Below are 72,089 nucleotides of genomic sequence, written 5' to 3' on the forward strand. Positions count from 1 at the left end.
AGTCACACGAAGTGCACCCTTCTTCATGATTTAGAAGACTTAGAGAGGAGATGGGTTTCGGCACAGTTTATATATAGTTCACAAAATATCAAAGCGGTAAAAGCAGTTAGTTAGCACATTAAGCACAGATCATGTAACAAAATCAGATAAAGCTAAACACAACAATTTATTCTAAGCTCGATTTCTAACCCTGGACCAGTAGTTCTGGGTTAACTTCCCAAGCAGAGTCGCCAGAGCTGTCACACCCCTCATTTTTCTGCCCCCGCAAGGGGTGAAGGAGTTTTTTCCAATTAAAGGACAATCGAAACGGGATTTGTTTATTTATTTCAGAGTCGCCACTTGGGAGATTTAGGGTGTCCCAAGTCACCAATTTAATCCCGAATCGAGGAAAAGAATGACTCTGTATTACAGTCCGCGAACCAGAAATTCGGATAAGGAATTCTGTTAACCCGGGAGAAGGTGTTAGGCATTCCCGAGTTCCGTGGTTCTAGCACGGTCGCTCAACTGTCATATTCGGCTTGTTTATCTGATTTTATACAATTATGAGCTCATGTGCAAGTTTTAACTCTTTACCGCTTTTATTATTATATTTTAAAAGAATGTGAACATCGTTTAAAAACATGTCCTTGGATTGCGTCACATGAAATGCACCCGCAATCCGGAACACATTTTTATTTAGTGTTTTGGGATTTGGATTTGGGTCGCATGAAATGCACACCCGAGTTTAAGAAGGTAAGATTATTAAAATGCGCGCCTAAAGCGATTAGCGTATTATTATTTTGGGTAAGACCGTGGAGTTCGCTAAGCGGCCGATCCCGAGTTCTAAGTAATTAACACATACATTTTTGTGAGGGCCCCGCAATCTGTGCGTTTTATTTGGCGAGGCTCGTCTCATTTTTATTTAAAAGGATAAACCTACAGTGACTACATTTTTTCTATTAAGTTTGTTTCTAAAATAAAGGGAGGAATCCTAGTTAATAATACTTCCTAACTCATGTTGCAATTAACCTTAACTAATTATCCACAATCATTCAAATATCCAATTATCAACAAATGCAAGTCCAGAATCAATTTCCAAACTTATTTCCTTTAACAGAGTTAATCAACAAAACTATTCTAGGCTAATTAGTGTTAAGCAAATCCAACAGTCAAATTATACCTCCAGTTTTCAACTAACTCACAATTGCCATTACTAAGTACAAAACAATATGGCTTCGGGATTGCACTGCTGATTATTAGGACGAGTGAGGACTGTGAATCACAAGATCACTTTATGTTTTGAATAACTTTTGAATTTTAAATCTTAACTACACTAAATGAAATTAAATTACCACATGTCTTAACAAACTATCAAATGTCCCGAACAGTCCATGAGTTCGACAGTCCGAACCAATCTAAATCGTTGTAAAATAATTTTAATCACATTCCAAACTACTACAATCCATTATGATAAAATACGGCAAGACTAAAGCTTTCAATGAAGTTATGTTTCCATTTTTTTTATTTCATTTTTCAAATGGACAGCTACATGGTTTGAGATTCAGGACATGTACCTAGAAATGGCAATACAAGAAGAAAAGAAGGAGGAGTCAGCAACAGTAATAACACAACAACGCAACAACAACCCAACAACAGCAATTCAAACCATATTCGAGGCCCGGGAAAATTTGAAGAAAAACCAAAACAAGCTCAATAGAACAAACCCAAAAGTTTGTAAAAGACTAAGCAGCAACAACCCACATCACCACAAACAGACTCAACCACGCGTGTATTAAACCCAAAACTAAACTCCTCTCTCACTTTGTTTTTGTTTTCTCTTTATAAACTCTCCAACACTCTCTTAGGATTTTCTGAATGTCTGCCTCTCTCCAAAAATAATCCTCTCTCTAAAAACCTCTCCTTTTCTATGTAAAAATGACTCTATTTATAACCAACACTCTTATCTTGAACCACTAACCTGAAATATTTCCCTAATTGCATGCCTTGCCCCCACTACTTAATATTTTTCTTATTTAATTCCCTTGTCCCCCATGCCTACATATTTTGTCCCCCACTATATTAAACAACTACATTATTCCTCACTAACTTATGTCTTGCCCCCCACTATATTAAACAATTATATCAACCCCCCACTACCTCATGTCTTGTCCCCCACCATGTACTATTTTAATATTATTAATGCCTAGTGGACGAAGCACTCAGATTAAATAATTGTTCAAATTTTCAATTCCAAAAATACCCCTCCGACCTTACAGAAATTACCATTTACCCCTGAAAATACTGCAATTTACCAATCTACCCCCATCAGCTATAACCAATTCACCTAATCAATTCCAACCAAAATATAGCAAATATAACCAATTCCTAAACAAATTCAATCAACAAATTCAAACTAAATCTAACAATATTACAGTCAAGACGAAGGACTAACATATTTCTATATTAAAAACTAAATCCTTTTAAATTAATAAAAACAAACTGAAGAAATAATTAATTGAACTTCAACTTAAAACTAACAACAATATAATTAAACTAATAATTTCTACATAAAAATAAACAAGAAAAAAAATGAAACAAACTGAAGAAGATAACAAAACGATAAACAGGAAATTAATATCAAACATATATGATTTCAGATCTGAACACATCAAACAAATTACGGACAGAAACGAAACTTAAACCAACTAACCGGATCGGAACGACGATGAGCTCGAATGAAAACAATCTGCCCGGAAACAATTATCGCACCAAAATAATTCGACGCCGAAGACGACCACGAACGGACCATCGAAGAAGATGGTCGTTTGGTGTCTTTTGAAAAACGAAGCAGTGGCAGCTCGTCGAAGCTAGACGAAGTAGAAGGCAGCAGCAACGCAGCAGGTGCAGCTGGTTTTGAAGCAGATGCTCGACGAGGCAGAAGCGATGGTGGTGGTTTGGGCAGTGGTGAGCGAAGGAGAACGACGAAGAAGACGAAGTAGCAGAAGCAGCAGACATGGTGATTTGGACGTGAAGCAGAAGAAGCAGCAGCGGTGGAGCTTGGGGCGAGGCTGGAGGTCGTTGGACTGGAGGGTCTGGGCGTTCATGGTGCTGCTGGGTGGCGAAGACGAAGCAGTGGCAGCGGGGTCATTCATGGCTGGTCGTTGGTTGAAGATGTGAGCTGAGTGGTCGTTTGAGAAGATGAAGGTGAAGGGGCATCCATTGTCGAACTTGAGCTAGACATGGAGAAGACGAAGCTGAAGGGGAGGTCGTTCATGGCTTGGGGGGTCGACGACTGTGTGTGTGCGTGCGTGTGTGTTGAAGGAGAAGAGGAGGCAGCCATGGTTGGGAGCTTGGAGGGGTTGTTCATGGTGAGGGTGAAGAGAGAAAGAGAGGGGGGCGGATGGGTTTAGGTTTAGGTTTAGGAAAAATGAAGTGAATATTAGGAGGGGTTAGGTCATTTGGGGTTATGGGGCGGACCGGGTCGGGTCGACCCGATGGGTCTTTGGGGGTTGGATAAGGGGTTATTTAGTTTGGGTAGAGGTGTTTTGGGCCTAGGTTCAAAATTGAAGAAGAGGCCCAATTCCGATTTTTCTTTATTTTTTGCTCTCTTTTCTTTTACTTTCTAATTAATAAAACTAAAATTCTAAATTAAGTTATAAACTAAATTAACTTATCAAAAATACTAACTAATTCCTAGCAACATTTATCATACATAATTAAACACCCATTAAAATAAAATTGCACAATTTGACATTGAATGCTAAAAATGCAAACGATGCATATTTTTGTAATTTTCATTCTTGTAAAACAAACTTAATTACTCCTAATTGTAGAATTAAATCCTAAATGCAAATGCGACATATTTTTGTATTTTTATTAATTTAACAAATAAACATGCATGGACAAATACAAATAATTATCCTAAAATGCCGCGAAAATTCTCAAAATTGCACACAAAGGAAAATCGTTTTATTTTGAATTTTTTGGGAGTAATTCTTTCATAGGGCAAAAATCACGTGCTTACAGTTGGCTTCAGCTATCATCTACTGTTTTCTTGTTCGCATTCGCAAAGGAACTCTCGCGAACACGAAGAGTAAACTGGGGCAGGATGAGTTTCTTCTTTGCGAACGCGAAAGCTGAGTAGCGAACGCGCAGCAATGGGGGCATTACCCTCCGCGAACGTGGCTGGCCTCTCGCGAACGCGTAGGCATGTGACATGGGGGAGGGAAAATTGATCAATACTCTTCGCGAACGCGGCACAGGGCTCGCGAACGCGTAGGCTGGTGGGTATAAGCCTTCGCGAACACGAAGGATATCTCGCGAATGCGAAGGATATCTCGCGAACGCGTAGGCTATTTGAGTTGCTGCTTCGCGATCGCGGCAGGCCCTTCGCGAATGCGAAGAAGGCCTGACGCCAGACTTTAAGGCATTTCAAAAACGGGATTTTACCCATTTTTCATAAACTCTCCATTAGAGCTCAGCCTAGGTGCTATTTTGAAGGGAAAATTCAACACCAATTCATAGGTTTGTACTCTTTAACTCATTTCTTCCATTTCTAATATCACCCATTGAATTCCTAACCCTAATATTTGTTCTTTCATGGTAGAAAACTAGGAATTTAGGAAGAATTTGGGATTTTTGAAAATTGGGGATTTAGATCTCGAATTGAGATTGGATTCCAAAACCAATTATATATCCGAGCTGGGGGTGAATGGATAAATAAATTTTGGTCCGAACCTCGGTTTTGACCAAGCGCGCTCGGGGTCGATTTTTGACTTTTTGGGAAAAGTTTGAGAAATCTAAATTTATGCATTGTAATTGATTTCTTTAGCAATAATTGATATTACTGAGTTAATTGTGGCTAGATATGAGTAGTTTGGAGGTGGATACTAGACAAAAAGCAATAATTGAGCATTGAGTGGCCCGCGGAGCGAGGTAAGTGTCGTGTCTAACTTTGACTCGAGGGATTAGGAACTCTTGACTTATTTGCTATATGAAATCCATGTGAGCGGCGTATAGGTGAGGTGACGAGTGCCAAGTGCCGCCAATTTACCTGTTTTTGCCTGTTTCTTTCCCGTTCTTCTTATATTGTCTTCTTCCTGCCTTAACTACTACATGTTTTACTTGTATTCCCATACTTAATTGCTACTTGATAGACATTTTTTCTCCTTGTTGAAAGTATTAGTTATTTAGTAGCTTCGTTGTCTCCTGTTATTTGCTTAAGCTGGTTATCGGTACTTTCAAGGCATATTCTGGATTGGTCTCGCTGAGTAGTATTATTTGTGTAAAGTCTCATAGTGTATAAGCTTCCTAATTGTTTTGGTTTGAAGTTGAGCCTTGTGAAGGGTTATGTGATTTGAATTGTGAAATTTCTGTACTTGATGAATAACTGATACTGATATGGTAGGATTGGATTGCATGCTGCAACAGGTGGAATAAGGGTAATATATTGAGGAGGAATAAAGGTGAAATAGTATGTACAGTGGGATCGGGTTGCACACCGCAACAGGTGTAATAAGGTTGGATTGTGGTGAGATAAGGGTGAATATGTGATTGGTGATTATTGTGATGCGATGGGATCGGGTTGCATGCTGCAACAACCTATATGCTTATACTTTTCCTTGACTGAGTTAGCTGAACGGTAGTCTTAAATTGCACTAAAGGATTGGTAATATCTAAATACTGATGATATGCTTCAAGAATTGTATTCATTTCTTGCAAGTTACTGCTCTATTTTATCATATCTTTCTTTCTGCTTTTAATATACACTGTATGCAGGTTATATTGTGATTGCCTCGCCGTAGCCTCGTCAGTCCTTCGTCGAGGTTAGGCTCGGCACTTACCAGTACATGGGGTCGGTTGTACTAATACTGCACTCTGCACTTCCTGAGTAAATTTTGGAGCAGGTTCGGGCTGATCGAGAGGTTGGTTATAGGATTCACTTGCTTGGAGACCCAAGATAGTCCTGTTGGCGTCCCCTTCTATACTCCATACTTTACTATTTTTTTATTTCACAAACGGTTGTATTTTTTTCCGGACAAATACTTGTAGTAAAATCTTAGAATGCTCGTGAATTGTGACTCCGTATTCTGGGTAGTAATAGTATATAATCAGAGTTGTTATTTATTTACTTCCGCATACATTTCGACTTGTTTTAGCTTGCTTATTGTTAATCACCGAAATGTAAAGGAATTGGCTAATAAATCTCTAACGTTAGCTTGTCTAGCAAGTGTGATGTTAGGCATCATCACGGTCCCGATGGTGATTCCGGGTTACAACAGATATATTGTAGATAAATATTTAGAATGTGTATTTGATTAAAAGACAGATACGTTGCTCAATTTTATATGCGCAATGCATTTTGTTCTATTAACGTTTTACTTTAGATCATCCATTTTTATAATAAATAGATAGATATAGACGATTTGCATGTATTCCGTTAAATCATTACACAATTTATAAAAAAAAATATCTTTCTTTCTCATTTTTATAATTTTGAAATTTATTAGGTATGCAGCACTTGTACGGAGATGCATGCATAAAGGTTTGGAACTCTTTTCTTATCTGAATCTTAATTATAGTACTTTTAGATACAATTAGTTGTGAACATGTGATTTTTTCCTTATATATGAAATTATTCCCAAAAATTCAAACAAAATGATGTTTCCCTTATTTTTACAATTTTTGTGAATTTTTGTGTCATTTTCTGTTAATTGTTTGCATTTTTATTTGTGTGTGTTAATTCACATGAAAATACAAAAATATGCATTTACATTTAGGATATAGTTTCATATTTTTAGGATTAATTAGGGATTAATTTGTTTTTAAACAAAACATGAAAATTACAAAATAGCTCACATTAGCATTTTATTGTTTTAATTGTGAAATTGTCACAAATTAGTTTTAAAAGTTTTTAGACATTAATTAGCTTAGTTTAGTTTTTAACTTCTTGCAATCTTTGCAAATTAGATAATTAGTAACAAAAATGAGGTGGAAAATAAGGATGAATTAATTTGAAAAATCAAAATTCAAAGAGAAGAACAATTTAAAATGAGGAATAAAAGGGTTGTCTCAAGCAAAGAAACAATTGGGCCTCTTCTGAATTGAGCATCAGCCCAAACCATCACTAACCCTCTCCCCATCCGGTCCAATACGCTAAAATCAAAACGACGCCGTTTGGCGTCGATCAATCCAAATCGTCGAGGTTAACAAGATCAATGGCTCAGAGGCGGGGTAGGCGTACTATAAAACTGTCCGAAGGTCCCTCCCACCCCATTCCCCATCGTCTTCCTCACCCCCCACAAACCCTAGCCGCGCCGCCCTGAAACCCCTAGATCGCCGGTGGCGGCGCCGATGCTAATCACCCCCAAATTTACACCCCTCGTCCTCCTCACTCTCCTCTTTCCATTCCTACCATTGGTTTCCCTCGAATATTGCCGGAGCTCGTCGAATCTCCGATTGAAGTTTTCCGGCCAAGTCGCAAACTCATCCAAACCGGCCCAAAATCATACCACACCATCCCCAGACTTCCCTCAACCCAAATCCATGACCATCTTCCTTCAAATCTTGGTGAAGCGGCTCAAATTTCAGATCTAAGAATTTCTAGCCAAAACCCTAACCCAAAATCTTTGTGATTTTGGACCGTAATATCCTTAACCATGTGTTCTCTTGTAAAAACACATGGTTAGGGATGTTATGTGTCAAAAATCTAGAAAGATTCGGACGTCAGCGACTGGCCGGAATTTCTCGTGCTTCAGTGAGCTTTCTTGTTTCTTTTTACTTGCATAGTTGAAATTCTAGTTATAGTTTTGATTTCATTAAAGTGTTCTGTTAATTTTACGATTTATTTTTGTGTATTAGTATAGTTTAAATCTTCTTTGTTCCTTGTTCCTTGTTCCATCTGTTTTAATCAGTAAAACATCTTCGCATTTTAGTTTAGTTTGATGCATGTGTCATTTATTAGTTAATCATAATTTTAATTGCAGAATCGGCATAATTAATTAGTTTGGATTCAATACCATTTTGTCCATTAATGTTAGCTAGATGTTTAGGTTGATTTCAATTGCTTTTTAGTTCTGAATTTAATGTTCGAATGGTGAATTGTGAGCTTATTGGTTAAAAGTTAGTTTAATTTCATTTAATGTTGACTGATCCTGGTCTCCTGGTTTTTTCTAAGTTGTTTGGGTTTGGGTGATTGAATAATTGGGATTGGTTAGTTCAATTGGTTAATTTCTGAGTTCTAATTAATCAGTCCTAGTTAGTTTTGAATTAATTTAGGGGATTGGTTATAGCTGTTGAGAATGTAGATAGAATCAGTAACTTTGAGAAGCTTTCAGGGGTAGTTTAGGCATGGAAAAGGGTAATTCTAATAAAAATAGTAATTTTAAAGTAGGGGTAAGGGTAGTATAGGTATTGTGGGGGTAGAAGAGCATTCTAGGGCCTTCTAGAAGGTACTTTAGTGTAGGTGCTAGCACAAAAGAGGGATTTACTTGTTGAGCAAGTCAAAAATAAAGGGACTAAACTGAAAATAAGGGAGGGACTAAAAAGAAAACCCAAAATCTGATTGACCCTCTTGTATCACCTATAAAAGGGCATCAAGTGCCTTGAGGAAAGGGATTGAATTTTCAGCCCAAAAATCCCCACCAAAAGCTCTCCTCCTTGCTTTCAATTTCAGCTAGCATTTCAATTCTAATACTTAAGAGAAAAAACATCAAAAAATGGAAAAATCAAAAACAGTTTTACTATTTCATCACTAGTGTTAGTGATTCTCAGTCCTTCCTTGGGCATTCCTCATTCCAGCTCGAGGTTCTATTTCTAAAAGTGTTCGGGAGTGATTAAAGACTGATTCATATGAGTTTGGGGCCTATTAGTTTGGACTTCAGTTGAGATTTAGGTCCAACAGGATTTCAGAGGCATCTAGGCTCAGCTGTGAGGGCTAGGAGTGCATTTCAAGTGTGTGTTGGACTGATCTGTTGAGTCTGCTTATATTTCTGATTTTTCAAAAGCATTTCCTGGCCTGTTCTGTGATGATATACTGCTGAGTTTTGTTGTTGTTGCTGTTCAAAGTAGCTGACTTCTTTCCTTCTCATATTTTCCCTTATCCAGGTACACAATTGTACCTCTGATAACTGTGAGCTAAAGTGTGCAGAAACGAAATTATGTGAAGAATGAATTTACTTGCAGAATTGAGTTCTGATTTAGCTAATTTTCAGATCTACGTATTCAATGTTTAGTTCATGGATATTGTTTAAGTTTTGCTTGCTTTTGTGCTAAATGGACTATATAAACTGTTATGTTTTGGATTCACGTGATTACTATAAAGTGAGCACTAGTATTAGTTGATTACATGATAGGTTGATAGCAATGTTGGCGTGAATTAATTCAGAAGTAATTAATCTGCTTTGTGTTGTTGAAATCGTGTCTACAGCTTGGTTCTCACCTTAATGATATCTGAGGATTCACTGGAATACCAGTAGATAAATTAGTCTGTGCATAAAACTGGAATTCAATTGACTAATATCCCTTTAATTCGAGTAGATGCGTATTGTTTCCCCTTTGCTATAATTATTGAACACTTAAAATAATTTAGGGGTAATTTCAGTGGGCGTTTGGTTGAACTAAATCGAGGCGTCGCTGGGCTCAGCGATAAGCCATCTCAGGCTGTCACACGGACTGCCTTCGTGAGTTTGGGCTTCCTAGGGGATTCGATCCCAGGTGCTGTTATCTGTCACCTGGGCCTCCCTTTCGTGCCTGACCGAATTTTTGGGCTGTTTCTGAAGCCCATCAGTGGTCCAGCTCATTGTTGAGGTTGGACTACTGAATTTTAGTGCATAATCTCAGTTCAGTTTTCACGTAATTAAGTTTTCTTTCTTCTTTTAGGGACAATTGATCAATAGAAAATTGTAGTCACTCTCAAATGGGCCTTTTTAATAAAAATGTTGAGACGAATCTTGCCAAACAAAATCATGTATGTGGGGCCCTCAACGAATGGTTATTAAAATAATTGAATTCGGAAAGGTTGTTTAGTAAATTCTACAGCCTTCCCCAAAATAATAATACGTTAGAATCTTTGGGCACGATTTAATTAAATCACTTTCTTAAATTCGGGTGCGCATTGATGCGGCCCAAATCCAAATCTCGACGAAGTCGAAATGTGTTGACAATCGCGGGTGCATTGATTGCGACGTGGTTCGAAATGCGTTTTCACGACGTCGCAATTCTTTTAAAATAAATAATGATAAAAAGTGGTTTACGAATAAAAGGCACGTAAGCTAGCAGGTATTAAAATCAGATAAAATCAAATGCAATAGTTGAGCGACCGTGCTAGAACCACGGAACCCGGGAATGCCTAACACCTTCTCCCGGGTTAACAGAATTCCTTACTCGGATTTCTGGTTCGCAGACTGTTAACAGAGTCATATGTTTCCTCGGTTCGGGATACAACCGGTGACTTGGGACACCATTAATCTCTCAAGTGGCGACTCTGAATAATTAATAATTAAATCTCATTCTGAATGTCCTTTAAATGGAAAAACTCCTTTACGCCCTTGCGGGTGTAGTGAAAAAGGAGGTGTGACATTAGTTATCTTATGTTAATAAATAGTACTCTTAAATATACTTGTAATTATTGATTCCTCACTACACATAAAGATAATTATATAATTTAGTGGTTAAAAAATGATCACTCATTCTAAAGCATAAGAAAGAAAGAAACAAAATCTTGAAAATATTATCTTTTCTTTAAAGACTATTTAAGTACATAAAAAAATAGACAAAATTTAGAATTTAAAAACTTTCCTGAATATTTCTAATGTGTTCAAAACTTAAAAATTAATATAGAATGTATTATTGTTATATTAATATTTCTGATAAGAATATAATATAAGATATATTTAATTAATTTTAAAGTTTCAAATAATAGGGTTTTATATGGTTCAAATAATGAAAGATTTAATAATCAAAATTTTAGTTAATTTTAGATTTTTAAATATTAGAAAAATAAATTACAAGTTTGTCAAATGTAAAAAATATTTTTGAAAGGCACCACATGATCCGCAAGTAGCTTTCTTCAGTTCATTAAACAAAGCAATTCAAAAAAAAAATGAACAACGTGAAATAAGAATTCTATCTCTAGCTAAAATAACCGACAATAACTCAAAAATTACGACATCAGTATATGATGATACAATTTGATTTAGCGGTTAATTCAGAAATAAAATTGCACCTCTATTATTACAGAATAAAAATCAACGCATCGTCAATTGTTAGTAAATTTGACTAACTTAAAAAAACAATTTTATGCGACGGTGTAAACATAATACATCATTAAATTTTAACAATTTTGACTAACTTGAAAATATTTTTTCCATTAAGTGAAATAAAATCTAGATAATAATTAGAAAAATATGAACGCAAATGAGAGCCTGCAAAAGATCTTCACGGGTTGAATCTTCGGTTGGGAAAATAGAAAAGTGCTTAATCGCCACACGTAATCTATGAACAAATAAATACTGGCACTTTAACCATGTTTATAGTCCTCTTCAATTTCCATTAGCCCCCTGCATACAAAATCATCTGATATTATGTGTCGTGTACAAAAAAGAAATAATTAGATATATGTGTGAATTCACAATTTATTTCTCCAAAATATCTCTAAATATATACGGTATAATAAGATGACAAAATGGGTAGCAAAGTGCAAAAAATATAACTAAATTTTTTAATAAGACTCGGTCTATTTCACTCAAAAAATAGAATCAAGTGTCAAATAAAATGACGGGGTTTTTTCATGGCTTTTTACAATGTTAAATTTAAGAAAATATCTTTTTTAGATCTTTTACGTGTAAAAGCAAATCTCTCATACGCAAAAAAGAAGATGGGGTCATAAAATTAAAAATAAGTTTGTAATGAGCCACAAAACCAATTGACTAAAACGATAATAAACATGAACAAATCATAATATGATACATTATACTATTCCCCTATGAACTTCACTTATTGTTCCTAGGACAAAATTAGATGGATAGAACTTATATTGCTAGGAGAATCTTCAAGTTCACTAAATATTTTACAATTACTATTTCCTTATCAATTTAGTTTGAGATAGCAAATTTAGGAACGAAATGTTTTAATTGAGTGTGTCTTATGAATCATGACAAGACCTTTCCTCAGGTTACAAAGACAGAATAAATAGGACACCTAGAATTAAAAAAAAATCATATTCAAGGCAAAAATAAATTGAAAAAACGCACAAGATAATTCATTGATTGGAGGCCACAAACTTTAACTTATGTTCAAAGTGTGAGCACGTGATTTTTGTCTCACATGAATTGCTCCTACAAAATTCCCAAAATTAGATTTTTCCTTTTAATTATTTGGTATTTAGGAATTATTGCATAATTTTCTTGTTTGTTTGCATTTTTGTGTGCACGTTTAATTTTACTTAATACCTAAAAATACAAAATACTCTGCATTTGCATTTAGGATTTAATTTTATATTTTTAGGTTAATTAGTAAATTAGTTGCTTTACAAAAATAGAAAAAATTACAAAAAAATAACTCATTTTGCATTTTTTTTACTTTTGATTTTTGAATTTTATAGTTTTTCTTTTAATTTAGGATTTAATTAATTTTATAAATACTATGAAGGATAATTAGCTTATTTTGGTAAATTAATTTAGTTTTAAGAGTTAATTTAGGTTTTATTTTAATTTGAAAAAGAAAAGGAAAATTGAAAAATAAAAAGAAAAAGAAAAGAAAATAAGAAAGGCTGATTCTTGGGCCAATTTGGCCAGCCCAAATGATCTTGCCCCATACCCGTTCGAAATCCGGCCCCAGCCATACCCATACTTGGTTCAAACCCTTCAGATCTCAAGACGATGTCGTTTTAATTATTTTTTATCAGGACCGTCGATCTCGCTTGATCGGATGGTCGGGAACTGAGTGCCCTTTTTATATTTATATGTCCAAACGCGTACTCACCCCCTTCATTCACTCGTCTCTCTCATACCCCCCTCTCCTCAGAGATTCTCCCAACCAAACCCTAAGCGCCGCCCTTATTTCCCACCGCCACCGGTGGCGGCGCCACTACAAACCGACTCCAAACTAACATTAGAGAACCCCCTCACTCCCCTCTTCCTAAATCCTCACTCTGTTCCATTCGAATATGCTTAGAACTCCTCAAATATTAAATCTAGGGTTCGAACTCTAGAAGCCAAATCCAAGTTCATTCATGCAAGGCTACTTCTCCAGTATTCATGAGTGTTAGGGTGCCGATTTTACCACAAAATAACATTAGTCGCATGTTCTTGACAAAGAACAGGCGATTGATATTATATTGGGGCTTTAATCGGAGAGGCAGTCATGAGTGCGAGCCGAGTCGGTGAGTTTCTTTCTTTTCTTTGGTTCGTTCTTCTATTTTTCTTCTTCTCTTCTTCTTTTCTCCGGATAATTCAATTGAAAGTCGACCAAAATTTCTGGCCAAGCTAAAACCTTGTTCCGTTTGTTCTTTTTCAGTTTGTTCTTTTCCAAGTTTACCCCTTGATTTTTGTTTGGTCTTGCTTGATAAATTCTGTGTTCATCTTCTTTATTTAGCCATTTAGTTTAACCTAATTAGGTTGATGTGATAATTTAGTTTAATTTTGCATTAACTAGTATTTTAGTTCATGTTTTAAATTTTGTGAAAACTATTCAGTTGTTTCTTTACCATTTACCATAATTTGCTAAATCTGGGTTTGAGTCATTATGCCATTTGGGCTTTGAATTCATTTTAGAATTCATTCCCAGAAGCTCGAATTGATTTTCTGAGCCCAGGCCTGTGTGTAACCATTGGGTCGTTTAACCCATGACCCATTTGAGGTTCTGAAGAGTAAAAACAGGGGGTTTAAGGGGTAGTTTAGGGCATTTAGGTGACAGAATCTTGTATAACTGACTGGGGAAGTTTCCTGGAAGGTGTCTTTGGGACCTATGTGAAAACTGAGTTTTTAAATTAAGGATCAACTAGCAAATACAAAAATTAAAAAAGGAGTAAAGGGCAAAAACTGAAATCATTTCTGCTGCCCTAGAACCTTGCCTATAAAAGCATCATAACTTGACATTCAAGTAAGATTTGGGGGGACTTTAAGAGATAGAAAATATAGAAAAATTGAAACAGATGCTTCTTCTCTAAAAATTTCTGATACAACCTTGAATTCCTAGCATTTTCCTGAAAAATTACTAAAGCTATGCTCAGATCTTTGTTCTTCTGGTCCTGATAACTCAGCTCGAACCATTGAAGTTCATGGTTTGCATTTTGGGTTAAAAATGGTTTGAGTTCTGGTATTTCAGAGTCTGGTTTGGATTTTCTATGGTTCCTACTGTTCCATTGCTGATTTAAGGGTTGGTTTTGAATCATTTGGGTCCTGGTCATTGAAATCTGGGTTTTGGTTGTTGTTACTGTTGCATTGCTGATTTCTGCTACTGTTATTTCCTTCTAGTTTCAGACTAGATTTCTGACCTCTTTTGCTTTTATTCAGGTACACTTCTGTATTCTACCCCCATGTGAAGCTTGAATTGAAGAGTGAAATGAAAAAAAAACAGAGCTCAAAACATTTTTCTAGTCTCTTTTTATGAGTTCAATTCTATATTTTTGGTTGTCTGGTAGTTTATAGTTTAGTCCATTGCTTTCTTAGTTAATCTCTGCTTTGGCTGTTGAAACGTGTTCTTTTTCTTGTATTAATTTGGGACTATTGAGATGCTGTAGATAAAAGATGCAGTCAAGAGGCATGTTGGTTTAAGTTTTCTTTGATTTTTAGTTAGACATTTCAATGTTATATTGTTTGGTAGCAGTTCTCATGATAAAACTAGTTGCAAGGAGACTAAGGATAAAATGATGAGGTGTAGTATGCTATTTGAATAGGTAATATGAGGTGTTATTTTGATGTGAATGGCATGTCCTGTGGTGAATGACTATAAACCCCTGTTGAGAATAGTTTAATTTGCCTCTGAGTTTTGTTTAAGGTTTTGGCTTAAATCTTTCATGTGTCTAACATTCGTTTGAAATGAGTTTTTTACTTCATAGCTTCAAAGCAAAAAAAAAAAGGAAATTCAGAATCATGGTGTGGAGGTTTCCAGATTTATTAAAACATTGTCAATTGTTTGTTTAAGGATATTTGGAGTGGGATTTAGTAAATGAAATCAGACTTAGGCATTTGTTCTACTAGGGAACCCAAATATTTGCGTATTTGATTCTTATGCCATTAAAAAATGCTTTATGCCTTAAAAGGGTTGAACAATAAGAACGTGCTTGGTATTGGTCTACAAGGCAGTATTTGTTTCCAATTCAAAATGTTGGGCATAACTATAATTTAGCACTGGATCTTGCAATTGGGCCTTTAATATTGGCCCAGCATCTTCCTCGCGTCCAGGACGCGTTACAGGCTTCGTTTAAGCCTTTGCCCTTTTTTGTTTTTGATATGCAAGCTCACAAAAGGCTAATTTGGGCCCCCTGTTAATTGGGCTTTGCGCGTAACCAAACACTGGCTCGTTTATTCTGCTGATTCTTGAGGATAAGTTATATGTTTGCCTAGATTAATCTCAAATCGCGTTAAGCCTTTAGCTAATTAACTAGACTTCTTTAATAGTTGAGGTGAGCCATATTAGATAACACAAATAGCTTACGGCCCTCCAAAGTTAGTTTGAATTCCCTTTTTAAAATTGGATTTGAGGTGTGTCGTGCCAAATAAAATCTCAAAATGCATGGCCCTCATATTATTAATATTTTATCCTTAGAAATCGAGGTGCACCATTTAGCGAATTTTCCATGGCTCTCGCAAAGTTAAAAATGCGTAGTTGCTTTAGGCGCGTAATTTAAATTTACCTTCCTAAACTCGGGTGTGCATTTCATGTGACCCAAATCCAAATCTCAACAACGTTGGATAAAATGTGTGGCGAACCGCGAGCGCATTTCATGTGGCGTGGTTCAAGACGTGTTTTTGATAACGTTGAATCTTCTTAAAAATAATTAAAAGCGGTTAATAAGTTTAAAATTGTATCATAGGCTAAAACATGTATTAAAATCAGACAATAGGCCAATTATGATAGTTTAAGCGACCGTGCTAGAACCACGGAATCCGGGGATGCCTAGCACATTCCCCCGGGTTAACAGAATTCCTTACCCAAATTTCTGTGTTCGCGGACTGAAAAACAGAGTCAATTTTTCCTCGATTCGGGATTCTGAACCGGTAACCTGGGATACCATAAATCATCCCAAGTGACGACTCTGAATTTTTAATAAATAATCCCGTTTCGATTGTCACTTTAAATTGGAAAAAACTTCCTTATATTCCTTTTCGGGGTGTAGGTAAAAAGGAGGTGTGACACAAAGTACATGTAATAGTTTACATGTTAGACATTGGTTTGGAGTCAACATTAACATATATAAAATACGTTCCTTATTTGTATCTTTATTACGTAAAAAAAATATTATAAGGGAATTGTTTGATCTATATAAGATAAAATTTATTTATTGATTTTAACGTCCTAAATAATAGGACTTTACATAGTTTTTTCAATAAGGGAAGATCTGATGAACAAAGTTTTAGTTGATTTTAAACTTTTAAATATTTAAAACAATTGAATGATTATTTTTAAATATTAGAAAAATAATTAAAAGATTATACCTACATATTAGGAAATAACTTGTCTAACATGAAATTAGTTTTCAAAGGATAAAAAAAGCGAACAATATTTCACACCAACAAAGAATTGCAATGAGTAGATAAGCCTCCTGTTTTACTAGAAATATACTCTATCCGGGTTACTTCAATTGATTTTTTGGTTTTTTTATGGTCCATAATATTTAATTTTTTTTAAATATCATGAAGAAATTAATTTATTTTTTTCAAAGTTGCGCTTGGAGTAAAGAGCCTAAGAGTATTTATTATGTTTCTAATGAACTACTTAAGGTTAATACAATCAATTATATTGTTAATTAATGCTTAAAAATAATTTTTTTAATATGTGTGAAAATAATTAAAAAATCAATTAAAGTGGATCGGATGGAGCACATTGTAAGGTTCAGAATATAAGAGTCAAATTACTTTATTTTTAATTTTATGGTCTTGCTTTAACATAAACTTAGGGCTTGTCTCAATTTTATCATTTAATACGTTAAAATCCTGTGTCATTGATTCATTGTCAGGGTTGGACCATTTGCTTAACTCTGGACTATTCAATTTAAGGCAATAATATTCATTTGGGGCATATCTTAAAAATGGAAAGGCAAAATACATAAACGTCTCTTTCAAGCTGTCCTTAACGGTCAGCCAGACACCTTAACTGACCTCATTTTAAGTTGAACACTTCAAGCCTTCAATAAAGTAGGTCAATTAAACACCCGACCTCATCAGCTCACCTCGCGTGAAATACACTCTCGGATTCATGTCAAACAAACAAATGAAAAAATGCCATGTGTAATTTTAATTAAAAAATTTGCCACTTATTATAAAACAAAAACAAAAAAAAAAGTAATAATAATAATTTAAAAAAGAAAGAATCACCGCAACCTTCCTCCTCGTCTCCAGCCCTTCCTCCTCGCCTCCAAAGGACGAAAAAACCAGAAGAAGAGAAGAAAGAGGAAGCTCCAAAAGGTGATAATGAAAAGAAGGAAGAAAAGAAAACGGAGGAAACAAAAGAAGAAACACCAGCACCCCCGCCGCCACCTCAAGAAGAGCCACCGTCAAGTTGAGCTTCTTTCTCCGATCCCAAAATCGTTGGCCTAAGAGCCAAAGAAACTGGAAGAAAAAGAAGTCGTTAAACCCGAAGAGAATATTATTATTGTAAATCAGAAGAAATTTTTGTTTGCAGAAGAGGGGAAAACTGTGATGGATCTACCGATCGAAGCCTACGATTCATGAAACAACAATTCATCACAATCAAGAAGAAAACACTGCCACCATCTCTTCGATAAGCACAGGAAAATTCATTGCCAGAGAATGTTGATTTGAAGCAAAGACGAGAAATTGAAGTGGGCGGTCAATGAAATTGTTATTATGTAGTGGTTGTTATTAATTGTTACATTATTTTCAAGATTGAAGAAGAGGGGGTGGATTAATGACGGAAGGAAGAGGCACTACTGATTTGGTGAAGATGGAATATTTTGGGAAGAAAGTGAAATTAATGTGTGGAAAATAAAATATAATAGGACCCACATAAAATAAAGTTAAATTTAAAAGAAAAAAGAAAAAAATCTTAATTTTGAGGGTTTCACGCGCTTAGAATATATATATATATATATTAAAGCAAGAAAGTTTGCATTGTGGTTAAGCCAAGTGGCAAGCTACTATAAAGCCACTTGGCAATCTTAAAGAGTTTGTGGGAAATTGTCAAATAAGGAAATATCACTTAAGAACTATATATGGAATTTCATTTATTGAAATTAAATTGAAATAAGAATTCTTTTAAAAAAAATAAAGTTCAATCACTGTACTAATATTTTCTAACTGAAATTTTATATTTGGAAAGTAAAGAATTTTGATATCAATAGTATTTGGATTTCTTTTCTAATATCGAGTGAGAAGAATATATCCTACCATAATCTAATGTGCAATTTTAATTTATTTTAAAAATTCAATACTTTTTAATCAGTTGAAGAATATATTTTAGGGTTTTACCCTAAAGTTCAGAATGTAGATATATTTAATAATTTATTTATTTCATAATGGATAATCCAAAGTATCTGTTTTAGACTAAGTTTTCTGAATTTTAAACAAGTATACAATAAAAATAATTGCTTTAAAGGCTAAAAGCTTCAACAAAATGCGCTTATATCCATCTTGATAATAAAAATACCATAATATTTTGGTGAAGTAATATATAGTTTGATCATATGCACTTTTATTTTTGTCTATTATTGAATAAAACACTTAATGAAAAAATTAAATAAAATATCATACTTACTAGGGGAAATAATTTAGAAAGAGGGGGATAAAGATAGTGTGAGAGAATTTCATACTTTGAATTAATTTAAATGATAAAATAAAGCAAATAAATAATTAATACTCAAAAATATTATTGATAAATTCAAATATTATATAGTGAAAGATTAAAAATAAATAAAAAGATTATTAAGAGAAAGAAAAACCATATTCATTATAGTATATTATAATAGAAGTAGCAGATAGAGATATAAAGTAGGTGACAAACTAATAAAAAGTTAAGTAATAATGTAACCATATTAAGTAACGGGTAACACAATAACAATAGACAAAGAACAAAAAATAGAGAATTATTTTTTTGTAAACAAATAATATAATTGTAGATATATAGAAGGATTAGACATTTAAATTTGATATAAGAAAATATTTTAATTATTACGAGAAAAAATATATTATATGGATAATATCACGCAATTAAAAACATAATTTATAAACCTAAAATTTAAAACATTTACAATGAAATAACACCAAGTAACAAATTAACAATATAAAGATGTAATTAAAATTGTCATGTAGTTAAGTTATAAAAAAATTAAAGTCAAAACTCTATATGAAAACAAAAGAAAACAATTAATTGCTTATTGCACATAATACTAAATAATAATTACTAAACATGTAGATTTATGGAAAATAATAAAAGAACTTCTTCCGTTTAAACTTTGGCATATTTTCAAAAAAATTAGAAAATTAATACGATAATGTTTATATTATAGATACAACACGAAATGTGAAAAATAATTAAAATATTATATGATAGAAAATAATGTATATAGAGGAGAATAGAAGTAATGTGAAGGGGTCTACACTTTAAATTTGTTTAATAAAATAATTAAATAGGAAAAATAATATTATTGACAAATTTAAACAAAATAATTGGAGCTACGGAACAAAAGAAAAATGTTAAATTAAATTTTAGGGTAATACAAAACTATATTCATTATATTATACTAAAAGTAGAGCAATGAGTAAGGACATTAAGTAACGCGATAAGCTAATAAAAACTAAAAAGTCACATGGCAATATAGCAAGTGTGCATTATGGTTAAGCCAAGTGGCAAACTAATACGAAGTCACTTGGCAAATTATGACAATATTTGTTATAGTATTTAATTTAAATTGAAAGACAGGATATTTATTTAAATTTAAATAGAAAGATAGTAAATAAGATTCTTCTTAATCTGAATGGAAATAAAGTTAAATTTGAATTGATTGATTAATTAATTAATTAGGAAAGCTAATCAACACATAAATGTTCCAATTCAAACGGGAGGCTCAACGAGTGAGGCGAATTGTTCTAAATAATGAGAAAGAGTTTTTTGAAATTTGAGTTCACAACAAAAATAACAAAAAAAATAAAAACATGTTTGTTACTAGAAATAAGACTAAAAAATCTAGGCTCGAACCATAATCATAATTACCGAGTTGTTGGATTAAAACTTAACTTTCGTAACTACCTTAGGGATAATGTTTAACTATGAATCGACTCAAACATTGGCTAAACAAATATCAATTGTGTTGCCTTTCGATAAAATTAATTGTCCAATATTTTATAATTTATTTTATATCTCAATTGTTTGGAAGCAATACATACATCTTTTTTTTTCTTTCTATTAGTGCTAGCAATTGCTATGCTAAAATATATAATAAGGGAGGATAGATTTCTTCTCTAATGGCTCAGGTATGGACAATGACTTTTTATCGCGTTGTTGATATTTATGTTCTCTCAAATTGTATAAGCCAATTGATCGAGCAACCGATGGGGTCGAATATATATATATTACGTGTGTGTGTGTGTGTGTCAATTAGAATGAAATAGATTTGGATAGGGTAAACACATAGATGAATATAATTTGGATAGGGTAAACACATAGATGGACATAATTGCACTATTTGGGATTGCTATTTGCACAAAATAAAGTGGATCGTAAAATCATAAGGTAAGATTCATTTAATGAAGAATTACATGTAAGAACTCATCTTCTTTTAGTACATGTGCATCATGGAAGAAAAATATTTAAAGTAGGTTAACATTTATTTAATTATAATATATTAATCTTAACTATCCCAAAGGTATCATTTAAATTGTTAAAAACAATGTGACTTTAATTGTGTGTTTAAAATTAAGGTAACTAGCAAAATTAGCAAATTACGATCCAACTATTTTATAAGTTAGTAATTCCCAAAAGTTAGAATATATTGGTTGTTAATAAATTATCATGTATATATATATTAATTTGTCACCGTGTAATTTTAGGTTGGTAGAAGTTGATGTTGATGTGAGAATTTATTATGTTGAGATAATAATATAATATATTTTTATAATTTAAATAAGATATTACTAAATGTATTTTTATTTGTTATTACTCTATATAGTATGACTTCACTCAGTTTCAATATAGATGAGATAGTTTGACTTGACACAAAATTTATGAACGAAAAAGAAAACTTTTGAAACTTATGATCCTAATAGTTTTGTGGGGCCATGATATTTGCATGGGTGTAAGAACTTCTCATTATATGTAAAATGGGTAAAATAAAAAATTTAAAGTCAAATTATATTTAAATACAGAAATGTGTCATTCTTTTGGAATAGACTAATAAGAAAAATATTTTATGTAAATTGAAAGGGAATGAGTATTTATTTTTGAATCATATTGTATTTTTATTTGTTTGTATCACCGGCTATATATGAGGTTATAATCTTTAAGTTTATGTCAATAGTTATTTATATAATTTATTCTTTTTAATTTATAGAATTTAGCAGAATCATAATATTATCCGCACATCGTGCAGGTACTAATACTAGTTAAGTATAAAGCACACACTCTGTCATGTCAGCGTGAAGGGTTCACGAGATCGTACTTTAGTGGAGAAGAAGTGTTAAAATGATAAACGGGTCAGTTAAGGTGTCTGGCTGATCGTTGAGGACAACTTGAAGGGGCTTTCGCGATATGAAAAAGGAGAAAACTTCCAAACGAGTTTGGTGAGCTATTATTTAAAGGGACTCATCTGGCACTTTATTAATAAATATACATGATTTTTTTAATTGTTCAGCAGTTTCTTGGGACCGTACTGTTTCTTGTTGTTATTTATTTAAGAGCTTATTTAAATAATAAGTTATGAAGTTTTAGCGTGTTTCTAAAATGACGTAAAACAAATACTCAAAAATTAACTTAGTTATGTTTAGACCATATTAGCATTAAGAGGACCTTCGAGAGCTTCCACGCAGGGACGGATGGATGCTTAACAAAGCGGTGTCATGCGACACGTCTTTGTCAATTTTTTTATATTAAATATATGTATTAATACTGTAAGAAAATGGATAAGCAAGAAAAATGACACCACTTAACATAATTTGTCTTTTGGTGTATTGGTTATGTGTTTGATTTTGCTCTAAAAGGTTTGAGGTTTGAACCTCTACTAGCACATCTTTTTTTGCAAATATTTGAGTGAGCCTCTATAGTTAAAAACTGCGATGAAGTAGAACTGAAGTCAAGACCTTTTCTAACGTAAGACTCAACGTACAAAATCAATAGGCTAAGACTGGTTCTTGTCTAGAAGTATGATAATTAAAGCTATTATTGTCGTTTTTCTATAACTTTTGACACCGCTTACAAAAATTACTACGTATGCCCCTGCTTCCACGTGTCCTCAGTATGGCTTCAGCAAAGAGGCGAATTCAAGGTCGGCGTGATCTAGCGAGAGATGGAGGATTTGGTCGAAGAGTCATCACAGGTCGAGGCCGATGCCGAGGACGAGTATTCCTCTTAAAAAGGAATAATAACGGCTAGTTTTAGATGAGACTTCAGAGAGAATATTCTCTGGATTTGTATTATTAGGGTTTTTAGATTTATGTTTCCTTATAAATAGAAAAAGTCATAGTTATGGGGACATGAGAAATTCACTTGTAGAAGAGGTGTCTGGAAAGGTGCCTTTTCAGAAAATACGCTGCCGCCGACCGCGATTCTGGCTCCAAAGTCGAAGCCGAAGCCGAAGCCGAGCCGAGCGAGCGATGACGATGGCGCAAGGGTTCATTCTCTTCAACTCCTTTTAAGAGCTTTAAGAAGTGAATATATATATAAGCACACAAATGTGATTGTCCCTCACTAATGAGGGACAAAGTGCAAGACAAAAGTTCACTTCTTCAAATTTTCATTTTCCCTCCATTTTATTCCCTCCATTTCCAATTCACACTTCTTCTACTTTAAAGCCCAATGGCTTAAAGTCCAACACTTACCAATTCCTCTTTTAGTATAATTTTATTTATTCCTCTTTTGTTAAATCAACTATTCAAATTGACATGTTTTATAGTACAATATTGTGAGATAATAAGTTAATTTCCTCCCCAATGCAAAACGAGATTTTATCTATCATGATTAATGCATTCGTGTGGGCCCACATTTTAAAAAAAAATTAGAAATGAAAAATATCAAAACTATAAAATTAAATGAAATCTGTTAGCATGTAGAAAATTGGTTTTACTATATTTACACAATAAATTTTAATTATAGAACTATAACATGTTATATAATACATAGTCAATGCTATTCAAAAGGGAATGTTTTTTTGCATACACTATGAACATCAAGCAAAAAATATTGTTGAAGCGTCCGCAATTATACGTTCCTTTAGGCATATTATATCCTTAATGAACTAACAGAAGTTTTGTTTCCGAGGGGGGGGGGGGGGGGGGGAAAATCAAGCAACATATGCATATAAGGTAAAAATTCTACTTTTCATATGTTATCTTAGACAAACTCAGCGCGAGCTTAATTGATAAAATTTTATTCGTATTCGATATTTATATTAAATCGAACAATTTAAAACACATGCTTTTCATATGCATATTTTTAAGAGGAATTTTCATAAATCACTACAATTTAGAGCCTAATAATTATAATTTGTCTAATTATCATTCATAGGTATTGTTCATTTGTTACTAACTTGTATCACTTGTACTCAAACGCGCAACAAATAAAACATGTGTCAGCTATATTCATTCGCGCTGCAACGAATACAATATGTATCAACTGTAACCAATGCGAAATACAAGGCCGTATACAAATAACACAACTTGTATCAACTTTATATGATACAAATAATACAACTTGTATCAACTTTATATGAGGGTATATACAAAGGATAAAACATGTAACGATTGTATTTGTTCATGCAACGAATACAACTAAGGTAAAGTACAGAATTACAGGAAAATTAAATGTTCTTGTTGAGATTCAAACTCCAGACCTTTGCTAGCTAAGCATGCACTCTAACCAACTAAGCTATGAGAGTTTGTTACTTTTTTGTTTGAGTTTAAAATAATTAATCTCTTATTTTATGGATTTGCTATGAAATTCAATATAGTTACGAATTATAAATTTGCTGAAAGTATAACTACAAATAATAAATACAGTGTAAATATGTTATGTGTCGCGTAATTTTTCTTATTATTAACTATCCACAGGTCCCAATCTTTTATCTTATGAATTAAAACACTAATATCCACGTGTCAGAGTTGGTAGAACACATTTAAGGCAGTACTATCAAATATCAATTTAGGGACTCAACTGGCACTGTCAATTTGCAATGGCTTCTTTGTTCAGCTGCTTCTTGGAGTTGTATTTCTTGCTATTGTTGTTGTACAATAGCCAATGTTCAAGAGCAGAAGAGTCTTCGTCAAAAAGTAGTGCTAGTTTTGAAAAGGGGAGTATTTACATTGATGGGTCAGCAGCCATTGCAAAGATAGATGAGGATTTCATTTGTGCAACCTTAGATTGGTGGCCTTCTAATAAATGTGATTATGGAACTTGTAGCTGGGGAAATTCTTCTCTCCTTAATCTTGTAACCCCTCTTTCACTTTTTCTTTTTAGTTCTCTGTACTTTAAAGTTTCTGTTATATAGCCTTTTAATTAATTTGCACATTCATGACCAATAGTTAACATAGAATGCTCTACTGATGGAACGGAGCTTGGAGCAACTGTAAAGTTGTCTCCGTGTGATCTATAGTCACGGGTTCGAGCCATGGAAGCAGCCAAAAGGCTTGCTACATCACACTCCTTGGGGGCGGCTCTTTCCTGGACCATGCGTGAATGCGGTATGCTGTCTCCATGTGATCAATAGGTCACGTGTTCGAACCGTGGAAGTAGCCTCCTGGCGGGCTACATTACACTCCTTGGAGTGCGGCCCTTTCCTGGATCCTACATGAATGCAGGATGTTATTTCCGTGTGATCTATAGGTCATGAGTTCGAACCGTGGAAGCAGTCGGGAGGTTGGCTACATCACACTCTTTGAGGTGCGGTACTTTCCTGGATCCTGCATGAGCGCATGATACCTTGTGCACTGGCGGCCCCTTTTTTTAGAATGCTCTACTGATGGTAGCTTACTTATGGTTTAATCTATTTGGCGAGTCATTGCTCTAATTAATGACTTAGTTTCATATAAGTTTGTGGTGTAGCTACATTCCCCTATAGTACTGATATATGTAAGAGAGTTCAGAACTCGGTAAAACCACTAATGTACTTGGAATTTTTGCATATTTTGATCTTTTTAGGCAATAATTTTGCATTTTCCTTGAAAAATATTTTCCATTAAAAGAGGGAAAAAACACTTTCTTTGATTATGTTTTTTCTCCAATAGTTTGTTTGAAAGTGATAGGCTGCCGACATTACACCCTTAGGGGTGCGGCCCTTCTCTATACCTGCATGAACACGGGATGCTTTGTTCACCGGGTTGCCCCTTTAGTAATAGTTTCTACATTTTACTAGTGTTGAACAGTGAGACAAAGATTCTTCTGGTTTTCCCGAAAATGGTGTCATTTCCTTTCTAAGCCTTCTCCATTTTCTGTGATGTTTTTGTCTCTATTCGTTTTAGAAAGTTGACTACTAAATTATCCCCTAGCTTTACCCTTGGCATTTTTATGTTATGTTCAACTTTACATCCCATTGCACTAATTGGGGGCAGTCGTTATTGCAGGATCTAAGCAACAAGGTTTTGTTGAATGCAATTAGAGGTATAAATTATTGGAGAAACACCCATTCACTATGCATTCAAAAGTTTATTAAGCAGTTTTCTGATTAATGAGTAACTATTGAAGTTTCCTCTTGAATATTGCAGCGTTTTCGCCGTTAAAAATTAGACTCGGAGGCACATTGCAAGACAAAATAGTATACCAAACGGCGCATTATGAGCAACCATGTTCTCCTTTTCTCCTTAATAATAAAGAGTTGTTTGGCTTCACCCAAGGTTGCTTACCTTTGTCTCGTTGGGATGAACTCAACCAATTCTTCAAGAAAACGGGGTAACTTTACTTCATGCAATTGTGTGTATTTCAAACATTAGTGAGGAAAATCGTTAAGGGACATGATAGTGATAAATTGAGTTTTTTGTTAGCCAAAGCTACCTGAATACATGCAGTATATTATTGCAGGGCAAAAGTAACTTTTGGGTTGAATGCTTTAAATGGAAAGACGATAGCTCCTAATGGCTCTGCTTTGGGAGATTGGGATTCCAGCAATGCAGAGTCTTTCATCAGATATACGGTTAGCAGAGGTTATACTATCCTCGGCTGGGAACTTGGTATGAAATTCTTTCCTGTCTTTAACTAGATATTTTAGGGGTATGCTGATGTGCAAATTTAGCATAAGGATAGTTCTAAGCCTAAGAGATTTAACAGTGGGGTAAAGGAGCAAGTAGTATGAGAATTGTCTTTCTAGTGAGGTCGAGTTCTTCTTTGTTTTGATTTGAAAGAGCAGAAGCATCATTTGCAAGTAATTACATCTTCATACAGCGCGATAAGGGAACTTTACCATTTTACAGTTCATGTATGATGGATCTAGTTGACATTATATTCATTTCCTTCTCTTAAATAAAAGAATATATATATGTCTAAAGACTCCGGTAAGACCAGGGCGGAGCTAGGTCTTCACTTACTTGTTCAGCCGAACCCAGTAGCTTTTGTCCGAACTCTGTATTTGTCTTATTAAATTCATTAAATATGTACAATAATTAATTTAGAAACCAGTAAGTTAAAAAAACTAGAATCCCGAACCCATAAACTTCAAATTCTAGCTCCGCCTCGGGGTAAGACAAGTTCCAACAGATCACTTTCTTCCATAGGAACAATGTAGTATTAAGAGCCAACTATGAGATTGTTGAATGCTCTTTCATCTGGCTTCTCTCTAATAGATTTGATGCAAATATCTAGTTTCTTGCCAGGAAATGAATTGAATGGAAATGGAATTGGTGCAAATATCACAGCCAATCAGTACAGCCGTGATGTCATCGCACTTCACAAATTACTGCAAGAAATATACAAAGGGAAGGACGTTATGCCATTAGTCCTTGCACCAGGAGGAATATTTGACGTTGTTTGGTTCTCAAAGCTTATAGATAAAGCATCCAATTATCTTCAAGTGGTTACACATCACATTTACAATGTTGGCGGAGGTACATGAAGCTATTAGATCCATTTTTCCCTCTTCTTAGCATTGTTGTTGGAATAATAAGTTATTTTGTATTTAGGCAATGACAGCGACCTAGTTCAGAAAATACTTGATCCTTCTCATCTGGATGAAGACTCCGAAATATTCAGACATGTTCAAGGTGTTCTCCAAAAGTTTGGAACTTCATCAGTAGCATGGGTTGGTGAAAGTGGAGGGGTTTATAACAGTGGTCGCGATCTTGTTTCCAATAGCTTTGTGTCCAGCTTTTGGTAAAAACTCAACCTAAATGGTCTATACCTGTGATAACCTTCTTGTCAAGGTTTCATTAGAAGCGATTTTTGCCTCTTGCAAACATGTAGGTATTTGGATCAGCTTGGGATGTCAGCCACGTTCGACACTAAGACATATTGTCGACAAACATTGGTTGGTGGAAACTATGGTCTCCTCAATACCATAACTTTTCATCCAAATCCTGATTATTATGGGTACGCCTTAGTTCTTTGGTTGAAAAAAACATGAGATTCAAAATCAACTGCATCCACTGTTAAAATAATGTAGAAAACGCTTTACTTGGTAATGTAGCATTCATTTTGCATTTTTCTTATTGTTACTTGCATTCTCTTTCATGCACACAGCGCTCTTCTTTGGCACCGTTTGATGGGAAGGTCTGTTCTGTCAACACAATTCAAAGGAACGAAAAAGCTACGAGCTTATACCCACTGTTCAAAATCTTCTGTAAGTATAATAATGCATATTTAAACATGAGAGACTTGAAAATATCTCTATGATCTACACTAGAGACAAGGCAGATCCAGAATTTGGAGCTTATAGGTTCGGGATTCTAGTTCTTTTAAGCTATTAGGTTCTAAATTAATAATTTGTACATATTGAATAGATTTCTTAAGATAAATAAAGAGTTTAGACCAAAGCTATTGCGTTCAGCCAAATGTTTCTAAATAAATATGGTTATGTAATTATGTTGCAGGACGGAATCACACTGTTGTTGATCAACATGGATGGTGGTGCAACGGTTAATGTAAGTGTTTCGGTCACACTTGCTAACGCAAACAAGGTGTCACTGCTGCTGCGAGACATAAATGATCAGAATCCGAGACACGAAATCTGGAGGGAAGAATATCACCTTACAGCCAAAGATGGTGAATTACATAGCCAAACAGTGCTTTTGAATGAAAAGGAACTTAGTGTAGATCATTTTGGAAGAATCCCTCACTTGGAACCTCTACGAGTGAAATCGTCCGAACCATTAGCTATTGCTCCTTTCTCAATTGTATTTGTTGACATCCCCATTGTTCAAGTTCCTGCTTGCAGTATGTTTACCAGAGAGTACATGTAAGGGTTGCTTCCTTTCCTTGATCATGAATTGATTTGGAGTAATAAAATAAAAATAAAAGATTTGATTTCGGTAATAAATACATGCTTACAACCTATGTTTTAAAAGGCGGGGGCGTGAGGCGAGGCGTTTTACCTCTGATGAGGTGAGGCGTAAGCCCTGAGACATGGGGCGTAAGTCCCACGGATTTTTAAATTTTACTAATTTCAAGAATTTTAAGATAGTATAAAATAAAAAATAATTATAAAAATTACATTAAAATTACAAAATTATAACAAATAATCTATTTAAAATATTTATAAAATTATAATTCAACTATAAATAATACAAAAAGTATGACATATATCATAATATGCAAATTAGCTGTAATGTCGTTACAACTCAAACATCAAAAGTAATGTATTCGATGTGAAATTTTATAATATATATATCTTAAGGAGTAATGAATCTTGAAAGAGTTTCGATATTACAATTTGATATTTTTTAAAAATATTTCTTTTATTTAATATGGTTTCTATTTGAAAGAGAATTTATATAAAAACATAATTTACAATTTAAATGTGATTCTCTAACATCCTTTAATTTTAGGTTTCAATAAGTTAATAAAGTGACACATAATTCACCATACTATATCATGATAACTAATTATTTGTAAATAGTTACTAGCTAATACTGAGTTATTAAATTAATAAGTATTGTATCTCGTAAACGTGAAAAAATAATATTTAGGAAAACAATTATAAAAAAAATTATAGACTATTATATAATAAAGACATAATAAAAGTTAATTAATAAATACTTTTAAATGAAAGAGTTATTTAAAATTTACTATCATAGAAGTCTTAGTGGATAACGTGCAATAATTTTTATCTTAATTATGACATAACATACTTTCAACTTAATGATTTATGATTAAGAAAAAAATAATTTTGAATAGTCGACGATTTATTAAGAAAATTTGAGGATTAACAAGGTTAGTTACACATAATTGCATAAAGTTCTATTAGGCGAGCCCAGTATGTCGGGCGTTGGGCGTGTCTGGAGCATAAGTCTCGGCGGCTGAAGCGTAAGTCTCACGGAACTAAGCCCTACACATAATCCCAGGAGCGTTTTACGAGTGCTCCGCCCCAGGGCGAGCCCCGAGCAAGTTCCAATTCTGCCTTTTAAAACAAAGAATTACAACTAACAGCATGTTTCAAGTTTGACGAAACTTCCAAAAGTACTTTCGCCAATAGATTTTTAGAAAAATACTTTGTGATAGTAGCAATTTGTGTTTTGTTAAATCATTAGAGAAGGAGAATTACGGGAGCGATTCATACAATTAGAATCTCTCTCCCCTCTCTCTCTATTTCTTTCTTTACACATACTTTTAACAATAAATAAATAATATAGTTTCACCTTTATTTAGATTACAAAACAAGTTCCTCTAGAAGATTAAAGAACCCTTAAGTGATAGAAACGTTGACATTTTTACTTACCTAAACTATATATGAAACTTATTTACCCCTAATCAAGTTTTAACTTAATTATATAGTCATATACAATTTACCAATTATATACAAATTAGTCTTAAATGAGTATCCCTTGATTGTAGCCTTTTAATTTATTAAATCCTGAAAAATCCTCACAATTCCTTACTTACCCAGACAAACCCCAATCTTTCTCAAGGATTTTTCTTTTTTTCTCTTTGAAATTAACTCTCTTTCTATACCGATTCTATAAGGTTTTTTCTTCTAAAGCTCATAATTTTCTCTAACAATGGTGATGAAAGGGATTAATTTTTTATCAATTTGAATTTTTCCATGGCTAGAGTTTGAAGCTTTTCTGGGCTTCCCCTTTTCTTGTTGGTATTCCGATGGAGGGCTAGCAGCAAATGCATATTAATTATTTGGTTGGATTGTTTGAATTGAAATTGTCAATTAATAAATTTTGAAAGTGTTTGACTCTCCACCATTGACAGCCATTAAAAAGTTGCGAAGTTTTGAATTTGAATTCGGATTCGGATTTTCAAATAATATTTTTTTTGGACCGGATGTTATAGCAAATGATTGGAAATATTCTATGGAGTTTATATCTCGATTTTGAGGGTATTTGGTGAAGATTAGATTTAATTTGGCTGGATTTTCGGATTGAAATTCGAAGAAGAAGTAGAAGGACACCACATACGAAATATATGTAAATCATATACAAAAGACATATTGTATAAAAATTGTATTTAAGTTGTATGATGTTGTAGTTGTATTTAACTGGGTAAAAATAATGTATGAAAGTTGTAGATAAGTTGTATACTGTATAATTAGTTATTTGAAATTTATTTTTAGTATGTATGTTATTTTAAATATATCAAATTATGTATTAAATTTGAATGATATTTGTTTTTACTTTGTATCTTGTTGTACCATACGTTATTCTTATTTTTAAATGGGTAATTATGGCAAAGAGAGAGAAGATTTGCACTATATATGGCTTAAAATAGGTAACACACAATTGGAATGAGTCTTATTTAGATGGAAGGACAATTTGGACTTAGTTCCCTTCGGTTACGCCCTTTTCCAAGCAAAGAATCCCTTAAGTTAAGGTACTAATAATAGATTGTATATAATTTGTAAGAAAAACTTGTTTAGGGTGGGTAATATAAAATATTTTGGATCAATTTTAGTAAATAAGTTTCAAATATTATATAGGAAGGAAAAAAATCCTAGAAAGTTATATGTACATAAATCTAATAATGAGTATGTTGGGCTGAAACGGCACAAAGATACTCTTACATGATATATATTGTCCTCTTTGGGTCACGTCATGGTTTTTCCAAAAGGCCTCATACGATCAAGAAGCATATTTTTTTTCCTACTTTTTATGTGGGACTTTATTCGCACACAACAATCTCTGACTCTAATACAAGTTGTTGGACTAAAACCCAAAGATACTTTTTACATGGTACAATATTTTTCGCTTTAGGCCAAGCTCGCATTGTTTTTCCCGAAATGCCTCACACCATTAAGAGTATCTAACTCCTTATAAGTAACTTAGTTTTCTTTTCTACTTTTCATGTGATACTTTGTTCACACACGCCTAATAGAATATGGGTTAAAACTTTGAAATCTAATCTATTTGAATTTAAAGATTAAAAGGGATATTTTAAAATATTTAAATATCAGATCAAAACTATTTCATGAAGCCAAATATGCTAGCTGGTTACTTTTGTCTATTGAGGTGGCTGTAATACCACAGATTCTCTTATCCTTTCCATATGGCAAAAAATAGCCGAACAAATGTACTGAAATCTGAACCATTGGATTAAAAGACGAATAGCTAAACACAAACAATACTAATATAAGATCAATTTTGAAACATCTTCCAATTTGCATCTCTTATTAATATATATAATTCTCCAAAAGAATCTTATTTCTAGTTTTCCTCTCCCTTTTTGTGATTAACTATGGTGAGTTGTCCCTATTTTCCATCACCATTCATCCAGTATTAAGTAGCAGCAAAATATTCCAAAAAGCCAGCTTCTTTGGAAACTCCTCAGATTTCCTAAACTTGAGAGCTATATATATTATGTGTAAATTTTACTTCAAGAACAACAATAACAACAACGACGAACCAGTATAATCTCACAAGTGAGGTCAGGTCTGCGGAAAATAGTGTGTACGTAGACCTCGTTCGAGGGTAGAGAGGTTGTTTCGGGGAAGAACATTAAATGGAAATTCAAGAAAGAAAGATGAAAGTACAAAAAAGACAGAGTGTTGTATTAGTGCCATATCCATTCCAGGGGCATTTAACACCAATGCTGCAACTTGGTAGTATTCTTCATTCTCAAGGCTTTTCTGTTGTAGTCGCGCATACTGAATTCAATGCTCCTGATTATTCCAACCACCCTGAATTCGTCTTCCATTCTATGAACGACGGATTACAGGGACGTGACATGTCAATGCCGAGTATAGAAAATATGCATGATCTGAACGAGAACTGTAAGGCGCCCCTTAAAAATTACCTCGTTAGGATGATGGAAGACGATGGTGATGAACTTGCTTGTATTGTTTATGATAACGGTATGTTCTTTGTTGATGATGTGGTTACTCAACTAAGGATTCCGAGTATTGTCCTGCGCGCTTTCAGCGCTACATATTTGCACTCTATGCTCACCATTCTTCAGAAACCAGACAAATATCTTCCTTTTGAAGGTATGAAACCAGACACAACCTCTGCTTCAATGTTTAAATAACAAATTATTTTGAATTCAGTACAACAAGTACGTCTCAGTCCCAAAAATAAGTTGGGATCAGCTATATGAATCTTCACTGATCATGTTCCCCATTTATATTTATTTCCGGCAAACATTACACAACATGAAAAGTATTAGTAGAACTTATGTATATTTCCTATTGGCGTAAGAATTTCTAATCGGATATAGCTTATTTACCTTCTTAAGGTAGAGATATGGTATGCGTACACACTACCCTCCTCAGACCCCACTTGTGGGATTTTATTGGATTTGTTGTTGTTGTAATAAGAATCTCTAATAGAGCTAAAAGACTTCTAAAAAGCATAGGAGCTAAAGTGAACGTATCAACCTGACTAAATATATTCTAAGCTAATTGGTATTGTCTATATAAATCTTTTTCTTCTTCGGTGCCCTATCTTTCGCTACATCTTCGTTGATTCCAAGAGATTGATTACTCACTGCAATTCCAGATTCTCAGCTGCTGGATCCATTGCCGGAGCTTCATCCCCTGAGGTTTAAGGATATACCATTTCCTGTCATCGATAATACAGTTCCAGAACCGATACTAGAATTCTGTCGAGCAATGAGTGATATAGGATCTTCTGTCGCGACTATTTGGAACACGATGGAAGACCTGGAGAATTCATTGTTGTTACGCGTTCAGGAACATTACAAGGTGCCATTTTTCCCCATAGGTCCTCTTCACAAAATGGCACCTTCAACCTCATCGACTAGCTTACTAGAAGAAGACGATAGCTGCATTGAGTGGCTCGACAGACAGGCTCCTAATTCAGTACTCTATGTCAGCTTGGGAAGCCTGGTAAAGATCGATGACAAGGAGCTAATTGAGACTGCTTGGGGATTAGCTAACAGTGAGCAGCCGTTTTTATGGGTTGTTCGACCTGGCTCCGTCTCTGGTTTTCAATGGACTGAGGCCTTGCCCGAAGTTTTTGAGGAAATGATAGGAGAAAGAGGTCGGATAGTGAAATGGGCACCACAAAAACAGGTGCTTTCACATCCCGCAGTAGGAGGCTTTTTCACACATTGTGGTTGGAATTCTACACTTGAAAGTATTTGTGAAGAAGTTCCTATGATATGCAGGCCAATTTTAGGAGACCAACCAGTGAACGCGCGGTATCTAAGCCAAATATACAAGGTTGGCCTGGAATTGGAGGCGACAGAGAGATCGGTTATAGAGAAAACAGTAAGAAAACTCATGTTAAGTGAAGAAGGTAAAGATCTGAAGAAAAGGGTAGTAGACATGAAACAAAAGATAGTTGCTGGTATGCAGATAGATGGTTCTTCACATAAGAACTTGAATGATTTAGTACACTTCATTTCTTCCTTGCATTCGCGCGCTCCGCTAATGCCTGCTGTCGGGGGAATCCTCACCTCAAACTATATACCAAGCAAGACTATCATAGAGTCATGAATCAAATTCTTGTAATCTGCTAGCTTGGCAATACAAGAAGTCCTTATTAACAAAAGGATAAATAAGATAAGAAGTAAACAGACTTTATATATCAATATTCTAAAACAAAATTAAAAATGCTTTCAAATGCTCGATAGGTTAAACATGTCAGGGCAAGTTCTAGTTTAGAATTTATTCTTGATAAGCCTGAAATCGAATAAAGAAGAGCAATTTGACTGGGAGGTTGAAACAAGGAAGTAATGCCCTCTGTATACCTAGCTAGTTTCTTTCTTTGGCTGAAGATTGTAACGAACATTTTATCGCTTGTCTCAAAACTCAAGCTATTGTCAAATTTATATGCAACTTCAATCTGGTTGGAATCTTGTTATCAGGAAACTATTTTTTTTTAAGATGTGTCCACGCACTTGGTAAATGTTTTTAGGTGAAAATGTCCAAAATTGCTCTTCTACTATGGTATATTGTTTACTTCTGTGACCCCCGTTATACTTTTCATCCAAATCTATCCCTACCGTTAACAAAATTTACATAATTACCCCTAATCCTAACGTCTCTCTACTGTGGCATCTGACCCGTCTAATATTTTATCCAATGTCAGCAGCCAAGTCAGCAGGTCCCACCAGATAAAATACCATGTCAGCATTGGTTTCCTGGTCCAATCTCACATATGGTTTTGCTGAAAAAAATTCGATTTAATTCTCAAGCTTGAATTGAGTGATGGGTCATATTCAATTCTTGATTTGGATTTCAAAAAAAAATTTGAACATTGATCAATCCGTCCTAAACCATTACCCCCAAAACTTATTGAAATCATAAACAACCAACCAAACATATGCCAAATGTGGGACCTACGCCAACCTTCATCATCTTCAAAATTTTCCACCATTGCCAAACACGACATATGAAGGTACCCAGCTCACGTGTCTATTACTACTGATTCTGCAGCAGGTACCAAACAATTTGAGTTTGAACTGAAGCTGTCCTCGCGTGAAGAGTTGACAGTAGTGGACTTATCAATAGCTTAGGTTTATATAAAGTTGCAGTTACAGTACCACCTGAAAATTTGCTTGCAAATTTATAAGAATGAGAGGATGACAAAATATGGTCGCCGAGGAATCGTTCACCAACGGGCCTGGCCGGTGGTGGTGTAGATCTGAAAGCCGGAGAAATTTTTAGTAATAGATCTGCCGGATCTACATACTTCCAATGAACAAAACCAAACCACATAGCAAAGGACGACCATTTTCATCTATTTCCGGTAAGGTAACGCCAGTGAAGGCGTGGTGACAGTCACCGGATTCTGGCAGCATGGCTGGATGAACGAAAATAAAAGGGGAACAACGGCTGAGCATATGAAAGATGGACGAGCACCTGGTACGAAGGTCCGCCGGCCAGCCGATGACCAAATCCGGCGGCAGCGATCAGTGGCAGAGAAGTGGAAGAAGGGCGTCGCCCCTTTGTTCTCTCAAAGTGAGAGAAATCTCAAGTAGTTATTGCATTTATTAAATTAGAAAATTTTGTTTTTTATCTTTTTCTAATTTTGATAAAGAAACATAATTTATTTGAGGATTAAATTACTTTCAATGCTGACATGACATTTGATTTGGTGGGACTTGCTTGTTTAACCAAAAAATAGGTATTTCGGTCAAAGCCTATTTTTAGAAGTACTCGGGCTACTGATAATCAAGAAACTCAATATTCTCACAATGATAAGAAAAGAAATATGAAATAGCAAAGTAATCAATAGAAAGTAAAACAAAGTAATTGTATTCCAATAATAATCAGAATGTGTCTATACAAATAATATCTCTTTCGCTTTTATAAGAATCTATAAGTACAACGTCTTTCCCCTTTTTATGACCGAATCATTATGAGCATTAATGATATTAATGAGACGTTATAATTGGTAATTGTAATTGTTCATGAAAATCATGTAACGTTTGAGATCATTCATGATCATTAATTGATGATTCATGAATCTTTCCTTTTTACTGTCTCAATTCATTCGACCGGTACCTCTTCATGTATCCATTTAAACCTGAACGACCATATCTTCTCCTCTCGTGGGTGATTTGCTAGTATATATTACGACGCGTGCCTCTTTTAATGCATCTCTCCTGCTATTGCTTTCTCAATGATCCACGTGTCTTGTCATATCAGTCACGCATACAAATCCACGTGTAATATTTATTTTTACCAATACAGATAGTCCCTCCACTTGCCAAATATTCTGTAATTGAATATTTGGAAAGTGGTATGTATTTATGGCGGGAATTTTTTGTTGTCGTTTCCCATGTATCATTACGTCTTCTCCAGAACCAACACGTCATCTGTCACTTCCATTTAATGCATGTGCCACGTGGCTTTTATTAATTGGGTTTGCGACTCTTCAACGATTTCTAGGGCTTTTTACGGTTGCATCAGTCATGAAGTGACTGTTTCATTATGACATTTCCATCATGACTCCCTTTACATGACGGTTCCTTCTTCATATAAATATCTCTTTTGCCTTTGTTTTTACAAAAAACTTTCTATAGTGTTCTTTGTTCTCTATAGTTCTCGTTCTTCATCACGTATTTCTTTCTTATACAGCTATGTCTTCTTCAAATCCTGATCCTCATAAAGTTGTTATAGTGGATGAACTTCCCCCTTCTTCTGCTCCTACCAGAAGTAGAAGAGGTGGCAGGTTACGCAGTCTATGATCTTTTTCTATCCGTAGTTCTTCTTCTCATCGCAGTACTAATCCCCCGTCGTCTTCTAGAACTAGGACTTCTTCTTCTCATAGATCTTCTACTAGAAGTAGGGATTCTAATGAACCACTTCGTGAACCCACTGTTGATGAGATTATTCCCACTTCCTTCTTTACCTATAGAGAATCGATAAGAAATCAAGTTGCTTCCACGACTTCTCATGATCGTGCTGATGTTTACCCTTCCCAAATTACTGAGGGTTTGATTTCTCTTGTGCGAAGAGACTTTTACTGGAAATATGATTTCCTTATTTTACTCCCTAATGCAAATCAAGGGATCATTTCATTCAAAGCTGGTTATTCTTTTATGTATATATATCCCTTTACGTTGGGTTTTAGACCACCTATTGACCCTGTCAACATAGAGTTATGTCGTTTCTTTAATGTTTGTTTAGGACAGATTGGTCTTATTGTATGAAGGGTCATGACATGCCTTAGATACTTGTCAAACTTGGTCGCTTTACCCTTCACCTTTTATCATCTGATTCATCTTTATTCCCCCAAGTTATTTCATTCTAGGGTGTTTACTCTTGTGGCCAGGAGTAAGAGGGTTTTAGTGAGCCCTAAAAATGACAACGATCGTGGTTGGTATGCCCGATTTGTTGTTGCTCTGACAAGTGGGTTAGTGGGAGAGGAGAACATGCCTTTCCCCAAAAAGTGAAACTTTGCACGTAAGTTTCTTTTCATATTTTCTATTTCTCTTCTTTGTTTTTTGTGAAGAACCTGCAATCTCATAGCTGTTTTATTTTTCTATTTCAGCAACTATGGAAGATGTTGAGCAAGTCCCAGATTTCCGTGGTTGGGTAGAAAAATTGGTAACCGTTGATCCTATTGAAGAAAGGTCATGGAAATACCTTTCTAACAGGTTTGGATGGAAAGTGCAGACTCATGGTATCTTTATCTTCCACTTTCTACCTTGCTTTCGTACTTACTTTGGTACTTATTAACCCTTTTCTTTACTAGGGTTTCCTATTCGGGGTGTGAGTGCCACATTTCTGCTTTGAGAATCTCTTTGTCAATGGCTCAAGAGATAATCTTGAGTTCTTCATCAAAAAGAAAAGCTGAAAGAGCACACAGTTCTGAGAGTGGAGAGGAGTGGGATGAAGGCTCGTTGGTTCGTAAGCCTCGAGCTAGGAGACGTGTCATTTCAGATGAAGAAACTACTCCTCCTCTAGTTTTGTTCCCACGCACGAACCTGAAGGTGCTACCTTAGTAAGTTCTGATGATGAGATGCCTGCGGCATCCCGTGGCTCTACTGAACAACTCTTTTCTCGTGGGTTTGATGAAGATTTCGACTTTGTTTTTGAGGAAATGTCTCTTGCTTCTTTTCATGTGTCTGTTCAAATTGATCCTCAGTTCCCCGCATCTATTGCTACTGCCACTGCTCCGCCCATCGCTATTTTGACTCCCTCATCTGTCCCTATTGTTACAACTTCTCATGCTGAAGTTGGTTCCTCTAGTGGGGCAATGAAAAAAGTTACTATCGAGGTTCCTGAGGATGGTAATCTTTTGAAGAAATTTGGCCAAGCTGATGTACGGCCGAAACCATTGATTGGACCAGTTGAAAAGTCTAAATTAGAGAGCCATAGTTCTTTAATGTAGATGAATGATATCGTACATTCATCTTGAAAGTTATGAGCCTTAGCTTTTTATTTTGCACGTGATTTCCTTTTCATTGGTATCATATTTTTCTTTTCTTTGTGTAGATCAACCTCATTGGCACGGAGATGATGTTTTGGACGGTTCCACTCAGAGCAGTTAATGAACGATTATCACATCGAGGCAGACAACTGGTAAGAGCAGTTCGATGGCCTTCAACTTGAAAAAGAAATCTTAGAGGAAGAAAAGTGTACCTTGGAGCAACAGATAAAAGTAATGGCAGCAGAGTTGGAAGTTGAGAAAGCCTCATCTAATCAGGCAGGCAAAGATAAAAACATTCTCGAGTCTTCATTTGTTGAGCAACTTTCTAAAGCCACTGAAGAAATTAGGGGTCTGAAGGAACTACTGAACCAGAAAGAAGTTTGCGCCGGGAAGCTTGTTCAAACGCTCACCCAAGCTCAAGAAGATCTCCGAGTGTCTTCTAACAGAGTTCAATTTTTAGAGATTTCACTTGCCCCCTTACAGGCTTCTTATAATGCTGCCTTGAATAAGAAGGAAGAGCTAAGAAGTGAGATGGAGCAGTGGGAAAGAGATTATGAAGCCCTTGAAGATAAGGTCGCTGTTGAAGTTAGTTGGACTTTCTTGAACACACGTGTCATGACCCAAAACCTATCCGAAACTCACCCGAGACCCACAGGACCTCAACTAATAATTCCAACAAGTCATATATCACTACCCGAACTTAGTCGAACCTCCGTAACACCCAAAACAACAACAAAACACCAAATCAACCTCGAATTCAAGCCTAAGAATTTCTAAACTTCCAACTTTCGCCAATTCAAGCCTAATTCTACCACGGAGCTCCAAATTATATTCCGGACACACTCCTAAGTCTAAAATCACCCAACGAAGCTAATCGAATCATAAAAATCTAAATCCAAATTCGTTTACTCATAAGTCAACTTCCAATTGACTTTTCTAACTTGAGACTAAGTGTTCATTTCACTCCAAAACTACTCCGAACCCAAACCTACTAACTCGATACAACTCAACACAACTGAACAATACATAAAGAAGTATAGATGGGGGAAATGGGGCTATAACTCTCAAAATGAACGACCGGGTCGTTACAACACGCCACGACACTTTAATGGAGGCAAGTCAGGAAGGCTTTGACTTAGCTACTGAGATTGCAAAGATTAAAGAAACTATTGAGAAAACCCAACAGAGCCAGAGCTTTTCTTCACCTGCGGTTGGCATTCCCGAGGGTGATGAAGTTACTCCTGGTGAAGCTGCTGTTCAATCTCCTTTTGCTCAAGTTGTTGCTCATGCCACTGATGATGTTATTCTTCATCCTACTGGTTCAGATTCAGCCCTACGGTGGAATTTTAAAAAGTTTGAAGTGTTGTTTCATTTTTTTTATTGGTTGAATGTTTGGAAGTTTACCCCTGTTCGTATTTGGGGGTTTAGTAATATTTGAAAAGTTTTACCCCTAGTCTGTTTTGGGGTTTTAGTATCAAGTAATCAGGTTGGAACTAAGTTTTATACTTAGTTTAGCCAAGTTTATAATATTACTAAGTTTTTGTCTTAACTCTTATAATACCTTTATTTTGAGTTTTTGTTCTACTCCCTTAGCGGTTTACCCTTGTCTTATATTTATAAGTTTGGGATTTATTTTCCGTCTATTTTAATGTTTGGGTTTTTGTTTTACCATTTGTAATTTAATTTTGCATTAAAAATGCTTCAATGCTCCGTGACTCTTTTGAATAAGCACGAATTATAAAAGAGGGCCCTTTTATATACGACACTTAATGAAGAGATGTCTCAACTTTGTATTGGTATAAACATACGAAAGAAGAAGTACGAACATACATATTTCTTAGAATAACTTGAAGAAGTTTTGTATTCTTGAACTTTCAAACTGTGTACTTTACATGTATTCGAATAACATCTACAACTCTCTTATAACTGTTTTCTTTATAACATATTTTACAAGATTCAAGGGTATATCTTGCAACCCACGACTAAATATTGCCTTTAACCTAGATACTCATAATATTTTGTAATTTACATCTGCGAGTGTATACTTCATCATAGGTTTTTGAATCAAGTTTGAATTTTTGGCTCTTAATTTGCTCTCTCTTAACTTTCAATTTATTGGGTAGATTGCCTCAGGCTTGGCTTGAATTCTGACTTTTCTAGTCTTCTTCACCTTCCATATATATATATAGTCCCCAAAGTGTTAGATCTTTGAAGTATGAAATCTCGAGCACTTGATTATTCCTTCCATATGGTCTATTTCCTGAAAAAGAAAAACATATGGGACTTGGAGGTATAATTTTAGATGATGACTGCTTAACCCTTTTTTATTTCCATCAGAAAGGTTATAACCCATATCGGGGATAATTTTGCATCCCGCGTGTCTTATAGGTCTAAGTTCATCATTTGGTGTGGGCTAGCATTGCGCCTATCATCTAAAATGGTTATTACAATTAAAAAGGAATAAATTTAAACCTTGCATAAACGATACCTGACCGGGGGTTTTCCTTTTTAGAAGTAATACTTTTTCAAATGAACATTATTCCAATTTGATGGGAGTACTTTTCCGTCCATTGTTTCTAACTCATATGCACTCTTTCCTGCAATACCTCGAATCTTGTAAGGTCCTTTCCAATTTGGGCTTAATTTTCCTGCATTAGTTGCTTTCGTTGATTGAAAAACTTTTTTTGAGTACGAAGTCCCCAATCTTAAAGTACCTAAGATGAGCTTTCCGATTGTAATATTGATCAATAATTTGCTTCTACGCTGCCATCCTTAACAAGGTTGTTTCTCTCCTTTCTTTAAGCAAATCGAGATTTATTTGCATATCTTCCTCATTTGACTCTTCGATTGCCTGGGTGTATCTCGTACTTAGTTCACCTATTTCAATTGGAATTAAGGCTTTAGCACCATATACAAGTGAGAATGGTGTCTCTCCCGTACCTATTTTTGTTGTTGTTCGATAAGCCCATAAGACTCCTGGTAACACTTCTAGCCACTTACCTTTTTACTCCTCTAATTTTTTCTTCAAGTTATTAATAATAACCTTATTTGGTGATTCAGCTTGTCCATTTGCCACAGAGTGATAAGGTGTCGAAGTTATCCTCTTAATCTGCCAACTTTGAAAGAATTCCGTAATTTTTGCGCCTATGAATTGCTGGCCGTTATCACACACGATTTCTTTTGGAACTCCAAACCGGCATATGATGTTTCGCCAAATGAAGTCTCTGACTTCTTTTTTCTGCACCTGTTTGAAGGCACCTGCTTCTACCCACTTAGTAAAATAATCGGTTAGTACTAGTAAAACTCGTACCTTTCCTTTGGCTTGGGGCAACAGACCCACGATATCCATCCCCCACTTCATAAAAGGCTATGGCGCAATAACCGGATGTAATAACTCTGCCGGGCGATGCATATTGTTACCATATATAGACATGTGATTTTTGACCCTCCCCAAGATTTTCTTATTTTAGCACGTAAATATTTTAATTTAGGCCTAATATAGCTATTTCAACTCATTTTTACTCTTTTACTTTATTTTATTACAAGAAAACGAAAATTACAAAAAATAGGTTCATTAATGATTTTTAGTCATTTTAAATCTTGAAAAATATCGAAAATAGTTTTGTTTTAACGGCCAGTCTCATTTTAATAGTTATTTTACTTAAGTAGGATTAATTAATAAATAAGATCGTATTTTTAGGCTCGTTCGCGAAAAGAATAAAACATGGGCTCGAGCAACCCATTTTTAGGCCTAATTTTGGACCTAACCCATAATTCCCAAGCCTATAATTCCTAGACCCATACCCCTAACCTTAAAAAACCCTATAAAACAAACTAAACCTAGAGCCCTAAAGAAGATAGACCTAACACTCTAGAGACAAAAGCTGCCAGCCGCAACATACACGGACCCCCCTCCCCATTGGATTCATCTTCTACTTCACTTGGAGGAATGAAGACCTGAACCAGCCGCAACAGTGCAAAGAGGAGACCCCTCTCTGAAATTCATCTCCTTGGTCATCCCCCCAAGCACGCATGAACTTTGAAAATTGCAGACCCTTATTCCATCTCCACCAGTTTTTTTCAAGAGTTTTGTTTCAAGTTTTAGATTTCTTCTTCGGGTTTCTGATTTCGTAACGATGGAATTAATCGAAGTTTGGAGCCATTTCTGAGTTTGTATCGTTGGAGGTTGTCGTTGACGTTTTAAGTCAGAAAATCTGATTCGATTTGTGATGATTTTGTTTGAAGCCGCGTCGATGTCCGGCTGTAATTGTTGCTTCATTCAGTCCGTATAAACTTTAGGTTCATCTTTGCTCTGTTGGTTTTTGTCTTCAAGATTTAACCGGTTCATGTGAATGTTCAATGTAGTCTTTGTTTCAGAAAGTTTGAATGTGTTTGTGATTAAGAAGATGTTAGTATTCATTAGTCGCTTTGTTTTTTTCTCTGATTTGCCTCTTACCTTGTGGTGTCATTGTTGGGTGGATTAGATGCCTGTGAAATGATTAGAACAAATGTCCAATTTCTCTTTTCTTATGGTGTTACTAGATATTGCTATCATTTTTGCCTCATGTTAGTTCGGAATTAAAGTGTTTGGGTGTTTAATTGTTGGGGTGTTAAAAGGCTGTAACGCATAGCTACAGATCTGGATAATCGTGTTTCTCATTTTCTTATACTCTGTTTTGCTTAACAGTATGCTTCCATTAATCTGCCGTTCTCTGTTTGGTGATGTGCTTGGATTGAAGTTTTATTGTTTTGATTTGAGGATGGTTGACTTCTCATTTCCTTCCATTCTTATTTGCTGAATCTCGCACCCTTGTGATAATATGATATCTTTGTACTTTTGGGTGGTAACATCCATACTTTTGAAGGAAAGATTATTAGAAGATTTCATCATTATAAAGCCTATATGTAAGTTTTTTTTAACGAGGTAATGTATGCAGTCTTATAGATAACTAGAGATATTAATTTGTACGAGAGTAAATGGAGAACAACGATAGGGTGAGGAGAGTGCGTATAGGATGGGATGCGTTTTATGAGAGGCAAGTTAGCAAGTTAAAATAGTTTGTAAAATCTCAAATGTGATGAAGCGAGTTGCGGGTTAAACGTTTTAGAATATAGACCAATTGTTTGAATTCGAGTGCTCTGTTCGCTGATGGTATGGGTTATTACATCACTGTTTTGTTTTGAATGTCTTGATAATATTCGCTTTGTTAGTAATTCTTGTTTGCATATTGCGTAACAAATAATTTGTTCCGGATGGGGTTTCGCCACTTCGTTAAGAGACAATTGCTTAAGGCTTCCCAGCACCGGATTTGTGGGAGTTAACTTTCAAAATGTAAAGAAATTGGACTTGGATTCTAGATGAGGTAAAGTAGAATTGGGGTTAAGTTCGCGTTCTTGTCGTATTATAAATAAAAAATACCATCGTGATTATGTATACGTTCGTGTAACATATTTACGATGCTATAACCAATTCGGAGTATGCGTTCGCGCAACTTCAAACAAGCTTTCTTAATAATAAATTGAATATCATGGTTTTATAAATCCGGGAGTGCATTTCATGTGACCCGGCTCTAATTGCAACAAGGTTAAATAGAACGTTTCGTGAATCGCGGGTGCATTTCATGTAGCGTGGCTTGCGATATGTTTTAAATAACCTTGAATTAACTCTTTAAATATTTAAAAGCATTTTAAAGCTAAAATGCACATAGGTTTAAAAGTGTATTAAGAATCAGATAATTATGCCAATAATAACAGTTGAGCGACCGTGCTAGAACCACGGAACTCGGGAATGCCTAACACCTTCTCCCGGGTTAACAGAATTCCTTTCCCGGATTTCTGGTTCGCGGACTGTAATACAGAGTCAATCCTTTCCTCGATTCTTGATTTAAACCGGTAACTTGGGACACCATAAATCTCCCAAATTGTGACTCTGAATCTTTTAATAAAAAATGATTTCATTTCGATTGTCACTTTAAATTGGAAAAAACTCCCTTATACACCTTTCCGGAGGAGTAGGTAAAAAGGAGGTGTGACAGCTCTGGCGACTCTGCTGGGGATAAGAACCCAGAATCTCTGGTTCAGGGTTCAGAATTCGAGCTTAGATTAATTGTTATATTTGGCTTTATTTATTATCTGATTTTATTACATGTTTGGGCCTAATGTGCTAAATGTTGCTTTTACCGCTTTGATATTATTTGAACTGTATATATAAACTGCTACGAAACCCCTCTCTTCTCTCTCCTGAGGAGTGCATGCTGGTCGTGACTTCTTTCTGTTAGTGTCATATCCCAAATAGAACGAGGTTCAGACAAGTTGCAAAGCTGGATGATCTTTTGGTTATTGGTACACAGCCCCCCCCCCTCGGCTCGAGTTGTCTGCTCAGGTAAGCCAGGTTTAGAATAATACACCCAGGTTTTAAACCTAGAATAACTCAGCCTCATGTTGGATCCTTAGTAGGAGCGCTTGTTTGCATCATATGCATTTGACTTTGGGGACTCAACACAGGGGTTGGGTATGTCTAGGACATGTGTACCCAAAATAACAGACCATCTTGACGCATCATATGTGCTACATGTTGCATTTCTCCAAGGGTAAAAGGTTCATTTGGCGGACCAATGATAGTTGAGGGCAAATGAAAAAGAAAAGAGTGAGAAAAAAAGAGGGTGAAGTGTGAAAATAAAGTGAGTAGGGCCTAGTTATATTTTTTCTTACATTTTTATTAAGAAAAAAGACAAAAAAAGGGAGAAAAAAAATCCAATTTTTTTTTGCATGTTTCATCATTTTTCAAGAAAAAGCAAAAAAAAAAATATGTTTTCTCTAAATTAGTTATTTTTTTTTAATTCTCGTCCGTATCCAATCTGCCCGAACTACGTGGGTCTGATTCTCACCGGATGTGAGATACGTAGTCAAACCTCATCGGTTCCGGCCCCAATTTTCAAAAATTCAAAAAAATATATATATTTTTTTCTTTAATTCGTGTTTCAAAAGTGTTTCCTTCTAGATCATCTCACAGGATACTGAACCTACACTGATTTGGTACATCAGATACTTAACCTCCTCTGTGATGCTTTAGTTATGAAGATTGGGGTGTGTTACAGATGTAGAGTCAGTCTCCTTGGTGCTGTGATTACTACTGTCTGAATATCATGTAGCCCATTATGTGATTGAGGCATCAAAAGAAGGGAAGATACAGTCCACTTTTCCAGGAATAACACACACGAAATTGTGTTGCTGTGACTACTTCAACATCGAATGTTGGGGCTAGTATTCCTACTGTGTGGACATGCTTTAATACACAGTGGTATTAGCATTGAATTATGCTCAATCTGTGGTTGAAGACACCCATATGGAAGATATACAACCCAATTTCCTCAGGAACAATGCACAAGGAATTGTATTGCTTGGTCACAGTAGCTTCAGTCCATCAACACAACGAAGCAGATTGATTTATCATATTGGTGTTTTGCTGCTCGACCGAGTTTGGCTATGATGCTGCACGAAAGATAAATGACAACAGAATTACTGATCAAGCTCTATTGAAGAATAACCTCAGGCCGCGATGTTTTGACAAATCAACTACTACTGAATCACGTTTCACATGCTCCAGTGTTGCTACAAAAAGGTGTAGAAGGATTCAGGGCAGAGGTCGAGAAGAGAATGCCACAGCAACAACTTGAGAGAGCATCTCCAGAAGACTTGGTTCAGAAACAATGGGAAAGAAGAGATTATTTTGGTGTACATCCACAAAAACAAGAAGGCTACAGCTTTATTGGTCTTCACCTTCTAGTGGGTCGTGTTCAAGCAGGCGATATGGATGAGCTAGCTCGTTTAGCTGATGAATATGGTTCAGGAGAGATCCGGCTTACTGTGGAACAAAACATTATTATTCCCAACATTGAGAACTCAAAAATTGAGGCATTGCTCAAAAAGCCTGTTCTTAGCACATTTTCACCTGATCCACCTTTTCTCATGAAAGGTTTAGTGGCTTATACTGGTAACCAGTTTTGTGGACAAACGATAATCGAGACTAAAGCTCGTTCCCTGAAAATAACTGAAGAGGTTCAACAGCAAGTTTCTTTGACAAAACCAGTTAGGATGCGCTGGACAGGTTGCCCGAATACGTGTGCACAAGTTCAAGTTGCGGACATTGGATTCATGTGATGCCTGACTAGAGATAAAAATGGAAAGACTGTGAAAGGCGCAGATGTTTTCTTAGGAGGAAGAATAGTCACTGGATGTGCTGGAAAGAGAAGAAACAGAAGATTAATAAAATGTAGAACAGTTGGTGATTTTGCTGTGTTCATAACATACATATACAGAGGGATAGTCACTGGATGTGCTGGAAATCTTATAGCATTCCAACAATAAAAGCAAAAGTGAGCTGCAATCAAGATTGATTACGACCATTCTCATGAAGTACTAAACTGTTAAATCAAATGCAAGTATACTGTACCAACAATGATGCTGGAGGTTTAGCTTTGTACTTTTCATTCGCATACATGCTAATGCTACATTGTATTTGGTAGCAATAGTCATTGGCTTTCTTTGCTTTATTAATTTTCTTTTTATCGAACTTTTTGTAATTTTTAACCAAATTTGGAATTATATATAAAAGCTACTAGGTGAATAACCTAGTATACTTGCTAAAAAAAAGAGAAGAAGACTTTTCTTAGAAAATCCAAAAAAAAAAAGAAGATGTAGAAGTCTTTCATTCGAAAAAGAAACCAAATTAAACCAAAATCCAAAAAGAAATATTTTCTATCTTTTTAGAAGCCTTTTTCCCAAAAGATCAAAAGAAAAAAAAAGATTAATATGTTTTCTTCCTTCTATGGGAGTCTTTCTTCGAAAATATAAAAAAAATCAAAATCCAAAAAAAAACGTGTTTCCTTTATTTTGAAGTATTTTTTCCAAAAAAAATCAAAAAAAAAATCAGAAAAAAAGAAGAATTAAAAAATATTTTCCTTGTTTGAAAGTCTTTCTTTAAAAAAAATTTGAAAAATTGAAGTCCAAAAATATTTTCGCTTTTCTTTAGAAGTGTTTTTGTAAATAAATAAAAACTCAGAAATCTAAAATATTTTCTTAAAAGTCCTTCTTTCGAAAATTAAGAGGCAACATCCAAAATCCAAAAATATTTTCTTTCTTCTTTAAAAAAGATAAAACAAATAAAAATTTAAACAAAAATATTTTCTTTTTACTTTTAAAATTCTCAAAGTTCAAATCAAAAGCAAATGAATTTTTAGAAGTGTTTCTTTCAAAAACAAAACAAAAATAAAAAAAATCAATCAAAAACATATATATTTCCTTTCTTCTTTTAAAGCATTTCTTCCAAAAATTCAAAAAAAAAAGAAGAAGAGTTAGCTCATTTACTCTATTCTCGATCTTCTAGAACTACGCAAAGATCTGATTCATGCGGGGTCATGATACGTAGGCAACCTACATAGGGTTCGATCGAATTTTTTTTATTATTAAAAGAAAAGGAAAGAAGGAAACAAAAAGAAAAAAATGAGGGCGAAGTCGTGGGACATGAGAAATGAGAGGAAAGAAAAGAGTGATAATTAGAAAAAGAGAAATGAAGGAAAATGGGCAAGCCAAGAGGTGCTAGAAAAGCAAAGAAAAGAAAGGATTGAAATGAACAAATTGGGATGATGCCAAATGACTTTCATACTCTCGAAGTCATTTTAGAACCAATAATTGCGACTAGGTGCATTGCACGCAATATGATATTATATTATGTTAAATGTCCTAACGCTAACGTGATGACTTCATTTTGTTATCTTCATCAGAAAGGTGGTTAGCTTGTGGTTCTTAAAGTGGTAACTCTTCTCTACAACATAAGGTCGAAAGGCAATGGCAGACGACAACAGAACTGAGTTGGTTGATACCGGTGCCCGAAAGCAGTTGGTTGAATAGGACATTGGGTTGGCTGAGAAGGTAAGGATGTTAAGACAACACATGGCGGACATGTATCAGGCTTGGATGACTGGGAAGGCACCACCCCCGCCACCACTTACCTTCCTAGATGATACTCTTACCCAAACTCCGGTCATAGTGCCAGATGATTCCCCATACTCTCCAGATTTTCCCGCTTATCACAGCTTTCCCAACCACCCTAGTAGCTCTGTCACTCGTCCTCCAGTTATCTTTCCCCAAAATTGCCCTCCTGCCATATCCACTATCCCCAACAATGAACACCCACTGAAAGCTCATGATGCCCAATATTACCCCTCAAAGGTTGCCTACAAGGTTCCTGACTCATACAAGAAGAGCCTTCGGGATGAGCTTCATGCTGAAAATGAAAAGGTTACAAGAAAAGAAGGGCGAGATGAGATATTTGGGAAGCTGAAAAGCATAGAACAGTCTTTAAAGAACATGCAAGAGACGGGAGACCAGGTTAACATGTCTTACAAAGAGTTGTGTATGTTCCCTGACATTCGCCTGCCTGCAAGATTTAAAGTGCCAAAGTTTAACTTGTATGATGGGTGTGGAGATCTGGTAGCCCACTTGAGGGATTATTGCAGTGAAATGAGAAGTGTTGGAAAGAAAGATGATTTGTTGATGGTGTATTTTAGTGAGAGCTTGACTAGGGCAGCTTTGGAATGGCATAATCGTCAAGATGTCGGTAAGTGGCATACATTGGGCGACGTGGCTCAAGATTTTGTGCGACGCTTTCAGTACAATATAGACATTATCCCAGACCACTCCTCCCTATCCTAGATGGAAAAGAAACACAAGGAAAGTTTTAAGGAATTTTGGCTCAGATGGAACGAACAAGTTGCTCGGGATAGTCCCCCCATTGATAGAAAAGATGTTCTTGCTAAACGCTTTCAACCTCAATATCGACCCCGCGGATATCCTTGTAATCCTCCCCACTGCTACTTCTCTCCACAGAACCCCCAAAATCGTACATCACTTTTCCAGTACCCTGTCTACAATGCACCACCATATGCTCCACACCCACGAGGCCCGCGATGGTCCACACCACTTCCCCAAATGTCTTACCCGCCCCCTCAAGCGTATCAGCCACTTGCCCACAAAAGGTTCCAATCGAGGCCAAAATATAAATTGAAAAGACTACTGAGAAAAGAAAAGGCTTTCACCCCTATTGGAGAGTCATATGCCAGTTTGTTCCAAAGGTTGAGGCAATTGGACATGTTGAAGCCGATTCAGATAAAAATGTCAAACCCTCTGCCAAAGAAGTTTGATTTTTCTCAAAGGTGCGCATATTGCTCCGATGCCCCGGGTCACAGTACAGAAAAGTGTTGGCACCTGAAAAAAGCAGTTCAGAAGCTTATTGATGCAGGTGACATTGTCGTGCAAAATCCAGATGCAGCAGACACTAGCCAAAGTCCATCGCCTGTCCGTAATGAGACGCATATGGTGGGTATGATTCGTTCTGAAAAGGAATATGAGAATTCTTCTGAGATCCTTGGAGGTCCACGTGCTACGGAGCTTTCAGCGCTATCAGAGTTTGATCTTAAGAACGAGCCAGCAAAAGGAACCCAAAAGCAATTTGTTAAGAACAATGTGGTGAAGACTTGTGAAGGTCCCTAGTATTGTTGATACAGAATTCAGTGGCTAAGATGTTGAGCTTGGTGATCGAAAAGATGCTCCTCTTTTGGCTAGCCAGGGAGGAGTCTTAGTGGTTTATTTTGTTGTCATTATTGTTATCCGGGTTATTTCAGTGTTGTAATCCAGATATTGTCTTGTGACTCAAACCCTTCTATCCTTTTATTTTTGCCTATTTTGTTTAGTCGTAGTAGCTCGTTTAGTGTTGTCTAGGTTTGTTCCAGGCTTGTAACCCCATTTTAGTTTGCTTGTTTCGTTGTTCAAACCCTTCCACCATCTGTCTAATGCAATTTTCTGTTTTCTGTTATTTTTAGTCATTTTTGTTTAGTTCCCTTTTCTTTTATAGTTCTTTTTCTGTTGACTCTAGTAACATGACATGCATGAGTAATTCTCAGTCTGGTCTTAAAAAGTCAGTTTAGTCATGAAGCAATGAATGAAACAATTTTGAAGACGATAGGGACATTTGAGGGAAATAAGTAAAGGCATTTTGAGATCACTTCAAGCCCGAATTGTGTGAAATTAGGGCAGATAGAACATAAAGAAACCCTATTGAAATGCATCATGCCGCATCGGTTTGAAGTTAAAGGCAAGTTTACCCAAATTTACAGGGGTCGTTCATGGTAATGAGAGTGAGAGTGTTGTCCAATGGTGCTTTGTATTCAACAGATGTAGAAGGCAAATATGTATAAATGGCTATCAATTCTGATGTAGTCAAAGATATTATGTATGATTTATTTGGTTAAATTGTGTTGTTTGTACTTGGCATGTTTTGAAGATTGGAATGACGAAGGCATTTTGTTCTGCTATCTAAACACTTTATCCTTCGTTACCCCTTTGAGCCTTATTTATTTATTTTCATACCCCTCTTTGGGAATCAGTAGCAAAGTTGAGAAACGCAAGAGCAAAATATAAGTAAAGGAAGAAGAGAAAAAAGAGAAAGAAAAGAGAAAAAGAGAAAGAAAAAAAGAAGAAACACAACAAAAAGAGAAAAAGAAAGCAAACAAAGAGAAAGAAAAGAAAGAGAAAAAGAGAAAATCACAACAACAAAGTAATTTTTATGACATGAACTATGTTCGACCTGATTCCTTTTAAGGATACGTAGGCAGCCTCACGGTTCGGTCCCATCAAAATAAAAATTCAAAAGTCCCCAAACAAAGAAACTGGGGCAAAAATTGTGGTTGTTGTAAGAAATCTGATTCCGAATGTTGTAATTTTGAACCCATTTGAATTGTTTTGAGCCTTTTGATACCCTTTCTTTCTAACCCCATCCAAAAGCCCACATTACGGTCCAGAGAAAGACATTCTGATCATTCTTCGAGAGATGTCGAGGCAAGCAAATAGAGGTGAATCATATCAGTGGCAACATTCCGGTCCAAACGAGGAAAATAAAAAATGAGAGAGTCTTATTGGTGAAAATCCTCACGGGCACCGTAAGGCGATGAAAGCTGAGAGAAATAAAAAATGAGAGAGTCTTATTGGTGAGAACCTTCACAAGCACTTTGAGGAGACTGTAAGTTGAGAGAAAGAACAAAATGAGAGAGGCTTGATGGTGAAAACCCTTCGGGCACTACAAGTCGAATAGGGATTGGGAATCAGATTGGATAATGGGAGCATTGAAGCCCAGTTTCACAGTTTGGGGGTACAACAGGAGTTGAACATTAGACTTGCTTGACAGAATATTCATAGGGTGCATGTCATAGTCATTAGAGTTGGTATCCACAGCTGATAGGTTTCTACTTTGTAGCTTTCTTGTTAGGAATCATCCCTTTCTTTTGTCCTTTACTCTGTTCCTTTTTGTCTTGTTTACCTCCTTTTCCCGAGTCTGTTTGGTCATAACAAGTGAGAAATGATTTCAAAATTTGCCACCAGTTTTCCAATTGCACAAAACGTGATCTGGCTAGCACATCATAGTGTCATAAGTCAGAAAAGAACAACAAGCGCACTGAGCTGGTAACAATCAACATACTTTGGGACCCTTGTGAAATACAAAAGTTTGGTACATATCAATTCAGGAACAATGCAACATATGGAGGGTGTTAGGTGAACGGATCAAAGGTATTTTTGGTGAAACACGAAGGTATGGTACATATCAATTCAGGAACAATGCAACAGATGGAGGGTGTTAGGTGAACGGATCAAAGGTATTTTCGGTGAAACACGAGGGTTTGGTACATATCAATTCATGAACAATGCAACAAGATGGAGGGTGTTTGGTGAACGGATCAAAGGTATTTTCTGTAGTAAGATTGACAAAAGGTGTTTAATTAGTGACAAACAGGATCTTCCAAGTAGAAATCAAAGTTATCATGGCAAGCGATGGAGCAATAGACCTCAAGGCCAAGGCCAGTGATTTAAATAAGGAAAGAACAGCATGCGCACTGAGTGGATGGAAATTGACGTGCTTTGGGATTCATGAGAAACACAAAGGTTCAGTACATGTCAATGCAAGAGCACAATGTAACATATGAATGGTATTGGGTTTGAACGGATTAGAGGTATTCTCCGTGATAAGGGTGACAGAGAAAGTGGTTAATCAATAAACAAGCAAGGTCATCGTGTGGAAATTAGCTATCATGAGAAGTGAAGGAGCAATCGCCCTCAAAGTCAAGGCCACAAACCAACCACCGCATTTTAAACTAACAAGATTTTTCTTTAATTGAAACAGGGGTAGAAAATTTCATTTGTTTCGGAGAAACCCTCCGTAAGGAAAGGCAGGCACCAAACAGGTTTGACCGTAAATTTTCAGGACCCTCCTGGAAAATGGGTCCTAGTTTAAAAATCAAAACAATCATAAATAGCAAAATCTAGCATAAATGTACCCCAAGGAATATAAGTTGGTTTCAAAGTGTGCATGTTTAAGATAGGATTCAATTAGGAGTTTTCAGGACCCTCCTGAATAATGGGACTTAGATTTAAGACTTCCATTAGATAACTAGATTTAGCGTAAGCTCTATTGTAGGGTAGTGCAATTCAGCCGTAAAAATTGTCACTTTTAAGATAATACTTGACTTTTGATTTTTAGGATCCTCCTAGATAATGGGGAGTAGTTTAAGACCCTCTTAGATAACAAGATTTAGTGGAAGTCACACTTTTAGAAGATATAACCTAGATTTAAATTTGTCATTTAATTAAGAGTTGTCAGGACCCCTCCTGGATAATGGGACCTAGCTTTCAAATTCTTAGTAATATTTGGTAACATGATTCAGTTTAACACTCACATATGTGCCCAGCTACCAAACTAAGGCAGAAAATTTTCTTTGTTTTGTCTATTTTTGTTGAAATCAGGTACCCACTTGGAGAACAGGGAGAATACAATTCAAGTTCAACAGTCAGACGCCCACCTGGAGAGCATGAGAATGCAATTCAAGTTCAGCAGTCAGGCGCCCACCTGGAGAGCACAGGAATACAATTCGAGTTTAGTAGTCAGGCGCCCACCTAGAGAGCACGGGAATACAATTCAAGTTCAACAGTCAGGCGCCCACCTGGAGAGCACGGGAATACGATTCAAGTTCAGCAGTTAGGCACCCACTTGGAGAGCACGAGAATATAGTTCAAGTTCAGAAATCAGGCGCCCACCTGGAGAGCACGGGAATACAGTTCAAGTTCAGCAATCAGGCGCCCACCTGGAGAGCACGGGAGTACAGTTCAAGTTTAGCAATCGGGCACCCACCTGGAGAGCACGAGAATACGATTCAAGTTCAGCAGTTAGGCACCCACCTAGAGAGCACGAGAATACAATTCAAGTTCAGAAATCAGGCGCCCATCTAGAGAGCATGGGAATACAGTTCAAGTTCAGCAATCAGGCACCCACCTGGAGAGCACGGGAATACAGTTCAAGTTCAGCAATCAGGCGCCCACCTGGAGAGCACGGGAATACAGTTCAAGTTTAGCAATCAGGCGCCCACCTGGAGAGCATGGGAATATAGTTCAAGTCTTGGTAATCAGGCGCCCACCTGGAAAGCAGGGGAATACAGATAAAATTTTGGAAATCAGGCGATCACCTGGAGAGCAAGGGAGAACAACACCAGTTTTAGGGAAGGGAAACAATTTATGTGTCGGTAATTAGGCGTCCGCCTGGAGAAAAGGAAAGCATCTCAGATTATAATTCGAGTTCAGTAATCAGGCGTCCACCTGAAGAAAAGGGAAAGCATCTCAGATTACAGTTCAAGTCAGCAACAAAAGAAGCTCGTGGCAAGAATGCGAGTCAACAATCTGAGGTGATCAACAGAAGTTAGTCACAAGAAAGAAAAAAAGAGAAAGGCAAGAAGTTAATCCAAATGCAAAAGTTGATGAAAGATATGAGATTCTCAAGACATGGTTGAGTTCACAAGCACTACATGTCCGGTCTTGATCCGAAAATCTGAAGAAGAACGAGCTAGCACCTGCAACTAGCAACCGTCAAGATTCAAATCCAAAGTCTGCATGAAGAACCATTCAAGACTCAAGATCAAGCTTCAGAAGACTTATAGATAGGAATCTTGTAACTCGTAGTTGACACGCTTAGCTAGTCTTTTTCATTTCTTTTGATTTTGATGTAATAACAGGACCGCGAGCCGGAACCTCGGCAGAACAGCACCTCGACCGGCTCTCCACCTCGGCATACTTCATCATCTCACTCACCTATGAACTACACGTGACCCGATTCCTTTATAGCCAAGGATATGTAGGCAGCTCAGATACCAGGGCTCGGTCACATTCCCCTCTCTCTTAGTTTTAGTCTCTCCAAATAAGGATCGGGTAAAAAAACATGTCTAGTAGTTCTTTGTCTGAAAATACTTCGTATTTCCAGTCAAAAAGGGGCAGTTGTAGACATGTGATTTTTGACCCTCCCCAAGATTTTTCATATTTTAGCGCGTAAATATTTTAATTTAGGCCTAATATAGTTATTTCAACTTAATTTTTACTCTTTTACTTTATTTTATTACATGAAAATGAAAATTACAAAAAATAGGTTCATTAATGTTTTTTAGTCATTTTAAATCTTGAAAAATACCGAAAATAGTTTTGTTTTAACGTCAGTCTTATTTTAATGGTTATTTTACTTAAGTAGGATTAATTAACAAATGAGATCGTATTTTTAGGCTCGTTCGCGAAAAGAATAAAATCTGGGCTCGAGCAACCCATTTTTAGGCCTAATTTTGGACCTAACCCATAATTCTCAAGCCTATAACTCCTAGGCCCATACCCCTAAACTAAAAAAACCCTATAAAACAAACTAAACTTAGAGCCCTAGAGAAGATCGACCTAACACTCTAGAGACAAAAGCTGCCAGCCGCAACATACACGGACCCCCCTCCCCATTGGATTCATCTTCTCCTTCACTTGGAGGAACGAAGACCTGAACCAGTCGCAACAGTGCAAAAAGGAGACCCCTCTCTGAAATTCATCTCCTTGGTCATCCCCCCAAGCACGCATGAACTTTGAAAATTGCAGACCCTTACTCCATCTCCACCAGTTTTTTTCAAGAGTTTTATTTCAAATTTTAGATTTCTTCTTAGGGTTTTTTATTTTAGAACGATGGAATTAATCGAAGTTTGGAGCCATTTCTGAGTTTGGATTGTTGGAGGTTGCCGCTGAAGGTTTAAATCCGAAAATCTGATTCAATTTGTGATGATTCTGTGTGAAGCCACGTCGATGTCCGGCTGTAATTGTTGCTTCATTCAGTCCGTATAAACTTCAGGTTCATATTTGCTCTGTTGGTTTCTGTCTTCCAGATTTAATCGGTTCATGTGAATGCTCAATGTAGTCTTTGTTTCAGCAATGTGTTTGTGATTAAGAAGATGTTAGTATTAATTAGTCGCTTTGTTTCTTTTTCTGATTTGCCTCTTACCTTATGGTGTCATTGTTGGGTGGATTAGATACCTGTGAAATGATTAGAAAAAATGTCTGATTTCTCTTTTCTTACGGTGTTACCAGATATTGCTATCATTTTTGCCTCCTGTTAGTTCGGAATTAAGTGTTTGGGTGTTTAATTGTTGGGGTGTTAAAAGGATGTAACGCATAGCTACAGATCTGGATAATCGTATTTGTCATTTTCTTATACTCTGTTTTGCTTAACAGTGTGCTCCCATTAATCTGCCATTCTCTGTTTGGTGATATGCTTGGATTGAAGTTTTATTGTTTTAATTTGAGGATGGTTGACTTCTCATTTCTTTCCATTCTTATTTGCTGAACCTCGCACCCTTGTGATAATATGATATCTTTGTACTTTTGGGTGGTAACATCCATACTTTTGGAGGAAAGTTTATTAGAAGATTTCATCATTATAAAGCCTATATGTAAGTTTTTTAACGAGATAATGTATGCAGTCTTATAGATAACTAGAGATATTAATTTGTACTAGAGTAAATGGAGAACAACGATAGGGTTAGGAGAGTGCGTATAGGATGGGATGAGTTTTATGAGAGGCAAGTTAGCAAGTTAAAATAGTTTGTAAAATCTCAAATGAGATGAAGCGAGTTGCGGTTAAATGTTTTAGAATATAGACCGATTGTTTGAATTCGAGTGCTCTGTTCGTTGATAGTATGGGTTACTATATCACTGTTTTGTTTTGAATGTCTTGATAATATTCGCTTTCTTAGTAATTCTTGTTTGCACGTTGCTTAGCAAATAATTTGTTCCGGATGGGGTTTCGCCACTTCGTTAAGAGACAATTGCTTAAGGCTTCCCAGCACCGGATTTGTGGGAGTTAACTTTCAAAACGTGAAGAAATTGGACTTGGATTCTAGATGAGGTAAAGTAGAATTGGGGTTAAGTTCGCATTCTTGTCTTATTATAAATAAAAAATACCATCGTGATTGTGTATACGTTCGTGTAACATAATTACAATTCTAAAACCAATTCGGAGTATGCGTTCGCGCAACTTTAAACAAGCTTTCTTAATAATAAATTGAGTATCATGGCTTTATAAATCCGGGGGTGCATTTCATGTGACTCGGCTCTAATTGCAACAAGGTTAAATAGAATGTGTCGTGAACTGCGGGTGCATTTCATGTGGCGTGGCTTGCGATATGTTTAAAATAACCTTGAATTAACTCTTTAATTATTTAAAAGCGGATTAAAGCTAAAATGCACATAGGTTTAAAAGTGTGTTAAGAATCAGATAATTATGCCAATAATAACAATTGGGCGACCGTGCTAGAACCACGGAACTCGGAAATTCCTAACACCTTCTCCCGAGTTAACAAAATTTCTTACCCGGATTTCTGGTTCGCGGACTATAATACAGAGTCAACCCTTTCCTCGATTCGGGATTTAAACCAGTGACTTGGGACACCATAAATCTCCCAAGTGGCGACTCTGAATCTTTTAATAAAAAATGATCCCATTTCAATTGTCACTTTAAATTGGAAAAAAATCCCTTATACACCTTTCTGGAGGTGTAGGTAAAAAGGAGGTGTGACACCATATCTTTCGCATTTGTCACATTTGGCCACAAAGCTTTCTACCTCTTATTCCATTTTTGGCCAATAATATCCTGCTCTAATTAGAGTTTTTTTACCAAGGATCTTCCTCATGCGTGATTTTCACAGTGTCATTCATGTACTTCTCTCATCAAATACTCTGTTTGAGAAGGTTCGAGACACCCTGATAAAGGTCCACCGAACATTTTTCGATATAAGTTGCCTCGATCCAAACAATAATGGGTAGCTTTTCGTCGAAGGGCCTGAGTCTTTTTCTTATCCTCAGGTAGAATCCTATACTGCAAAAAATTAATGATCTCGTTTCTCTAATCCCAGGTTAAATTATTGAAATTTACCTCGTTTTTATCTTGATCGAGTTCCAAATGAAACAAATGTATTACAGAAGCATTTTCTTCATTTGTTACTTCTGCAGTAGATGCAAGATTAGCTAATGCATCTGCTTCGGCATTTTCTTCCTTGGGTATTTGTACGATTTTTCAAGATTGGAATTGCCTGATCAAATCTTGTGCCTTTTCCAAATATTGCTGCATCCTCGCCTCTCTAGCTATATATGTCCCCTGCATTTGATTAACTACAAGTTGTGGGTCACTTTTAATTATCACCTGCTCTATTCCGAACTCTCGTGCCAATTTTAGACCTGCAATTACAACTTCATATTCTTCTTCATTGTTAGTAATGGGATGGCACTTTATGGTTTGCCTTATAGTTTCTCCCGAATGTATGATTAGAACAATGCCTAAACTCGCTCATTTAACATATGAGGAGCCATCAGTAAATAGGGTCCAAGTACCTGGATTAAACCCGTTAAATACATGTAGTTCCTTTTCTGCTTCTGTTACCATCCTTGGGCTGAAGTCTGCCACAAAATCTGGTAAAACCTGTGATTTTATCGCAATTCTAGGTTGATATGTGATATCATATTCACTTAGTTCTATGGCCCATTTGGTTAATCTACCTGATAATTCCTGCTTATGCTATATATTTCGTAAGGGGTAAACGGTCACTACAGAGATAGTGTGACATTGAAAAATAAGACCTTAATTTTCTAGATGTCATTATTAGTGCTAAAGCAAGTTTTTCTAAATGAGGATATCGAGTTTCAACATCCAATAAGGACTTGCTAAGATACTAAATTAGAGATTGCTTACCTTTATCTTCTCGAACTAACACTGCACTTACCGTCATTTCTGACACAACGAGGTAGATGAGTAGCCTTTCTCCATCTTTTGGTTTAGCCAGCAACGGTGGGTTTGACAAATATGTTTTTAGATTTTTGAGTGCTTGTCGGCATTATTCAGTCCACTCAAGTTGGCTTTGCTTTTTCAACACTAAAAAGAACTTAAAGCTTTTCTCCAAAGATTTAGAAATAAATCTTCCCAATGTTGTTATCCTACCTGTCCACCTCTGCACTTCTTTTTTGCTCGTGAGTATATCCAGTATTTCTTCAATGGCTTTAATCTAAGCTGGATTTGCTTCAATTCCTTGGTTAGAAACTAGGAAACCTAACAAATTACCTGAAGACACCCCAAATGCACATTTTTCGGGATTTAATTTCATATTAAATTTGTGGAGAATCTGAAAAGTATCTGACAAATGTTGGATGTGATCCCCCGCTTGTGTTGACTTGACTAACATGTCATCAATGTATACTTCCATGATTTTTCCCAGATGTTCTTGAAACATCTTTGTTACTAACCTCTGGTATGTGGCCCCAACATTCTTTAGAACGAAAGGCATAACTTTATAACAGTAAGTCCCCCTATCTGTAATAAAAGAAGTTTTTTCCCCATCTGAAGGATTCGTTTTTATCTGATTATATCCTGAATAGAAATCTAAAAACTCAACAATTTGTGCCATGTAGTAGCATCAATTAGTTGATCTATGTGTGGTAAAGGAAAAGAATCTTTAGGGTAAGCTTTATCCAAGTCTTTTTGGGTAACTTACTCGTCACAAACTCGTCACTTACCATTCTTTTTGGGTACCACTACAGTATTAGCTAGACAATTAGGATATTTTACCTTGCGGATAGACCCAATTTTTAAAAGCTTTTGTACTTCATCCTGAATCACCTAGTTTTTGAAGGATCATTTCTTCCTTTTCTTTTGTTTGACAGGTGGATATGTTGGATCTTCATTCAGCTTATGGGTTATCACCTCCGGTAGTATGCCTGTTATATTTGAATGCGACCAAGTAAAGCAATCTGCGTTAGCTTTTAAAAATTCAATTAACTTACCTTTCATTTATGGGCTCAGGTTAGTTCCGACGTAAACTTTTCTGTCCAGCTAATGTATAAACAGCAACACCGCTTTGAGTTTCTCAATTGTTGTTTTGATGTTTCCGTTCTCTTCTGGCTCTTGAACAGTATCAGGACTTGAGTCTACATCTGTTTGTCATCTTCAGTTGAGGTTTGAGTTGTTAAATCCTCAACTAAATTCTGTAATTGTTATTTTTCATCTGCAACTTCATTTTGTAAGCTTGAATCTGCCACTGAGTTGATACTTCTAGAAGCCCGCTGATCACCGCGGATTTGCCTAATTACCCATTGCGAATGGAACTTAACAACCTGATGTAAAGTAGACAGAATAGCATCTATCTCGTGAGTCCAAGGTTTGCCGATGATCATATTGTACGCCATGCTCATATCTATTACTTGAAATTTTGTATCTTTGACTACTCCTTCTGCGAATGTGGTGAGTATTGTCTCCCCTTTTATAACAGTGCTTTAATTGTCAAATCCAGATAAGGTACGTGCTTTGGGTACCAATTTGTCATTAGCTTGCATCTTGTTTACCACTCTTAAAAGAATGATATTTACAAAGCTACCTGGATCAATCAAAACTCGTTTCACATTAGTATCATGTACAAGTAAAGATATTACCAATGCATCATTGTGTGGGATCAATACGCCATTTGCATCTGCACCATCAAATGTTATATTGTCTTCTTCCAAAACTTGGCGAACTCGCTTTCCGTGGGTGACTATGATTTTTGACATCTTTTTGCAGCCGTATATGTCACACCATTAACCTCCTCCCCTCCACTTATGACATTAACCATTCTTTTTGGTGATGGAGGTTTCGGTGGCTACTGTATATTCTTCATATATACTTGCTTACCCTTCTCACTAAACAAATCGGTTAAGTAACCTTGTTTTAACAAGTGCTCTACTTCACCTGGTAACAATCTGCACTCTACTATTTTATGACCGTGATCATTATGAAACTCGCACAAAAAATTTGGGTTTCTTCTATTGGGGTTCGATCTCATTTCTTTTGGCCACCGCACCTTATCTCTCATGCTTCTTAAAACAACTGCTAATTCAGATGTGCTAACATTGAAACTGTAACCACCAATCTTTGCTTTTGTACTTTTGTCGTTGTCCCGTGTGTCTTGTGCCTTTCCAAACTTGGATGACGAACTCGTATCTCTGTCCCTTGATCTAGAACCGTACCTTGGGTTCTCCTATTTAGATCGCGAATCCCTTCCTGCTGGTCCCATGTAAGGCTCGTACCTATTCTTACCGGATCTTTTTTCAGTTTCTGGTCGCCTCGAACTTACTCTTTCATCTTCCCGTGACTCAGTGATAGTATCTTCTTCTATCCGCAACTTCGTGTTATACCTGTTGTAAACATTATTCCAAGTTGATGCAAGGAATTCTCGTAAACTTTCTTTGAGTCTCCTCGTGGCTTCTGAGCTTTTCATTTAGTTTACTTGCAAATGTCATAGCCGCCTAGTTATCAGTTACACGTGGTAACATCATCCTTTCATGCTGGAATCTATCCACGAATTCCCTAAGTAGCTTTGTATCTCCTTGTTTTATTTTGAAGATGTCTTCCATCCTCTTTTCGTCTTTTTGTTCTCCCGAGTGTGCTTTTATAAATGAATTTGCAAGCTCAGCAAAATAATCAATAGAATTTTCAGGTAAAAGAGAATAACATGTTAGTGCTCCTTTTGTGAGTGTTTCACCAAATTGTTTGACCAGCACTGATTCAATCTCTTGCTTGGTAAGGTTGTTTCCTTTTATGCTAGTTGTAAATGCAGTTACATGATCTCGTGGGTCGGTTGTCCCATCATACTTTGGGATATCGGACATCTTAAACTTTTTTGGAATCGGTAAAGGAGCGACACTTGGCTTCCAGGATTGTTGAGAATATTTATCAATATCCACTCCCTTAATTACATGTGGAACACCAGGTATCTGCTCTATGCGGTTGTTCTGCTCCTTGAGCTGTTTCTGCAAAGTTAGTACTAAACTTTGTAAACCAGAATTAATTAGGATACCTGACCTTCCATCGCGAGATTCGCTAGAAGTTCCTCCACTGCCCGAATTGGCAAGTCCTAAGCGTGGATTCTCTATGGTTGCGGTGTTGTTTGGAGGCGGAGTTGGTGGTACAATTGGTAATCCTCAAATGAAAGCTTGAAGAGCATTGTTCACGTGTTCTTCAATTAGTTGCTTCAATGCATCATCAACAATTTGATCTTCCCCTTGTTGGTTATTCACATGTGATGTTGATCTGTCAGGTGAGTTTTCTTGGGAGTATCGAGGAGAATTTTGAGGTTAAGGGATCAAAGTGTCATTCTTTTGTTGATTATGTTGGTTCAACTGGTCTTGATGGTTTTGTTGGTTGTTGTAGTTAGTAGTCGACCTGATTTTTTGACAGAAAAATAAATTTAGAAAGTAAAAAGATTATCAGATTCTCGGTAACGGAACCAATTTGTTTAACCAAAAAATAGTTATTTTGCTCAAAGCCTATTTTTAGAAGTACTCGGACTACTGATAATCAAGAAACTCAATATTCTCACAGTGATAAAAAAGGAAATATGAAATACCAAAGTAATCAATGTGAGCACGTGATTTTTGCCCTATGAGAACTACTCCCAAAAATTCAAAATAAAATAGTTTTGTGTTGTTTGTAATTTATTTGTATTTTGTCTGCGTATGTTTATTTCTACTTTAATTAAGAAAAATACAAAAATATGTGTTGCATGTGCATTTAGGATTTAATCATGCATTTTGGAATTAATTAAACCATGTCCTATTTTTAAGAATGAAAATCACAAAATATGAATTTTTTGTAGCTTTGTCATTTTTATTGTTTAATTGTGTGATTTTTATCAATATTTGATCTTGTGTGTTAATTATTGTTAAGGATTAATTAATATCTTTTTAAAATAATCTTGGTTTTACAATTCAATTTGGGAATTTTGGTTTCTAGGAATTAAAAATAAAAATAGAAGAAAAAGAAGAAAACAAGAGAAGAAAATCGGACTGGGCCAATTTTAAAAGAAAGTTCAGGCCCAGTCCAAATACCCTTTTACCCGGTCCAATCCAACCAGTCTTGAAGACGGGTGGAACGACGTCGTTCGGGCACGAAGAATCTGGGCCGTTGATACAACTTGATCCAATGGTCCAGATCACCCCATCCTTACCCATTCTCTATCCCGACCCGTTACCCGGTTCAAACCGACCCCCTACTTAAACCAAACGACGCAATATGGGTTAACCTTCTTGATCCTGGCCGTTGATCTTAACTGATCTAATGGCCGGGATTAAATTCCCCACCTGGTATATATTCCTAAATCCTACCCCTCCCCTCTAAACCAAACCCCCTACCTCTTCGTCTCTGAGCTTCAGAGACCAAACAGATCCCCCGCCTCTTGCCACCGTGCACCGCCCACCGGAAATCGCCTCACGGCGGTTCCGGTGGTCCAATCGACCCCATCTTTTCACCACTGATTCCCCTCGACCTTCCCATTCCGAATCCCTAACTCTTATCCCTCGAATCCCAGCCGTATGCTTCGAATATTAGACCGAAAATCAAGCCGGAACCCTAATCCGTTCAAATGCCACCAAATTCACACCACAGCTTCCCCACGACTTCCTCGTTCCAGTCTCATGCTCAGTTTTCTTTGAATCACCCCCGAGCTCCTCGAATTTTAGGTCAAAGGAATCGACCCAAACCCTAATCCATTCATATGCCACCAAACTCACACCCTGCCACCCCCTGACCTCCCTTGTTCCCAAACCACCCTTAGTTTGCGTCGAATCACCCCAGAAAGTCTCGAATCAAGGGTTTGAGAATGGTGATCTGAAGCTAGTTCAGAGACTGAGGTTAAAACGGACCTTAGTCGAATGTGTTCTCGGTCAGGAACACTCGACTAGGGTCCGTCTTGGCCCCAAGTCCAAAAGGCATCGGAGGTTCGAACCCAGGCCCCGTTTAATTGGTAGGTTCGTTTTATCCTCTTTTTCTATTAGTTTTTGTTCAGTAAATTCATCCTCTACTCATTTCTTATTTTTTGTTTAAATTCGAATGTTTTGTGCTTACTCTGTATTTTGTTTCTTCTTTGTTTTCCTGAGTGAATCGAATCAGTCAGTATTAGTAAGTTTTGTATAAACTATAGCTATTCCCGTAATTGCTCGCTATTACTGTAAGTTCAAAGTATGTCATCTGTGATTGCCCATCACTTTGTATATGAATTCAGTGTTTTCATTTAATGCATTTACAGTGTTGTTCGTATTTAGGTTTGACATGGAATTATGTTTAGTTCATTCCCTGAATCACCATGTCCTTCATCTTGTTGCAATGCTATTTTGATCTGGTTTGAATTCATTTGTTGTTTGAGTTTGCTGGGTTAAATAACTATGTTTGGGGTCTGATATGAATTGAACTTGAGTTCACCTTTGAGCCTTAGTTTAGTCAATGGTTAGGATTTCTAACTTAGTTGAATTGGTTATAGCTGATGGATTTGGTACAGATTGAAAGGGGTTGAGGTAGGATAATACACAGGGGTTAAAGGGGTAATTTGGGAATTGAAAAGTTCAAAAATTGGCTAGTTTAAGTGGGTTGTCAGTAAAACACTTAAGTAACATTAAACTAATGCATTTGTTAGTGCTAATGAGGAACAAAACATAATGGCATGAAAGACTTTAAAGGGAATGAATTAAGAAATAGGGGCCCATGCCTATTTGAATTTAAATGAAGAAAAGACAAGGGTAGTGGGGAACAAATGAATTAAAAGGAGGAAAAACATAATATAGTGGGGTTTGAGAGATGATGGGCAAAATGAGTTTTAAAATTCTGCCTAAAGTGCTTTTGAGGGTTGAGAGGGCAGGTCTGTTTTGGTTATATATAGAGTCATTTTTAGGCAATAGGAGAGGTTTTTTTGGGGGGGGACAGAGTTTAGGTTGGTTTTTGGGAGAGCAGAAAAATCAGTTTCGCTTTCGACCCTTTTTGGTCTGGTCTGGCTTTCTTTGAGGCAGACTTTAGAATAGAAAGTAACCTGAAAAGGGAGAGAGCTTGAGAGAACACTTCCTGACCCTGATAAAGATTGAGAAAACCTATTGTTGCATTAGTGCTCCTAAGTTCAAATTAGAATTCCAGTTGATGAGTTGCATGTTTCTAGCTTGATTTCTGATTGTGAGAGTTTCAGAGGTTTCCTGGTTGATTTTCTAGGGATTTTGGGTTTATTCAAGCTGGTTTTTGAGTCAGTTCTGGTAGTTCTGTTTGGTTTTAAACACTTCTGGATTTCTGGTTTATCACTTGGGTCTGCTCGTTGTTCTATATTACTGGGCATTGATTACTACTGTTGCTGATCGAGTTATTGTTGTTGTTGGCCTCTTTCTTTTCTCATTATATTGCCATTTCCAGGTACACAGCTGTAACCCTGGTCATTCGTAAGCTGAAAATACAAGCATGAATATACATGAAGACTTGAAGCTTTAAGTTTGATTTAGCTTTCTACTGATTTGTATATTAGGGTATCTCACTCATTAATATCATGTAAATGCCTGCGGGATGTATAACTGGATAGTTCTTGTAATGGTTTAACCTGTGAACTTTCGAATGAACTTTATATCATGTATCTGCTCTTGTCTATTTCGAATGTATCGTTGTAGTCAATAATACTTGGGTTGTTTTAGCTTGATTATTAGGTAGTGTATTTTGAATGCATGTCCGTTAGAATCCGGCCTAATAGACTATTTAATTAATACAACAATCTGATTGTAACATCAATGGCTTGAGTTTAGGATTAGGCATAGACATTTAAATTACCTCTTTCTAACTATTGCTCTTCTAAAACCTGTAGTAATATACTTAATTAGATATAGTCACTTCACATTTCTGCGTGGCGAATTGTTGAATATGCATAAAATAACTTAAGTAAGTTTCATTAAGTGTTTAGTTCGTTTAAAATCGGAAGGGTGATGTGTTTTGTCGAAAAGAGATCGATAGCCCGTATTTAGGCGGATTGGGCCTCCGCGCTTGAATAAGATGGCTCGGGTCCTATTTTTAACATCACATTCGTTTAGACCTGGGCCCAGGTTGGTGAATAGCCATGCCCGTCTGCGTACTTAGGTTCTGATTTTAAACGGGTGGTGTTCATGACCCAATTATAAAAGCTCTTAAACCATATAATTAACCAGGACTCCTCCTTTTATTTTAGAAACGAACTAAATAGAACACTGTAGATTACTTTAGGCTTGCCCTTTAATCAACGAACGAGATGAGCCTCGCCAAATAAAGCACCTAGATCGCGGGGCCCTCGATAATTGTATATATTAAAATACTTAGATTTCGGGACAGAACGTTTAGCGAGTTCCACGGCCATTTCCCAAAATAACAACGCGTTAGTCTCTTTAGGCACGTACTTTAAATAATATTACCTTTTTAAACCCGGGTGCACATTTATGTGACCCAAATCCAAATCTCAACGAAGTCGAAATATGTCGATAATCACGGGTACATTGATTGTGACGTGGTTCGAGATGCATTTCCATGATGTTGCAATTCTTTTTTTAAATAATGAATGAGACGAGCCTCGACAAACAAAATACATAAGTTGCGGGGCCCTCTATAAGTATTTGTAAAATTTCTTTAGGCTTCGGGATGGGTCATTTAGCAAAAGTTCGAGGCCATTTCCCAAAATAACAATACGCTAGTCGCTTTAGGCGCGCCTTTAATAATTTACTTTCTTAAACTCGGGTGCACATTTATGTGACCCAAATCCAAATCTCAACGGAGTCGAAATGTGTCGATAACCACGGGTACATTGATGTGACGTGGTTCGAGATACGTTTTCACAACGTTGCAATTCTCTGTTAAAATAATAATGATAATAATAAAAGCGGTTAAAAGTTAAAATTTGCACATAGGTTCATAATTGTATAAAAATCAGATAATTAAGCCGAATATGACAGTTGAGCGACCGTGCTAGAACCACGGAACTCGGGAATGCCTAACACCTTCTCCCGGGTTAACAGAATTCCTTATCCGGATTTTTGGTTCGCGGACTGTTAAACAGAGTCAATATTTTCCTCGATTCGGGATCCAACCGGTGACTTGGGGCACCATGAATCTCCCAAGTGGCGACTTTGAATTAAGTAATAAATCCCGTTTTGATTGTCCTTTAATTGAAAAAACTCCCTCTGCGCCCTTGCGGGCGCGAGAAAAGGGAGGTGTGACAGCTCTGGCGACTCTGCTGGGGATAACACCGATATCTCTGGTTCAGGGTTCAGAATTCGAGCTTAGATAAATTGTTATATTTGTTCATTATCTGATTTTTATATGTTTGGGCCTAATGTGCTAAATGTTGTTTTTACCGCTTTGATATTATCTGAACTGTGTATAAACTGTGCCGAAACCCTTCTCTTCTTACCTCCGGGGATGAGCTTGCTGGTCGAGACTCCCTATTCTGTTAGTGTCAATACCTGAAATAAGAAAGAGGCCGGACAAGTTACTAAGCCGGATGGCCTTTTGGTTCCCGGTACGTAGCCCCCTCCTCGACTCGAGTTGTCCGCTCGGGTACACAGTCTAGAACAAATACCTAGGTTATGGACCTAGAATAACTCAGCCTCATGCCGGATCCCTAGTAGGAACGTTTATTTGCATCATGTGCATTTAACTTTAGAGGCTCAACACAGGGGTTGGGTCTGTCTAGGACAGGTATACCAAAGTGACAAAAGACCATCCTGATGCATCCAACTTGCTACCTATGCATTTGTTGTTTCGGTCTTGCATGCTGACCGGCTCTTGAATACTTTGAGGGAAGAGAGATAGAGGTAGCTAATCGCCTGTTTTGGAAAAAATCATCAATGTCCAAATAGCATCGAAACTCTGTCAAATTTTTGAGAAAAAATGAACAAAAAAAGGAAGAAAAAAGGGGTTTGGTTTATGAGAAATGGTTTTATTTGCCATTGAAAAGAGTCTTGTTTTCAAAAGAAGTTTGTTTTGTCTACCCGAACTACGCCGGTTTGATTCTCACAGGGTGCAGGATACGTAGACAATCCTCATCGGGTCCAACCTCCCCTTTACAAAAATGTCAAAATTTTAATTTTCATCATAAATAAGTTGGGTGATGCCGTTTTTGGCAAGAATAGCATAATGTTCCCAAAAGGGACGCCGGAAGGCTGACTTTGCATAAACGGCCACTTTTAGTCATTTGTTTGATTTTTTGACCGGTTGACTCACCCAGCTTTAAAATCTTCGTTCCTGAAGTGCTGAAAAGCCGTGTGCGGAACCGGATCTTCCTTTTAAGCTGTGAAAAATTAAAAATAGTCAATTTGTTGAGTCAAATAAATTTATTTCTTAAATCACCTTAATAAATGTGCAGGATGAGTACGATGCAAAATGAACCTTTTTCAATAATGACTAAAATCCCTTTCAAATTGCGGTTATGGTGGGATGATTTAGGTGGCGAACGGCAAGATGAGGTCAAGAAATATCTAAAAGGTCTTACGGGTTTGTTGGAAATCCAGCCTCGGGGGGATATCATAAGAACTTTGGTCACCTGCTGGGACTCGGCACACAATGTCTTCCACTTCTCCGATTTTGAACTCACTCCGACTTTGGAGGAAATAGCCGGGTACATCGGAAATGCTGAAGTTCCATTGAGGCAAAAAATACCTGGTTGCTCCAAGAGCTGTCACTGTGCATCGGTTTTTAGATTCGTTAAATATACCCAGGACGGTCCATAACTCAGATTTGGCAGCAGGTTTTTGTAATCCGCGCTTCATATACGACATATACGGTCATGTCGGAGGATTCAACAACCCGGGTAATAAGTTATGCAGCAAAAGTAATCGTCAGAAATGGGATGAGCATAGACGAGTAGCTTTTATGATAACCTTTTTGGGCCTTTTGGTGTTTCCAAGGAAAGACGGAAACATTGATCTGAAAATAGCCGGGGTCGTCAGTACCTTGCTCATTCAAGATGAAAGCACTCTTGCACCTATGATAGTATCTGATATCTTCCGAGCTCTCACAGCCTGCAAAGCCAGAGGGAACTTTTTTGAGGGGTGTAACTTGTTGCTACAAATATGGATGACTGAGCATCTCTGCCACCGTTCCCAGCTCTTGAGTTATGGTTCTTCAAAGAAAACTTGCATATAAGAGTTCTACACAAGAATCAAGGGGGTCAGTCTACCCGAGGGAGTTACGGCGTGGACATCATTATTTCGGACTCTCACCGCCAGCCAAATACAGTGGACACTAGGATGGTTGCCTGTGGATGAAATCATATATATGCCAGCCACTGGACCCCATTTCCTTTTGATGGGACTCCGGAGTATACAGCCTTATACCCCATATCGAGTCTTGAGACAGTTGGGGAGATGCCAAATAGTTCCGAGAGATGAAGATCTTAGTGGCCAAGTAGTCGATATCGGGCCCAACGGACAATTTCCTGAAGCAGCAGTCCGACAAATTTGGAGCGAGTGTCAATACTTAACATCCAATACATGTGTACGTGATCGGTCCAAGGGTGAAGTTTCGCCGGGATACCTTACTTGGTTTAGGAAAGAAATCGAGTTTGGGAGACCGGCCAAAAGGCCTCATCTCCAGGAGTTCATCCAGGCGTCGCAAGAACAGTGGGATTGGTTGGCTAAAGAAGAGAGTTACAGGGCAGAAATAGGCAATCTGAGGCAACAGATTAGAGACCTGGAATTTGAAAATAGTCTGCAAGTTGATGCCGATCGGGGAGAAAAGAGCAAATTGGCCTAAGAAAACGAGGCGCTGAAAGCCCAAATCTGACAGATGAGGAGAGATGCTGACAAACAACAAAGGAGTCAGTCGGATGAGCGGTTAATAAAAGGGTTGAAAAGGGAAATCGGTGAGTGCCAGGATGATTTGAAGAAATCTGAGGATACCATAGCACAACTCCAGGCACAAGGGGCAAAGAGAACGAAAGAGCGCACACAGTACTTACAGCAGGCAAGGAAAGATTATGAAAAGACCATTGTCAGTCTAAAAAGGAAGGTGACCACCCTAGAGAGCAAGGCGGCTCAACAAGCCATGGCTTTTGAAACCGAGAGTAAACACTACTGTAATCTGATGGCCTCGATGGAAGATGAAATACAGCAGTTACGGAAACAACATCTGCATGATTCTTGGGTTTTGAAGGCTAGAGGGGATCAGATAGAACGCCTACTCCTAGAGAAAGACCGAACCAGGAACAAGATTCTGACTATTGCTCGTGCTATCACCGGGAAATGTCGGGAGTGTGAAAACATGACCCGTACTACCTTCTTCTCGGCGGTGATGATATTTGTGAAGAAAATCATGCATGAATTGGAGCAGCTGGAAAGGAACCTTGCACCTAAACCTGCAGCGAGGCCGAATGACGCCCCGCGGGCACCCAAATTTAAAACTTTAATGTGTTCATAGTTTGAATCTGCATTTTCTTTTTCTTAATGTCTGTTGCCCATTAAAGTCTGTCTTTATTTCACATCAGAGTATGTCAGTAGTTATTGAGTTCGTACTTGGTTTGGTTTCGAGTCTGTTATTTTCCTTTCCAAAAAAGCGTCTGGTTTGTAATAGAATGTTTATTAGTGAAAAATCAAAAAAATTCCAAAAAATTATCATTTTACTTTTCGCACTTATAGGGCAGAACTACGCCCGGTCTGATTCATGCGGAGACATGATATGTAGGCAATCCACATAAGATTCGACCACCACTAAAAAGAAAAGGAGAAAAGGCAAAGTGAATAAAAGAAAGGAAAAGAAAGAAATAAAAAGAGAGATAAAGAAAGTTTCAGAAACACTTAAACGAGGCACAAACAAAGTAAGCCGGAATGATGCATGCAGTCGAAGTAAAGACATGTTAGAAATGGTTAAACTGCCTAGGAACATTGCATCCCCCAACGTGAAATTGCAATATGTGTTAAACTCTAACGCTAACAAGTTTGTTGTTTATCCAGAGATTTCGAACCAGTTAGTTTGTTAGAACGTTCTGGCAGATTACTATTACCAAACAAGATCCAAAGGGCCCGTACTAAAAAGCATGACTAGTTCAGACCAAAGTGTCGAGGATGAAAGGACGGAGAATCAAATGCTGAAGGAGGAAATGAATAAGATGAGACAGGAGATGAAAGAAATGCAGCTGGCCTTAGCTAGGGTACAAAAAGTGCATAACCCTCCCGTTATTCCCACTCTCCCACCAGGACACACGCCGGAATACCCTCCCCTCGGCCCTTCGACAAGCTTCACCAGTCACCAATACTATCAGGGAAGAAATGCCTATGACCCCCAAACTTCACAACCCAATCAGAACCCTCCTCCGCCAAATGTTCTTGTTATCGTGCCACCCCCACCAGCCACGCTGCAAAGATCATCCAGCGAGCCGTTGTTTCAGGCTCATGATACCAAATATTACCCCCTGAACCAACCTTCAAAGCACCCGAGCCTCATACTTATAATACTCACTTCGAGATCCCGGTAGAAACTGAAAAGCCGGCTAAGAGCCCAGAACAAGACGAAGTGCTTCGAAAGTTTAAAAGCCTGGAGAAGTCCTTCAGGAATATCCATGGGTTAGGAAACCAAGTCAGTGTGGCCTATAAAGATCTGTGCCCATTCCCAGACATTCAATTGCTGGCAGGGTTCAAGATGCCAAAGTTTGATCTATACGAGGGGCACAGTGATCCAATGGCACATCTGCGAGGGTTTTGTAGTAAGATGAGAGGGGCCGGGGGAAAAGACGAGCTGCTGATAGCTTACTTTGGTCAGAGTCTGAGCGGTTCTTCACTGGAATGGTACACAAGACAGGATCCGAGTAGGTGGTACACCTGGGACGATTTAGCACAAGCATTTGCAGGTCACTTCCAGTACAACCTTGAGATCGTCTCTGACCGTCTCACATTGCTGAAACTTGAGAAGAAGCCCTGAGAAAGCTTCCGAAAATTTGGATTCCACTGGAGAGAACAGGCAGCAAGAGTTGATCCTCCGATGAGAGAGGGGGAAATGGTGGACTACTTTCTACAAACTCTAGAGCCAACTTACTTTGGTCACTTGGTGACGTCAGTTGACGAATCTTT

At 36.6% G+C, this 72,089-nt stretch overlaps 3 protein-coding genes and 1 long non-coding RNA gene across 5 annotated transcripts; all 4 read left to right on the top strand.

Moving 5' to 3' along the window:
- Positions 1-14,086: 14,086 nt before the first annotated feature.
- LOC107789623 (uncharacterized) lies at positions 14,087-14,753 on the top strand. The gene is made up of 2 exons (XR_012709831.1): positions 14,087-14,355; positions 14,493-14,753. It is a non-coding gene; the product is annotated as an uncharacterized LOC107789623 (long non-coding RNA).
- Positions 14,754-24,496: 9,743 nt separating this feature from the next.
- On the top strand, positions 24,497-28,825 carry LOC107789624 (heparanase-like protein 3). Of its 2 annotated transcripts, none has more exons than XM_075254094.1 (9): positions 24,497-24,793; positions 25,914-25,962; positions 26,067-26,250; positions 26,380-26,528; positions 27,168-27,398; positions 27,474-27,663; positions 27,754-27,879; positions 28,030-28,129; positions 28,380-28,825. In XM_075254094.1, exons 1-9 carry the CDS (start codon positions 24,539-24,541, stop codon positions 28,746-28,748), a joined length of 1,653 nt encoding a protein of 550 aa, XP_075110195.1. In that variant the 5' UTR covers positions 24,497-24,538; the 3' UTR covers positions 28,749-28,825. The 2 variants fall into 2 exon arrangements, with proteins under 2 accessions (XP_075110195.1, XP_016466959.1); XM_016611473.2 differs by having other exon boundaries at positions 24,498-24,793; positions 25,926-25,962.
- A 3,170-nt stretch (positions 28,826-31,995) lies between these two features.
- Positions 31,996-34,780, top strand: LOC107789625 (UDP-glycosyltransferase 76E1). The gene is made up of 2 exons (XM_016611475.2): positions 31,996-32,932; positions 33,444-34,780. Exons 1-2 carry the CDS (start codon positions 32,449-32,451, stop codon positions 34,403-34,405), a joined length of 1,446 nt encoding a protein of 481 aa, XP_016466961.2. The 5' UTR covers positions 31,996-32,448; the 3' UTR covers positions 34,406-34,780.
- A 10,995-nt stretch (positions 34,781-45,775) lies between these two features.
- LOC107789622 (ferredoxin--nitrite reductase, chloroplastic-like) lies at positions 45,776-46,996 on the top strand. The gene has a single exon (XM_075252700.1). The coding sequence runs from the start codon at positions 46,449-46,451 to the stop codon at positions 46,950-46,952; it is 504 nt and encodes a 167-aa protein (XP_075108801.1). The 5' UTR covers positions 45,776-46,448; the 3' UTR covers positions 46,953-46,996.
- The last annotated feature ends 25,093 nt before the right edge of the window (positions 46,997-72,089 follow it).

Source organism: Nicotiana tabacum, chromosome 5, assembly GCF_000715075.1.
Source record: "Nicotiana tabacum cultivar K326 chromosome 5, ASM71507v2, whole genome shotgun sequence".
Lineage (NCBI taxonomy): Eukaryota > Viridiplantae > Streptophyta > Magnoliopsida > Solanales > Solanaceae > Nicotiana > Nicotiana tabacum.

Excerpts from the sequence above, each read along its gene's own strand:
- LOC107789622 (XM_075252700.1), top strand. The coding sequence starts at position 46,449 with ATGCCACAGCAACAACTTGAGAGAGCATCTCCAGAAGACTTGGTTCAG.
- LOC107789625 (XM_016611475.2), top strand. The coding sequence starts at position 32,449 with ATGGAAATTCAAGAAAGAAAGATGAAAGTACAAAAAAGACAGAGTGTT. Across the intron at positions 32,933-33,443 it reads CAAATATCTTCCTTTTGAAG|ATTCTCAGCTGCTGGATCCA; the intron begins GTATGAAACCAG and ends CTGCAATTCCAG.
- LOC107789624 (XM_075254094.1), top strand. The coding sequence starts at position 24,539 with ATGGCTTCTTTGTTCAGCTGCTTCTTGGAGTTGTATTTCTTGCTATTG. Across the intron at positions 25,963-26,066 it reads TTTGTTGAATGCAATTAGAG|CGTTTTCGCCGTTAAAAATT; the intron begins GTATAAATTATT and ends TGAATATTGCAG. Across the intron at positions 27,880-28,029 it reads CCAAATCCTGATTATTATGG|CGCTCTTCTTTGGCACCGTT; the intron begins GTACGCCTTAGT and ends TCATGCACACAG.